The sequence below is a fragment of the Ammodytes marinus genome (assembly GCF_949987685.1).
Source record: "Ammodytes marinus genome assembly, chromosome: 22".
NCBI classification, from domain to species: Eukaryota; Metazoa; Chordata; class Actinopteri; order Uranoscopiformes; family Ammodytidae; genus Ammodytes; species Ammodytes marinus.
In genome coordinates this window covers 18,789,065-18,861,153 of record NC_137226.1, presented here as the reverse complement: position 1 = coordinate 18,861,153, position 72,089 = coordinate 18,789,065, and the positions used below count along the sequence as shown (strand labels likewise).

The 72,089-nt window shown below is 43.3% G+C and overlaps 2 protein-coding genes across 3 annotated transcripts in view; one reads left to right on the top strand and one right to left on the bottom strand.

Annotated features, from left to right (window-relative positions):
• The window catches only part of arid2 (AT-rich interactive domain 2), a 33,550-nt gene extending 1,021 nt beyond the window's left edge, over positions 1-32,529 (bottom strand). The window contains exons 1-19 of the mRNA XM_080051348.1: positions 32,067-32,529; positions 31,851-31,944; positions 30,831-30,928; positions 20,320-20,453; positions 13,437-13,655; positions 12,866-12,933; positions 10,811-10,880; positions 9,994-10,241; positions 8,479-8,575; positions 8,171-8,380; positions 7,624-7,788; positions 6,389-6,467; positions 6,136-6,270; positions 5,361-5,563; positions 2,740-4,955; positions 941-1,095; positions 700-838; positions 455-540; positions 152-278 (exon numbers count right to left, since the gene is read on the bottom strand). Of these exons, the coding sequence (XP_079907474.1) occupies positions 152-278; positions 455-540; positions 700-838; positions 941-1,095; positions 2,740-4,955; positions 5,361-5,563; positions 6,136-6,270; positions 6,389-6,467; positions 7,624-7,788; positions 8,171-8,380; positions 8,479-8,575; positions 9,994-10,241; positions 10,811-10,880; positions 12,866-12,933; positions 13,437-13,655; positions 20,320-20,453; positions 30,831-30,928; positions 31,851-31,944; positions 32,067-32,158 (4,635 nt within the window). The 5' untranslated portion in view covers positions 32,159-32,529. The remainder of the gene's footprint in view (positions 1-151; positions 279-454; positions 541-699; positions 839-940; positions 1,096-2,739; positions 4,956-5,360; positions 5,564-6,135; positions 6,271-6,388; positions 6,468-7,623; positions 7,789-8,170; positions 8,381-8,478; positions 8,576-9,993; positions 10,242-10,810; positions 10,881-12,865; positions 12,934-13,436; positions 13,656-20,319; positions 20,454-30,830; positions 30,929-31,850; positions 31,945-32,066) is intronic.
• Positions 32,530-43,876: 11,347 nt separating this feature from the next.
• gas2l3 (growth arrest-specific 2 like 3) lies at positions 43,877-71,871 on the top strand. Of its 2 annotated transcripts, none has more exons than XM_080050686.1 (9): positions 43,877-44,015; positions 56,527-56,582; positions 63,486-63,672; positions 64,885-65,003; positions 65,830-65,968; positions 67,654-67,717; positions 67,847-67,988; positions 69,127-69,231; positions 69,839-71,871. In XM_080050686.1, the coding sequence occupies exons 2-9, from the start codon at positions 56,559-56,561 to the stop codon at positions 71,168-71,170; spliced, it is 2,112 nt and encodes a 703-aa protein (XP_079906812.1). In that variant the 5' UTR covers positions 43,877-44,015; positions 56,527-56,558; the 3' UTR covers positions 71,171-71,871. The 2 variants fall into 2 exon arrangements, with proteins under 2 accessions (XP_079906812.1, XP_079906813.1); XM_080050687.1 differs by lacking the exon at positions 43,877-44,015 and adding an exon at positions 54,817-54,956.
• The last annotated feature ends 218 nt before the right edge of the window (positions 71,872-72,089 follow it).

Genomic DNA, 72,089 nt, shown 5'->3' with positions numbered 1-72,089 from the left:
TGACGTGGAGGAAGCGTTGGATTTTAAAGCTCAAGAGATGCATATGTCAATCTTGGTTAATCAGAAGCTTTATAAGTCATACAAATGTGCTGTGTGAAAGTTTGAAGGGGAAATCAGGGGAAGGGAACGCGGTCAGGCTTGATGTACTCACAGTGAAGTCCCTGAAGACCAGGTTTCGAGAGCCTCTGCGTAGGGCCATGAGAGCTGCACTCGGATGATTCACGATTGCCTTCGGTGCTCGCGGTGCCGGAGAGCTGCTGCCTGCTGCCGGCGGAGTCCTTCACAACACATCAAGCAGACACACAGCACGTCAGTGTCATTTGTCAAACCCCAGCATCAGTACACGGTTGGTGGTGGACTATAATCAACCAGTCAATGCTAAAGAGAAATGAATCAAGGGCTAGTTTCAAAAATCTGTCATGCATCAAGATTAATAGAGAAAAGGTGTATGTACTGGGAAGAGGTCTGATTGGGACTCAGCGCCTGCTTTTCCTCTAGCTTGAGTCCAGCCAGCAAAGCGTCTCGAGAACAGTGCTTATCCTGGAAAAGAAATAACACACACACATTTGATCAATCTTGAACGGGAAATCTTAGTTACAATTTCATGTTGATGCCTAAATACCTAATAAAGTGTAATAACAAAAACACTTGTCAGGTATTAGGAAACCAGTGTTACAAAGGAAGAGGAGGGAGCCTCACCTGTAGATGCGTGACGAAGGACAGTCTCTGCCGGGGGAAAGGTTCACATCCCTCCCACTGACAGTGGCCTCCATACACACCCTTTCCGCCATGTTGTGTCGCTGCGTGGTAAAACACCTGAGACGGCGTTTCAAACCACCTACACAAGCAGACAGGAACACGTCAGCAGAAGCTCGACAGCAGCTGAGCTAAGGCTTGTTATGTTATGAGAGAGACAGTCAAGTCATTCTCCGACACGTACCGTTTACAGGACTGCCACAGACACTTGAAGTTCTGCCCTGCTTTCCTGCTTTGCTCCGGCGGTGCTGCGGCGCTTTGCTGTGCTGGGAGCTGCGGGCTGTGGTTCCCGGCTGGTGCATGCTGGGAAAGCGGGGGAGGGGACGGGGTTCCGGTAGGCTGTGGAGGAGTTGGGACAAGTCAAATAAATATAACTCGATAGAAAATAAATAGAGACACAATCAAGGGATGAACCTCAGACCATTAAAAACGGCATTTACTTTTACTGACAGGCTGTTACCGAGTCAAAGAGTTGAGAGTGTGATATATTACAACACCTTCCAACTATTCATGTGACCAATGACATCAGTATTGGCATGCTAATGCTTATTGGAATGACCACGACAGGACAGCATCTTGTTGTTCACACTTCAAACAGTTTAGTGCGAAAACCAGTGATGAAGAGGAACAGACTCTTCCACAATTTGTTACACTCACTGGTGCTAGCAAAATAAAAACATACTTACACAGAATTATTAAAAAGGAGTGATGTGGATTTCTTATACATTCCTAAATCTTATTGTTGGCTGAGATGTAACCCCGGCCGGTCTATTGGCAGAAGTTGTTCTCTCAGCAGCTTTGCTATAGGAGGTGGGTATCGGTGAGAACCACATGGTCTTAACTGGTTCCACCTTCTTAACCTCCAAACATCAAACTCATCATCACACCTCAACCAGTCAGAGTAACACAGCAGAAAAGTTATGTGCATATTTGTTGAGTGGAATTTTGTGGGATATTTCTTTTTTAAAACAGATGGCTTACTCATCCGTTTTTGCTCTGAAAATCTTGATTTGCAGGATGTATGATTCAATTTAAAATCCTATTCTTAAGTGGAAGTTAATGACAATTACATGCAGCGTCTAATCAAACACTTTTATTATCAATAAGTGATATGAAACTTTTTATCTCCATGACATGACCACGAGTGGCACTCTAAGGCAGTGTTTAGAGGAGTAACACGTGTTCCACCAACATGTACACACTTATGTTTGATGTGGGCTGTACCTTTAATGTCATGTTTTAGCCATGATGATTATTTTTGAGACTTTTTAAGCACCTCACAAATTAAAATCTTTGGATTGCCATACTGAAAAATTAACGTGTTCCTTTTATATTTGCTCAGTGCTAAAATGCCAATTGACTGCCAATGGCCTTGCCTGACTTTTGTTGAGATATTCTTGAAAAACTGTCACAGCAATGTTGATGTAAACATTTTAAAAATCACATAAGTTTAGTTGGTTAAAAACAGGCGTAACACTTTTTTCCCCCCTCCACTAAAAAATTAACAAAGTGTAGTTGCGTACACCAGCCATCATGAAAAACAAAAAAATATAGATATTTATGTGCAGAAAATAACATAATTGAACTGCCATAACTCATAATGGCTGGCTGGCAAAATGGCAACATTCACCTCCAGAAGAGGCATTCTGAAATGTGCAGATAAATTAATTAAAATTTGGAATAAAGAATGTAAAATAGAAAAAGAAAAGAATAAGTTTAAAAGCTTATGCATGTGTTTTTCCACCAACATGTCTTCTAAACTGTGAAGGGAACAATGAATGTGCATAAATGAGTCCGTTTTACTTCTAACCAAAATACTTAGTCAAACACACAAGTAGACAAAGACCACTTATATACTCACCCCACTGTGACAGACATGCTTGGCATATTTTGTGGCAGACTGAACCTTAGGTCACACTATTAGAAGACACTGTGTATAAAAGTGCCTTATTGCAAGACTAAGCATACAACACAATGACTCACCGTAGAGCCAGCTGCCTGTGTGGGTAAGCAGTTCCTCTGCTGAGTGGCGTTCTCTATTGCTACTTTGGCTACTGTGCTTGGGTCTGTTCCTGCTGGCACTGCCACCATGGTGGAGCTGCTGCCGGCGTTGTTGGGGTCGCTGATGGTGATGATGCGTACTCCCACTTTGTTAGGGATCCCCGAGGACGCTGCACTGCGGTCCTCGCTCTCAGCCGGTCTCTTCAGACCACGAGGCTCAGACGCTAGGCCGTTAGCAGCAGAGGCAGCGGGACTCTGGGAGGTAAGAGTAACAGTGGAGAGGAGCGGGGAGTTAGGGAGCAGTTGCTGTCTTAGCACCGGCACCGCGTGGGCCAGCCCCAAAGGTCCATTGGTTAATTCCGAGGGCGGCCTGTTGCCCGCCGCCTGGGGTCCGTTGACCAGGCGCTGCTCGGCCTGCTGGGCTTTGGCAGGGTCCTGCTGGGGGGAAGAGAGGTCTGACCCGTGACTCTTCTCAGCGGGGCCCACCGCCCCGTTCCCCAAGTACTGTTTGGAAGCAATGTGATTTGGAATGTTTTTGTTAAAGGTGCCGTCGCCCCGATCAAAGTCACACACCCCGTTGACCAGAGTCTTTTTTGGGTCTGGGTTGCCCTCGAGGCCGGGGGAGAGGGCCTGCTTCCCATTGGCAGGGTGGCTCTCCGTGGCCGGGCCGTTGAGCACCCCCTGGCTGTTCCCTGAGTGGTATGGAGGTAGATTAGACTCCATGCACTTCCGACCGTTTAGCAGCTTGGCTCCTGCCGCTACGCCGCCGTTACTGGTTTTGCTGTTTGAGTCTCCGTCTCCCATGGAAGAGTTCTCCATCACTTCGATCTTCCTCTCGTGGACATGCAGCCCCGTGGCGTCCTTGGCTTCCTCCTCTTTCTGACAAATGATCTTGTCTCCTCTGAGGGGAGCTGGCGGCGGTGGTGGTGTGGCTGGGGCGTGGTGGGGCACTGTTCCAGTAGAGAACAGAGGAGGGGGAACTCCTGGAGCCACTGCGCCCTGACTCGCGGCCACAGCAGCGGTAGAGGTGGTAAAGCCAGTGTTGGGGACCACGGTGAATGTGACTTGTCCGGCCGTCGCGGGGCCCTGGATGAGGGTAGCAGCCCCTGAGCTACTAGTGGAAATGAGCTGGCCTGGTAGGATCTGGACCGTCTGGAGGGCCGGGCCTCCTGCTGCTGAGGGCTGACCTTGGACCAGCTGGACGTTGAGCTGCTGGGGCTGGGGAGAGGGATTCTGGGTGCTGTAGTTCGTCTGGTAGATGACCTGTGGACTGGGGGATAGCGTGCTGTTGGGAAGGGGCACCTGTGGAGCAGGCAGGATGAGCTTTCCTCCCGGAGTGGAAGGCCCTCGCTTTGGAAGCAGTAGCTGTTTGATCAAGCTGGACTCGGTGGAAGTAGGTTGAGAGGGAGGGGCTTGGGAAATGATTTGGAGCTGTTGATGTTGCTGCTGCCGTTTCATGGCCAGTGCGTGGCTGACAGTTTGACTGGAATGGGCCTGGGTGTTGGAGTGGGGGGCAGGAGGCGGGCAGGAAGAAGCTCCGGCCTGCCCTGCTATCTGGATAGTCTGGGCACCGGGGTTGGTGAGAACGATCTGGTGTATGGCGGGGTTATAGGACTGGCTCTGCTGGGGGTTGGGACTGAGCATCACCACACTCTGCTGCTGAGGCTGGGCCTGCTGGTTGGGCGTGGCTATCGTGGCTGCCGGTTTGGGGGCGATATTCTGAAATGAGACGCGAGAGCCCTGGGTATTGGGCACAGTCCCAATATTCAGCGCCTGACCAACCCCAACCTGGATGGAAGAAGCTGTCGATGGAGGTTCACCCTGGGGAGAGGTTTGAGACAGGCCTGGGTGCTGGGCGATGGGAGGGCACACGCCTTGTACCCTGGCGGTGAGTATGTGGCCCTGTGGTACTACCTGCTGGAATAGCGTGACAGGTGTCCCCATGGGCAGCATGGGGGAGTGTTGCTGCTGTTGCTGGGCTGAAGGGCCCTGGGGGCTGAGGTTCTGGATGGCCAGTGCAGACGTGGGAATCTGGACCACTGGACCAGGTCGGACCTGTTGCTGCTGCACTGCTGCTGCTGCTAGAGGGTTTGGTGCTAACTGAGGAGACACCTGCTGGGGAGCCGGGTGACGGGAAACAGTCGAGTGGCCTGCATTGACCATCTGGGATCCAAGAGCCAGATGCCCGGGAGGTAAGCCTGGTCACACATGAACACACAAATGAAAAATGTTAAGGTCCGAGATGAAGTCTTTTTAATCTTCTACATACAGTAGCCTTTATGGACGTGCAGAGCCGACTGCTTTGTATGATATTGTATTTCTAAAGGTGAACTATGCCGTTTCAGGGAAGGGGGTTTGTTTACATTTGCAGAGCCTTCAATGAGCATTCATCGAGCATTTTAAAAATGACAACATATTTTAAAGAGTCAGCATCTTAGGGGACGAAACAAAACTCATGCATGTGACTTAATGTAATGTAAGCTCTATCCCATTTATTTATAGTTGTAGGTGAAATATTCAACTTTGTAGCTTGTAGTTACTTTGAGAGAGTGAAGTAGAAGGTGAATGACAGAAGGTGAATGTGATTCATTCAACAGCCGTACCTGGAAGAGTGGCCTGAGGGTCTCCAGGAGCTTCGTGGCGGGCTGGTGGAAGAGTCTGAGCTGCTGCCTGGTTCTGCTGCTGGTAGTACAGCTGGATGGGCAGAGGGATGGCCCTCCGCCTCAGCCCCACCAGGAGGATGTGAACCTGACCGTTAGTCTTGGTCTCTTCTTGCCGCCGCATCGTGTGGTTGGGAAACACAGTCCTGTGGGGGGCACGAGGACAAAGCGGATCATCACAAAGTGAAACAAAAATTGCTCAGTTTAAACGCTAACGATAAAAAAATTATTTACATTTTAACGGTAGCATTTTTGGCATTCTCGGTGAGTTAACTAGTTTGCCAGCTCTGCTATGCTCGTCTAGCATACTGACCCCGGACACACTTTCATCCGTGAAAATGCTGTTTCATTCATACTGAAAACAAAGGTCCGCGACAGTCCTGCAGCCATTATATACTAGAGCAGCGTTCCTCAATCCTCTACTGTCCTCTTGTCCTGCACATTTTAGAGCTCTCCCTGCCCCACAGCTGACTCAAATGATCAGCTCGTTAGCAAGCAGCTTCAGGTGTTTTTAACGAGTTGATGATTTCAATCAGCTGCTGGAGCAGGATGACAGCCTACTCTATGATTTTTCTTATTTTGTTTACACTTGTGTTTCCAATTGACTGGTGAAGTCATCGTTACATTTATATTGTAAATAAGTTATTTATAATATAACAGCACTGTGTGCGGGTGGGACATTAAAGCATGAGACCAGAGGGAGGTAAACGGGGCTCACCGCAGACATTTGAGGAAGCCGGTGGAGTTCAAGATGTTGCTTCGTCCCATTTTACTGCACGTGGACAGGTACTCTGAATACACCTCTGACCGAGACACTGTGCCCTCGGGGTTTGTCTCAAAGTGTGCGTTGAGCCTGTTGGAGAAACAAACCAGACACAGTGGTTACTACAGTACTCACACAGTGAATATGCTGACATGACCTACAGACATGAGGGTAGTTTGACGTTGTGTAAAAGATGAATTATCCTTACCACTGCAGTATAAACTTTTCCCCGTCGAGTTCAACGATACCAGGTGGTGGTTGAGCCGATTGAACTGGGACCCTTGTTACTGAAGAGACACAGAAAGAGAAAACAAGGTCAACACTGCTGTCCAATTGATTTAATGCTGAAAACACTGCACTGCACAGCAAAACAACATGGTGAGTTTGTCCATTAGGTCAATACACTTTTTAGTGTAGCAGTTTAATCCCCAGGCTGTCCACTAGATGGCAGCAAACTAATAACGATGCAGCCCAGTGGAGCACACAGACAACACAGGAAAGACACTTAAAAAGATATGTGTGTTTATATTTTCCACTAGGGGTCACCTGTTAGTTCACACACTCATGAGGTATGACATGTTTGGAAGGCAGCTTTTACATATTGGTTTAATTATGTTGCTTTAATGTCTAACAATGATGTTAGCGTAGCAAAAAAACAAGACAATTTAAAACCGTACAGAGATCTTAAAATAATCAGTTTTGAATCAGCTCCTATACATGTCATTAATAACTTAAATGCTGAAATGTTTTTTTCCTTCTTTTCTTTACTTTAAATCACACATATATTCTACAGTAAACATTTTATAACTGAAAACTGCAAATTGTCACAGGAATATGTTCCAAACATTGGGATGCTGCTTGACTCTTGCCGTCAATTAATAAGCTAATTAGAATTTAGAGATCTTAAAATTGCAACAAAAAAAAAATTGTTTAGCAACATACGCAATGTGTTTTCTCATAATAAATATCCAAAGCAAATTCTTCTATTTTTGATTGAGATTTTTAAAACCTCATCAGGCTCAAACACGGAAGGGATTCCTCCCGGGGCTTCAACCTCCACTCTGTATTAAATGATTCACCAACTGTCTCGCATTAATTATTTGTTGCACGTCACCTTGTGGTCATTTTAATTGCATAGAACTCTGGGCTTCTCTGAGCAAATGCATGATGATAAACAAAGCTGTTCATGTTTTACATTCCCAGTGCACCAGAATGGATTGGGAAGAAAAAAAGCTGTAGCACTCTTTTCATCATCTGAACCCTTCTAGTTATTCTACTCAGTCAACTTATTGAACATATTAAGTACAACTTCCTCTTTTTCCTAGAAGGAGGCCAAGTGTGTAAACTGTTAAAAGGTTGAAAAAAATGCGTGAGGTTTCTCCCAACTCGCTGTGTGTGCTGTGTGATACATCATGGTTGTTGAGGCGATGGAGGGACACTCACCGGGTGCTGGCGCTCCCTGCGTGGCTGCAGGCACCTGCTCCACCAGCTGCGGTCGAACCTCTGCGGCCTGCTCGGCGTTGGCCTGGTGCTCGATCAACCGCACCGCTGTCAGGGCGTCAGGGCCAAACGTGTGGAGGTCCACAGACACCAACCGCACTAACAAGTCTGAGAGAGAGAGAGAGAAAACAAGAGTAAGCAAAGAGGAGCCTGCTCTAAACAAGCAATTACTTTTCTGCCATTTAGCAGATGAAAGAAATGTTTCATTCCTACAGGGAGTACAAAATCCAAACCAGACCCTTAAGGAGTTCAAGTGTAGAAGAAAAGAAACATTGTCATCAGAGCCACTTGTTGTGAATGGAAAGACTAGCGTGATAAAACTTGGCCGGGAGACATGTTAGCACAACTCTACTAAGCCCACGTGACATCTGATTTTCAAGCCCTGGATTCACTTATTAAGCAAGAGTGAACCAACATTGAAAAGTGAAGGCAAGTAAACAAGCCAATGGTACGGCTTGAATAAGACCATGTGACAGTGGAGGGTGTGTACCTATGCTGTGGTCGACGGTGGCGATCTTGGTGCAGGGGATCTCTCCCAGCTGGGCCAGCAGGTAGAGCACCTCCAGAGAGGCCATGAGGAGCATGAGGTCGGGCAGGGTGAGGAGCATGATCACCTCCCTGTACGAGTCCTGGTCCACGTACTCACAGATCAGCACGCCGTTGTCCTCCGCCTTGCTGAGGTTGCCCAGGATTTCCATGGCTACAAGAGACACAGACAAACACATCTTTATCTTAGGATGCTCCATACAGCATGCTGACACCATGAGGTAACACACAAGGGAAAGCTAAGGTACCCACCTCTCATTTTGAGAAACCTGTCCCTGGACATCAAGCATTTGGTGATGGTGTGAAAGATCAGATGAGTCGTCCGAAAGTCAACGGGATCCAGCTGGAGCTACAAGGAAGAAACACAAGACTTAATCTACCATCCAGCAGGTCAGCCGGCAACATTCATATGAATACTAGTTTTAAATAATACTTTAATAACAGCACTGAAAGAAAAAAACATGGCTTGTTTCTTATTGAAAACGCAGCAGTTTGGCCCAAAAGACTAAACACAGTCATCCCACTATGACATTAATGATTTGTGTTCTTGGTCACAACATAAAAGCAACCAGAAAAAGATGCTCCACTATTATTTATATAATTTACATTAACAGATAATACAAGGCTTTGCAGTATCATATCTGCAGAATGTGTAAAGTGCCCTAAACCCAGCCATCCAATTAATGGCATCAAAGGCTTCACAGATTCTATCAGGGACCCTATGCATACAGTTTCTAAAAATAGATGTGGGCTCATCTACATGCGCCTCATACCAATAAATGGGATATTAAAACTGAAGCGAGCCCATGTAATGTATTCACTGGGACTTAAAAGTCAGCTACTATTTCACCATAATTCGCAAATGCTGAATATATAAGACCTTTATTTCAACGCTGGACTGGAAGGTTTGTATTCAATGATGCTAGAAAATGATGACACTTCACCTTGGCCAAATGAATATGCAAAAATGATGCTGTAAAACAGACTGCTGAGAAGGGACACAGCACACCATCTGGCAGAGATTGTCCTCACTGCTGAGGAAACCCTGAGCTACAGCTACAGCCGATTGTGTTTGGAAACTTAGCGCCGCTCAGACCCTAATGACCCTAGTGGAAATGTCAGTTTTTGAGTAGGGACTAATTATTCTATCATCGATTCCTCTGATTTAGGAAGATAATGATAGGCTTGTTAGCTAGCTAACCGTGGTACATGTTCAGCCATTCAGAACACTGTTGTTGTTGTTGTCGTCAACACCTGTGTACTGCATACATCCTAACATATGGAGTAAAAGCTAGGAGTTAGACATGCTACCTGTATTTTCATAGTGATACATCTTTCACTACATCAATAGCCTTGGCGCTTATACCACATCCTAATGCACACCCACTTTAACATGTGGAGAAAGCTGAAGATTGAAAGACCTGCCGTGCCTTGTCACTGTTGCCATGGACACACTGGCGGGGTTTGGTGATCAATTCAGACCACTGTGCAGAACAAAGTGTTATTGTATTTGTCTTGGCCTTTCTTGAGCTCCGTATCAACTATTTTGATATAGAGATGGTTGCTAAAGACAAGGCAGCTCACTGTGTCATAGTAACCTGCATTTGGAAACAATCTTGCACATCAGACACCTCCCTCTTACTACATTATTGAACTGACCTTAATCCATCTCATCGCATTTTAACGTTTTAAGTCATGCTGGCTTTATTTGGCTAGATGTTTTGGCATTGAGAAACAGGTTTGCCCCTAACAGTAACATCGACGCACCTCAGCAGCCACGTTGCCCAGCGTGTCCAGCCCGAGCTGTCGGAGTGAGATGAGGTTACAGTGGGCAGAGAGCAGGAGGAAGCGCAGGCACGTTCGGTTGGCCGCCAGCAGCTTGACGTTGGCCTCCTCGAAGGAGAGGTTCCGCAGGATAACGGCCACCTGCAGCACCCGCTGCGCCTCCATGTCTTTGATGCCGGCGTTCCGCGGCGGGTGGAAGAGGCTCGGCCAGCGCTCCTCACACGACGTACCTGCAAAGAGAACAGAGCAGGGAGCAGGTTAGAGAAAACATGCCAGGGAGGGTTTATTTCTATATCTTTGCAGCAAATGACTGCCATCTTTCAGCATTTAAAGGTATTCCTCAGTTAACTCTCTTACTCGCTCGCAATTGTTAAAAATATTATTTTATAAGTTATTTGGCCCAAAAAAATTAATGTTTGACACCATAACAAACACATATCACTAATAACCAATAACACCGATATCGAACTGTAGTGAACTGTGGCCATGCATAAAATACCATATGAAATAAGTACATGTATTTTTTACCCATGTTGTGCACCTAATGGTTAAGAGTCTTTTGCAAAGGGGAATGTGAAATACTCGCTGTATGCAAGGTTGGATCTTCTAGCACCAAGGAGGAGGGGCACTGTATTTCTCACTCAGGTATTACACAAGAAACACTGAAGTCATGGTAAACAGAGTCTGCACACTTGAGCATGTCACAGCATTTAGTGTGTCAACAAATGTACTGTGGGAACATACAGGAAGGTGCCCCTTTATTACCTTCTGTGGCCTAGAGCTCAGAAAGTGTGTTTACCTTGTGCTGGGCTGTTCTTGTCCCAGATCAGCTCCCTGACTTCAGTGTCCTCCACCACCTCTTTCCAGAACTGCAGAAGAAGAAGAACAGCGGCTGTTAGCGGTGCATTTGGAAGGACACGGATAATTCAAATCATAAATTAAGCAGTGACTACATGGCAGGGAGGGACTAAGTAAGATTGATTTACCTGCAGTCAGATGAACACTTTAAAACTACAGATGGTCTTTTTTTTATTTCAAAAATTCTTCTTCCTTGTCAAAACCTAGCACCTTAATTTTGCACAATGTAACTCAAGCGCTGACAGTTTGGCAGGGATTCAAATGCCACTTGTGGCTAATGTTGCCTCAAGCCTTTAGCCTGAAGCAGAGAGGATGAGTGTGCCACGGAGAACATTTATCTCACCTCTTCTTAACTCCACACCCCCAGGTCTGTGTCTGTACCAAACTTGTAGTTAACCTAGTCTCAAGTGACATCACCTCAGGCAATTTATGAGATTTCGTACAGCTCCTTCTGGAGCCACAGAAGGCTACATACAACTCCTACCATGTGCACTAGCACTCCACAAGACCTGTTAACAGACTCTAATGTGTAGCAATGGGTGCCCTTTTATCTGGTAGTATTGCCACAACATGGTTACAAATTCTTCAACACCTTTTGGCCATAATAATGAAATCTTGTACTATGTTAAGACAATAATGCACTAAAGCATTTTTTAATTAAATGAACACTTCTGAACTTCTATAGGCTGTCTACGACGTATGACCCCTCTTATGGACTTATAGCCACAATAATCCATTTATGAATCAGGATAAACTTAAGGGTGTATTCACACATGCCGTGTTTAGTTCGGTTGAAACGAACTCAGATGCACTTCTGCCTTCGGTGCGCATCTTTCAGGCAGGTGTGAATACAGCAATCACACTCGGGTGCGGACCAAACAAACGCTCCGAGACCCAGCTGAAGAGGTAGTCTCGATGCGTTTCCAAACGCACTCTGCTGCAGTTCGTTTGTGGTGTGAATTTGTTCGGACTCGATCCGACCCAAATGCAGGAGGCACTGTGCCTTTTCTTTCTTTTCTTTTTTAATAAATAGCCGTCAGCTTCACATTATGGGAAAGTGTTGTTGTCACCATTATTAGGAAGATTAGTTGTGGTTTGACCGGGAGCCCAGAACAATATAAATGCTGAATGTGTTCAGCGATCAGATGAAGGAGAGGGGAGCGTCTCTCGCACAGTGCCAACAGGTTCACGCTGCGCAAGAAGTGTGTGTTTTTATTTTGCTTCCCATGTACGGGACCGTCAATACTATCCCCGTGTCAGTTTGGAGCTGAACTGCGCCGACCCAGCTGATACACAGCTTAATCAGCTGAGTGTCAGCTTGAGCCTATTCTTCTCGCGTGACGCGCATCCAGCACCAAAAATACAGTAAAAATGATGTTTCACATCGTAGGCTACAAGCCACATAACGTGGCATTGACATAAGGCTACACATTATGACCATATGAAACAACAATAATTTGATGTTTTTCCACTTTATTTATAGGTTAGATGTAGGCCCTTTTATTATTTTTAGCCCCATATTATATCAATGATATATATTTCGCAGTTTAAACTTCGTGCTTCCTGTTTCTCTCCACCCCAGAATGTCTGTCCAATGAATGAATGACCTCAGATCACGTGTGGTTTTGCTTCGTAATGCTGGTTCACTTGCAAAAGGGGCAATATGAAAGTGGACCACACCAAACAAAAAAAATCAAAACTCTATTTGGTCTGGACCAAAGCAAGTGCACTAGCGGACTTTCCCAGTGTGAATACACCCTAAGACTAGATTATTGTTTTTGAGTCACGACTTTCCTTTCCATAATGTTTCTTATCTTAAACAGAGTCAAAAGTGAATTAACCTCCATTCTGTTAGGAGTTAACACAGATTCTGTTGATTCTTAGTGCAAAGACGTTCTGATACATAATGGCCAAAGCAAGAGACATGACATATTTAGCAGACAATTTAAGACAGTAGACAGCACAGGTCAGACAGATTAAAACATTTGGACTTTACCCTGACAAAGTCCCGCGAGGATTTCGCCTTCCATTCCGTCCCGAAAACCGCCGAGAAGCTGCCTAGTGCTGCAAAGGCACAGAGGGGTTAGGGAGTTAGGGTTCAGTTCAGTATTCTTTCTCTCTATTCCATTGCTCTTCAATTCCACCTTGAAAAAAAAAATGTATTCAAAGGGTTGCTAGGAACCTTTGATCCTAGAACAAAGAGGTGAGAAAGGAGGCAGCCAATTGAGGAGATATCTATACAGTCTACAAAAGGTCTAACCCAGAGAATAATTATCCTTCTGTAGGGCTGAACTGTTAGAATGATTAGATTTTCTTTAATAAAGTTGGGGTTAAAAGGATTATGAGTGTAACTTCAGTTTACTTTGGGTACCTTTAAATCATACTATCATTTCTAACTCATATCTCACATACACTGGTTGTAGCAGTTTCACTAATATTCAGATATTCTACATCACTGTAATATAATGTAGCAAATCAGCTGTCTACAGTTACGTATTACAAGGTTTCTTTGCGGTTCAGCACTGGAGCTAACAAGAGCACAGTCAGAGTGAGGTTAAGGAACGTACTGTCGTCAAAGACGCCGGCGTGGGCCAGAAGCAGGGTGACCAGCTTGGGGTCCTTCTCCAGCTGCATGGCGTGCTTGCTCTCGTTGGACAGCAGAGTGCAAACGTTGACGGCAAAGTCCACCTCGTTGGGCAGGCCCGACAGGAGAGACAGCACCAGTTTGTTGTAGTCGCACGGCGGAACAAAATCCGTTGACAGTCCATAGCTTTGGCGGAGATAGTCTGGAAGAGGAGAGAAACCATGTGTCAGGTTTGCTACACACGTTACATAATGCATTCGCTCTTTGCCACAGATAATGGCATCAACACTCCTAGACATTTGTTAGGACTACTTTCCAGCAGTACAGAAACTCAATAAATGGTTGCCAAAACATGGCTGATAAGAGACTTTAAAAAGACAAAAAAAACAATATAGTTGGAAACAAAAAGGTGGAGTCAGTGATGCTGGAGAATACTTGTTGTCAATATCAGTGAAAATGGCCTCATGATCTGCTAGAAATCCAGTGTCCTAGGCTCTGTAAATGGGACCACATTGTTTACATACCAGTTTACATAGGCTGCGTGTGTACGCACGCACGCACGCACACACGCACACACGCACACACACACACACACACAGTACGGCCATGTAGCGGAGCGCGATTCACTGATTTTGACAATCACTTTCCTGAATGGCAGACTCCACCTTGAAGCCTTTAGAATATTTTCTATGGAGGAGTTACAGAGAAGAACTGAAACAACACACAGACACAGAGGAGACTGGATTTTCACAGTCACAACAACAACAACATGTAAGCATAGCAGCGGAGTAAAGAGGAAAGTCTTTGCTTGCTTTTGTGTGTTCCCTCACTATTGTAATGCTGCCTCTGAACACCTTCAGCCTCACATTTCTTTTTTCTTTAACAGAGTTGAAGCAAAGCAAATGGGCCATTAAGCCGTCTCTAGTTCAAATTAGTCTGATGAGCCGTGTCTTGTATCGACTCAGGAACATGACGATCCTTCTTTTAACTGCTTGTTTCTGACTCAACCTCCATGATGTTTCTTTTAAATAATTCAAAAGACCTTTAATCCCAAATAGTGGAAGTGTCTGTGTGTGTGTGTTGAGAGAATCATGGCCTGAATGTTTTTCCAGCAGCTGAATGACAGATAATCCGCTCTGTGAGAAGTGTAATCATTTTCTTGACAAAAGACCCAAGTTCCCTCCCATCCAACCGTTTGATTTTCTGCTCTCAACCATATTGTGTGAATAGGTGTCATTTCTCTCCCCACATTGTGGACATTTCAATTTGGTGCAGGATCTTTGTAGACTGCTGCCTGTGGAAACCAATCATAAAGCAGACAGGAGTCCTGCTGATTGAATTTGATTTCCATGCTGAAAAGGTTTGTGCAGGCAAATGGAATTCGGCAGAGAGAGAGAGAGAGTAGCTATACACAGCGGCAACAGCTCTGTTCAAAACCTGCCTAGCACTGCACGGTACGGCACGGGACAGAGGGCCAGAGGATGCACCACATCCTATTTGGCAGACTTTTTGAGCAGAGTGAATTTAAAGTGTGTGCCGCATGCCAACGACCAAAATGCAATGGGGAAGACCAAGGCTTAGTGAGAGATTTCCACACCAACTGTCAAATAATCGACCGTCACTGCGGCGGCCAAGCCAACATAGCACACTTTCAGCCTGGCTGTCTCACTACATTTCAGTTCAATAATAAGTTAGAGCCTGGGATACAGACAGAGTTCAGCCAGTAACACAGCTAGACAAACACAGCAATCTTGTTAGCGAAGCGGTTTATCCCTATACAGCAGAAACTGGGCCACATTAGCATTCCTTTGAAGTTGTGTGTCTGAACGAAAGTACAATATGCACTCTCCTCTAGCTCGGACCTTGTTCTCCACCAATGCCCGAGGTAAACATCTGGCTCTTTAGCTGCTAACCGCTCCATTCACATCCACAACCAACAGTGGATTCCACTGTACAGATATATGATCAACAATGCCATATGTTCCCCCCTGCCTTTTCATATTTGAAGATTTGACCCTGCTCTTAGTCAGTAAAGTGAATCTCCTCAGGTTATGGAATGTGTAATAGCTTGTTTTATTCAACCGTTTTCTGACATTTTATATAGACAGCTGTCTGCTGATCACAACATTATCATGAACCAAAACAGTAAGGCCAAGGCACCAGACGCCCTTCGTCACAAGTGTGAATCCACAATTGATTACCATCGGCTGTCACTGAGGCTCATAAAGCTTTTGGTGCGAGTACAGGGTTACAAGTATTGCAAATGTCAAGCTTTCTGTCCTCTTCTTCTAAAATTCCCTCACTGCAGACATGCTGTTCCCATGTGCTACGTTCCTGTGTCTGCTTCAAAATAAAAAAAGTCAACTCCTGTTTCACATGTTAAATGCTTTTAATGTGAAGCTGCAGGTGTAGGATATGTTCAGTTTGCATTAGCAGGAACTTAACTGTGCCCAACAGATAAGTGTTGTTTCAAGAAGAAAGCCAGTGTGCCAGGGATTCCGGTGACAGGAGCTCGGTACAGAAGTCCGGCCAAGAAACAACCAAGTGTCACCTTTAGTGATAACCCTATGCGCTTGCAACTACGAGCGAACCCCCTTTTAGTTATAATTCTGCATTTGAATCATTATTAATGCAAACAAACTGTGATTCTAGCCGCTTTAAGCCCTGTACAGGTGTGTTTCCCTGGGCACGTCTGCAAACAATATCAGGAGTCAAATACAGCCTGAAACGCACTAAAACAAGTTTTCAAAAAGAGCAGAACTGCAAGGTCAACTGTGGGTGAAGAACGACTGCATTCTTTCATGTGTGACTCATCTTGGGTAAAGAATGAGAAAAACTTAGAGAAGCCACAGACAGAGTTGACCACTGTGGGTCGTGTGTGTTTTCCCGCCACAGTCATGTTGTGGAGTCAATTATCTCAGCAGGCGGCGGGCTGGCTGTTAGGAAAGAGTGCTTCCTCCTTCCCTTCATCAACTACGGCTCTCAGGACAGTCAATTGCCTTCCCAGAGCAGCATAGCGGTCAACGCTTCCAACACTGTGAGGCTAATTGACGGCACCAGTTCAATGTGTGTGTGCACGCAGGGGGAGGGGGATTGACAATACCGACAAGAGGTTGGCCTTGACGGCTTGCACAAAAACATTTAGCTCCAATGTTGTGGTTACTCTGAGGTTGTCCTTTCATCATCAAAGCAGCAGCGTGCTCGGGTTTAAAAGATTATGAGCCAATGTTTAGTTGCGTGTGCGGGCAACTTCCAAGAGAGAAATAGAAAAGGAAAGGCAACACCAATTACTGCAAAAGTACCCTTCATAGCCTTGGGTTTCAAACGCAGCAGCGCTTAGCAAGGTGAAGACTGAATTAAATGAGTGACTGTGTAATGGCAGCGATGAATGTGGAGTGCAGTAAAGCAGGCTCATGAATAGTCCAATGTCTAACTGCGATGGGGGTGTTGGTAAAAGTCAAACACAATGCAGATACAGACATTCGTGCTGTGTCTACACGTTGCAGTAAATGCTTTCTTCTTTGTGTGAAAGGCGAGCATTATTGAGGAAGAACTTGGCAAGTGGCCATACGAGGAAATTAGGATGTTCAATAGCTGATGTTACAGTTCCAGAGTACCTGCGTCATGAGACCATTAATACAAATCACCATGGAGATGTGCCAAAACCACTGGGTGAACTAAATAGCAATGGACATTTAGAAAGCTTGAAGTCAGCACCAAGTTAACAGAACAGTGTGACCAGAAGGCATAATCAAGGATACAAATGAAATCGCTAACACAGTGACAGTTTTCCTCTGAGGGGAAATTGTGCACCAAAATTGCCCAATTTAGAAGTAAGGCAGCTATTTGTACTAATGTCAACTGTATGAATCAAACTGATCTAACTTTGTCTAACTGCTTAAACGAACAGTTTAACATTTTGGGAAAAACACTTACTGGATATCGTGGAAAGAGTAATATGAGGAAATTGATAGCATCTCCTTATGTCTGCATTCTAAACATGTGGCTGCAGCTCCAGCAGCCTGTTACCTTAGCTCTGTCCAGTGAGCAGCTTCACAGATCATCTGAAGAACACCTTTCATTTAGAAGTTTAATCCACACAAAACTGAAAGTGGTTAAACATTAATATTTTATTAGTTGCATTTGTTAGTTTGTGGCCTGGAAGTTTCTTCCCAAGAAAGTCTAGCACATAACCTTCTAGTATATAGAAAAATTGTCGTTTTTAGGTTTGTTTCCTACGGATAAAACACACAAAATAAAAAGTGTTAATAGGTGAGCTTTAGAGGTGATGGGAGGAGGGTTTTGTTACCTTTGGAAAGAGCTAGAGGAGCGGTTTGCCCCATCCGTTTCCAGCCTTTGTGCTAAGCTAACAGGCTGCTGGTTCCAGCGAGCGTCATGTTTAGCACACGTACAATAGAGTGGTATCAATCTTGTCATCTAACCCTTGGCAAGAAAGTGAATGAGCCAATTTCCAAAAATGTCGAACCATTCCGTTGAAATCTGCTTTTTTCCACACACGAGTTCAAGCACCTGTTCACATCAGAGCAACAAAATGCTTCCAGCTCAACAACCGCACATGAAAACCTGCCATGTTTTTATTAACACGCCACAGTGGATTTCCGAACAGATCATATGAGTGTGGCAGTTGCATAAATGAAATACATTTGTCAGGCCAAACACTGCAGCTGGTAACACTTTGGGAGACATTAAAGTAGGGCTGGGCGATATGGGCTAAAATCAATATCTCAATATTTTTTTTATTATATCTCGATATATTTCAAATCTCCTCTAGAGCACATCCTAAATGCTCAATTTAATTTATTTTTTGCATAACATCACACCAGTAATATGATTTAAATAGTCCCTGCAAAATGTGTCTGCACTAACAACATCTTGTTTATATTCTTTAGTGCTTTCTATTGGAACAATTTGAAACTTGCACATGGCAATTGATTGTATTGATTATTCCACATCCTTCCACTCCCATACAATGGATCCAGCATTATTTTATTTGGAAACAGTTTTTTCCATCTTCTGTTAATCTGTAAACTGATAACACTAATTATGACTCATTACAACCACTTACTAATTGTTTATCACCACTAACCCCCACACTTTAAATGCAGAACAGGTTTTGCTCCATAATAGTAGTCTATGTGTATAAAAGGCTCTGACATTTATAATGGTTACTGTTGCTTTAAGAGCAGTTGCTCCCAGTCTATAGTGTATAAGTTAAGTTTCGTTTTCTGCCTGTTAGTCCGAGAGAGAGATTCATGCGAGCGCTACCAGCAGGTGGCTCATCGTCCCTCTGTTACCTGCCTTATTGTTTAATTCTCCTGTATTGAGTTCATGAGAATAAAACTGGAAGACAATCAGAGGATTTAAATAAATACGGCTGAGAATAATATAGTCTAAAGAAAGCAAAGTCTCATCATCCCTTGCATTCTAACCGATGCACCATTCCTGGATGCTATTCATACCTATTGATCTAGCCCTCCTGCATTATCACTAAAACACTATGTTTTATTTGATAAAAAATACTCGCAAATGTAGCCTACTTTACATAGACTTTTAGTAAACGGTGTGCACCTCCCTTGGTGCTGACATGGACAAAAAAGGTCCATGCAATGAACGACGGCCACCATCGCCGTCATGCGTGCCCCCCTCCACCCGCTCGTTCGGCTGTCATAAGAGTACAAGAGCCCTCGTCTTTTTTTCTCCCCCTCTCGTTGTTTTCACATGGCGATAAAAGTAAACACACACAGGGCGCACTGCAGACTACGTCACAGATGCGCGCCCAGGAGACTCTGGTTGGGAGGGGGGAGTGAGTGAGTTGCCAATGCATGTGAGTCTGTGAGGCAGAGAGCCACAGGAAAGAGCGAGAGAAGCGAACACCAGCGAGTTTGCCGGTGGCGGCGGCGGCTAAAAAAAAAACACATTACGTGCCAATTTGTATTCGATGGTCGCGATAGGGTCATTTTATACATCCCGTGGAGAACATCTCGCGATACATCGCATATATTCGATATATCGCCCAGCCCTACATTAAAGCAATCGGAACCGTCATCTCGCAATCAACATATTTTGCTCCATCATCATATTCTTGAGAAATAAGTTCAACCCACTAGAAAAATCCTTGAAACAAACAGCTTTTGTTGAGGCACATTTCAATGCATATGCTTGACCTGTTGGCTGACCCGTTTCCCATAATGCATCTCACACTTTCACATCTGAGTGAGGATTAAGTGTTTGGAGTTGGCCAGGGGGCAGAGAGAAAGAGATGGAGAGAGACAGCGTGAACTTCAGAGAGTGAGTGGGTATGGACACAAAAAAGCATGCAAATGAAATCTGAATTTGTGTATCTGATTACTGACGTGACAGACAGAAACAAAAGCTGCGTTCCAATCCCCATACTTCCCTACTATTCAGTATGGTAAAAAAATATGTAGAATGTCCCAATACATGTAATCAGATGTAGCATTCTTAAAAATATCCGGATGCCCTACTATGGCAATTTTTTGTGTGAAAACCAGCATGCTTTTAAGCGATTCTGACCCTGTGCATTTGACGGATCCTCTGTATGAAAACGTCAGGAAAAAAAAGCAGCAATGCAACGGATATATAAAGCAAGAGGCAAGTACAATGTGCAATGTTATAATCTTAAAATGAAGTTGTCCCAATTGTTTGCCTACTGCATACTAACTACATACTTTTCATGATCTGCTGTAGTATGTAGAAAAGTAAAAAGGAGAATATGATTTGGAACAAAGGAAAAGAGTGAACTTGTGAACACAGATAGATCAAGAGAGTAAGAAAGCCTTTGAATACTAAGCATGGTGTAGACATGTAGAAGGATAGGTATTTACCTGATACGATGTGTTGCTGGTAGTTGTATGTGGTGGGAATTGCACCGATTGGAAGAGCGTTTTTGGGATTCCCCGGCTGCGTTTCCTCATCGTCCTCGCCAAAGTGGTGGACTTTCTCATACTTCTCCAGGTATCTGCAGAGGAAGAGAGGAAACAAAACAAACAGAAAATGAGCCAACGACTTGTTTGGTGTGAATCTGTGTTCTACTTTTCTCTCCAAGACTTAAGGGAATAAAAGATCTTTTTTCTTAATTGAGCAGGCGCATTTTCCTGTGAGCGCAGAGGCCTTGGAGTAGATGCAGCGTTCTCTCTACTTGAAAACAAACTCCTAAATAGCGACTGGCAGCCTCTAGTGGGAACAGCTTCTAACAAGTACAGCCTCTAGAATCAGGACTAACAAGAAATGTCACCCAGAACCGTTTACTCTGCAACAGACTCCACTGTTCCTTTGTTCTCTAGTAAGACAACATGAAAGAGTCAAAGTAGCTTATACTTTAAATGAACGGGCATGAAGAGGAAGTGGCTGTGACCCACCACTAACATGTCAGATTATTGCCCGTTTCATGCAGGCATAGAGGGATAACAAACCCATTGATCGCGACAGACAGAATAATCAAATAGCTTTAGTATCATGGTTACTCACAAAGCACCAGTATATCATCACAAATGAGCAGAACCCACACGCAATTCATAAATGACAATGGAAGTTAATTCATCAGACTTTACAGAGAAGCCCGAAATGTACCAGGACACTCAATGCGACCTCAGAACTACACGCTCAAATAGAAGAGCATCCTTTTACATCTCACATTTCATTAAAAGCACAAATATGGATTGTGGGAACAACAGCAGGACCGCTGTTTCTGAAGCCAAGCAGGTTTTATCAGACGAAGGAATTTAAAAGATTTCAAAGTAACGCAGACGAAATTAGAACTAGAAAGAAAGACTAATTGAGTGTGGACATAGCAGGCGCAATGTAAGCAACTACGGCTAAGAGGGTCAACAACAGTGAATGGGAGGCAGGCGACTTCACATTCGCTTCCATTACTGTCCGACTGAAAATAAAGTCCAGGTCTAACTTAGGCTTCAGTTCACAAGAGAGAAACTCATTGTTGAGAAGCTCCTTTTAATCGCTCTGCACATTCAGTGTGAATTACAGAGTACAAAAGTTCCATTCTTTCATGTAATGAGATAGCAACCGCTGTAATCTTTCAGCCAGCTTTACCAGTCCAGGAGTTTGCGTCGACTCTAGCTCGACAGAGTCTGTGGCAACCGCTGCTACTGAGCTTTTTGGTGTTTTTAAAAAAGGCTCAAAAGTGTTAGGTGAAGCATCATCCACAGAGAAACTGGAGCTACAAATGAACAGAAAAGGCTCAGAGCCGACTTGTGTAACTGCAGCAAGGAGCAATATTTACCATTAATATGACTGCATAGAAAAAGAGAACACTTCAGTATTGATCTAGCATTGCACAAAATTAAGTGTAGATATCCATGCATTTTCAATTCAATTTTCCAGGTGGTTAACTGCTGAACAGCTAAGTGTTCCATACTGTGTTGTTTATATCAGAGCACAACAAAGAACCTTTGAAAGTGAATCAATACAAAGCAGATTGAACAACTCTTCGGAGGTGAAAGCTAGCTTAGGTCAAACTACTTTTAATGAAATGATGCAAAGAGGTTCTTTGAATAACACCACTACTCATCTAAACAGTGCAACAGCCCAGAGTAGAAACAAGTGAACCGGCTGCATCGCCTGCAGCTGTGAGCCAACATCAAGCAAACTATTCATCTCACGTTCTTGGAGGAGTTCGCACCTCACTTAGGGGAAAGCGAAAGAATATTCTCCATGAGCATGCAAGCACCGAATCAAGCTCTTTGATTCGATAAATGCCTCTCAACAACACGGAGACACCCGCCAGATAAACAAAAACACAAACAAATGCACGCACGCAGAGAAATACCTCGGCGGTGATAGCCTGGTGAACCCAGCCTGGCTGTGTGGCCGTGAGTCACACCAGAGCGAGTGCCTGTTTCTGAATGAGGGCCCCGCCGCTTGTTCATCGCGGCCAAGGTAATCCCCCGTCCGCTGGCTGCCGGGTGACACGCCGGACTATAAATACACTCAGCCTTCATTTGCAGAGGCAGGCAGAGAGAGGGAGAGAGAGAGGCAGAGAGAGAGAGAGATAGGCCCCACTCCGGACTGCAGCGTCATCAACCGCTGTCTGGGCGACGGGTGGGGGCATGGGAGGGAGTTGACTGCAGCTGCTCATGTCTGCACTTCCCCTTTTTTTTATTATATACATGCATGAGGAGAGGAACACCACTGCCCCCCCACTAGAGTAGCACGTGATTACCAAATCAATAGAAACCACCTGGGGCTTGCATCATTTTACTACAACCGTTTTAGGGAAATGTGTGTAATATTCTCTGCTAATACTAAGCTGAGTTATGTTTTCCCTCCAAAACAATGCAACTAGTGCAAAAGGGTTGGGGAACTGTAATTCTACTTTATGTCCAATTATCACTTGTTTTGCCTTTCAGTCAAATAGCCACTGTCACGAGTATTAACGGTCATCTGGTTCACACAAGTGCAGATAACTCCTGGCTTCAATTACTCCCTGCTGTCTGGCTGCCCAACTGCCCTCATGTGTGTTTAAATCTGTCCGTGTGTGGGAGTCCATTGCCCCCTGCTGGATGTGGAAACGGACTTGTAAAGAAAAGAAAGAAGAAAGAAGAAAAACACACATACACATACACACACACAGACCACGCACAGGCAGTTTTCTGTGCAGAAATGCTTGCTGGGATTTAATGGTATCAGCTGTCCAACACAGGCTGAGGGTGGTTTGCTTTGTCAATAATCGCGGGACAGTTTACCCAAGGCAGAGCCAAATGCTTTAACAGTTGGATCGTTTACAGAACAAACTCACAAGTCACAACAGTGCAAGGCGGGTAAGTTGACAGCATCCATGATAAAGGAACAAAACAACTAATTCCCTTCATAAGTGCAAGTTTTTCCATTTCAGCTTATCAACCTGGTCAATCTCGTTGGCACAGTGGTAAGCAGCATTTCCTGGGTTCAAAATAGGCTTTTTGCAGAAGAAGAGGTTTCACACCGGTGCAAGGTAATCCAGAATGGCAACGACACAACTGATGTAGATGATAGCTGTATACGTTAGCGCTCACACAATAGACCCATAAACTGTGACGTGAACAGTTACACCACCTGCATGATGAGTATGTCCCTGTTCCACGGTGCTAGGCTAGCTAGCGCACAGTAATATCAGCAGTCACAGCTGCACCGCAGGTTTGTTGACGAGGTGTTATTTTTTATTTATTTTTTAAGGAAAGGAAAAGCTACAGAAGTGGACATGGCAGTGTTCAGCTCTACTAGAACAAAAGGTGGAGTTGGTGATCCTGGAGAACCTTTGTTGTTAAAATCACTTGCTCAAAATCAGTGAATATTTACGAATAATCCACTACCTGTCCATGAGATTTTATTACACAGCCTAGGCTCTGTAAGCTGGTTTGCGCCAAAGGGTATGTAAAAAAAAAAAAAAGGGCGGCCACTATAGCTAGCAACATGCCTGTATAAAGAGCCTAGGAAGTGTATTACTATTAACACTGGATTTTTTTCACAGACACACACACAGTATGGACAGGTAGTGGATCATGAGGCGATATTCACAGATTTAGACAAGCATTCTCCACGATCGCTGACTGGCCCTGCCATGTAGCCAGGTCGCTAATGCTAGCTATCCAGCCAGCAGTCTCCCAATATCTGTGCTGAAACTGATTATTAAACCAAGCTTTACTTAGTCAAAAGCATCTGGTACCAAGAGACAACAGCTGTGTGTGATAACCTGTGTTTTTGAAATATGCATAATGATTACAGATTTGCTGCTGGTGCAAGTCTTTTATTCATTATGGGCTTAATAAAATGTGGTTTTAATTCCGTGTTTTAATTTTCCTTGTATTTGAATGAAAAGTTGTGTTTTTTTTTAAATGGTGAATGATTACCATAATTATACTTTCTTGCCCATGTGAAGCAGTAAACTGGGTTTCGAAAATAATGTGAAATAACATCAGGGACAATGTTGACATAGAAATGGTGCATCATCAGTGATAACAGCAATAACATTATCTTTAACCTGAATGGCAATGTACTGGACTCCTTCTGATTGAGACACTGGTTCCCTGCTCTACTTGTGATGGACTAAATGCAAAAAAACAGTCTTCCAGTGTCAACTGTACTGCACAGAACAAGTGAAGCCAATCTACTTGTGATTAAGAGTCAAGCCTCCATAACACCCAGAGCAACCATTTTATACATAACATCCATCTAAAGAAGTGCAGAGTGCCACAAGTCCACTGTCAAGTACAAGGCAGATTTGACCATTTGCTAGTTAGCATAGAGACTGAGAGGTGCAGATTAGGCTATCAGTGGTGGCCAACACTGCTGTAGGGCAGGTCAAATTACACACAGGCCATAAACACAAAATTCTCTTTGGATGTTATCTGGGATAACAAGTGTTCTCTAGCGCTCTTATTTTGTCAAAAGTCTCCTTTTGTGCTGTATATAAAAAAGGCGGAGAGACAGACGCACTAGTCGACTGTATTTCCCTTCATTTCTCTTTCATTCATCGTCTGAGCATCTCTGAAGTCTGAGCAGCAGCTCTGGTGAGGCGGGGGAATACAAACACGGCTAATGCAAGCCAGATCAAAAGGGCACTTCATCCAGATGTTTCAGACGAGCGGGACAGTCTATCATCGATGTACACCACAAGCAGAGTAGGACCAACAAGCACTATGGTACAAAGAATATTCTTATAACTGTGTGTGAGAATTAACACCCCGCCATTGCCAAGGAGGTAGTGCAATGAGTCTGAGGGGCACTTTACACGACAACACGAAACGGTGCATACGCGAAAATATTCTCGCGGTTGCACTATATAATTTACATGAAAACAGCAAACGCAGGCATGAAACCGCAGGTTTTGAGATCACCTCCCAGGGAGGATTTTTTGGAAAACACAACGGTTTTGGTTTCTTGTAAACACCGAAACCATTTCCCCTGGTAACGCTGACGTCACGGCTCCACTTCAGGTATGCGTAGTCTATAACATTTGCTGTCAAAATACCCACACGTGAGTTATAAAGTTAGAAGACAACATAACATGCACGGTGTCTCCGCGGCACAATCACTGTGATCAGCGGAGAGTGTCGTGCAGGGCTCAAATATAACACTCGCCAATTTAGTCTAAGCGATTAGTAAGTTATTGAGACCACCGGCCACTTTGTCTGGGGAACCGGGTACCGGAAGAGCTATCTACTAGGCTGTGTCACCGCTGACTATTGGCTTGGCATGCGTACTACAGCAATTTCGTCCCGTTTCCTCTGAAAACATGTGTACGAGTGAAGATGTCAGATAAATTGTGTCTGAACGGGGTTTTTTTTTTAAAAACAAAAACGGGAAAACTGTCACGTTTTCACAGTGTAAAGTGCCCCTGAGGCTGGAATTATCTGTTTGCCATCTGTATCATTCAGGAGACCTTTTTCACATGTGGTCTTGTACTTAAATTGTGAACGGCCTTAGGTAGGTTAAGCAATTCATGACTTACAATATTATATTCAAGAAACACTTTAGCATAAAGCTGATTGATTATTGCTAATCATTTTGAATTATATTGCGATTAGAATTAAATGAATTGCACAGCTCTACTTTAGAACATAAATAAATGAGTACATACAATGATAGATCAAGTGGCCTCCAAATAATTTTGAGGGTTGTTATCCATCTTAATTTTTTTATTTCAGCTTTGGTAATGTGTGTACAATCTAATCATATATAAGAAATGCATTTGTATCAAATATGCTCCTGGTGGGTTCACTGTGTTCAACTCTTCTGTTACTCTACAGCATCAAGTGTTGCTGGAAACATTTGAGGAACCCACACAGCACTATTGGATGCATATGCAGGGCCACAGGATGGCTTTAAGATTGATATAATTATATTTGTTTGACTTTTCAAAAGAAAATGAATACTAATTACTATTCATTATAATCCGTTTGCAACTGGCTGGAGAGTAGATGGAAAAAAGAATGGCTCTCGTTCAATCACATGACAACTAAAATCCTGTCTAATTGCTGGAGCCATGAGAATTGGGAGTCCTGGGGTCGTAGACGAGAGATCGCCCAAAAATGAGTAAATCTAAGTGCACCTGCGTCACCTGCAACCAGATGCAAGTGTGTTATGATATTTTTGCTTTACAGAGAGCAGCATGTTTGACTCTGGAAGAAGAAGAAAAGGCAGATTACTTGGAGGTGGTTGAATCAGCAGAAAGAGCTATTGTGAAGAGCTGGGTTTCTGTCTCTGTCTCACTGTGGAGAGTAAAAACTGGCTTTGGCAGCAGAGCTAAAAGCTGAACATGCTCGTAATATAGTGTGGGTCAAGAGGCTAAATCTGAGCTCTACCATCGCAACCCAACACCGATGAATCAAAAACCGCCTTCGGTGGATCACTGCCACACATGGCTTCAGGGCCAGGCTTGATTTTGAGGAACCATATTCCTCAGAACATATGCCATATGACATCACAGAGCAAACTTACTCCTCCCCCATTTAAACTGCTAAACTGAAACAATAATAGTCTCTTCTCTAACACAGTTTCAAACCATGTGAATAAACCTCATCAAAAGCATAGATGTAATAGATTGGAGCATAGAGAATCAAGTGAGCGGTTCCTAGATGTCAATGCCTCCTGGGCCTGATTTCCTCCCGATGGGGATGCAGTGGAGAGGGCAAACAAAGGTTGAACCAGGCTATCCGTCACCTGACTTCTGTGGCTTCTGTGTTCAGTTGACTGCAGTTTAGAAAAGAAGGCAAAAGACTGTCTGTAGCAACATTAGAGGGCCTTATTTCAAAACACCTTTTATGCGCTCTCAAATTACGGTGTGTGTCCAGACAAACAGGATGGTGTTTTTTACTGAAAGAACATGACTTGGGTCGCCCCGTGAGGGTTGAGAGCTTAGCACAAAGACCACTCCCAAATCATATGAGATTACTTATAGAAGAGGGAGAAAAACTATGCAGATGGAAATAGTTTTGACTGAGAATCATCCAAATAAGTTTAGCCACAGGAAAATAGGAAGCCGTCTTGAGTAAGTAACTCTTTGGCAACTTCTTAGTGTATCAATAATTCTCTCATGCCCAAACACCTCTTAATCAACTGTAATGCATTTATTTCTCCAAACTTGTTAAAGGTGTAGTCAGCCATTCTGGAGCATGCTTGTTGTCATTTTTTTTGGGTCTAAATCTGTGAATATCTCCTCACGTGTGTGCACCCGAAAAAAATCCAGTGTTAAAACATAGCATAGGCTCTCTTTACAGAGCCTCGGCTGTATATTTACATCTATATTTATTTTCAGCACAAACGCAGTACGGACAGGTATCAGATTGTGAGGAGATATTCACTGATTTTGACAAAAAAGGGATTGTCAACAAATCATTCTAAGAGAATCGCTGACTCCGACTTTAATAAAGAGAGACAAAAACAGAGTTGCATTTCAACGGTGCCCTTAGTGTGTCAGTGTGATACCATGCCGGCCGTTTTGATCTGGAGTGTGAATCCTCCTCCTCCTCCGTCGTAACTGGGGCTGGTGTCAAAGCGGGCGCTTCAACAAGTTGAAAACGAGCTGGAATAAATGTTTCTGGCAAGCGTCGCTCACTTATTACCGAGTGACATTCGGATATCAAATAGACAGCAGCAGGGAACTGGCACTGAACTTAACAGCGCTGCTCTTGAGTGGGAAGTGCTGACCACAGAGAGAGAGAGAGAGAGAGAGAGAGAGAGAGAGAGAGAGAGAGAGAGAGAGAGAGAGAGAGAGAGAGAGAGAGAGAGAGAGAGAGAGAGAGAGAGAGAGAGAGAGAGAGAGAGAGAGAGAGAGAGAGAGAGAGAGAGAGAGAGAGAGAGAGAGAGAGAGAGAGAGAGAGAGAGAGAGAGAGATGAGAGAGAGAGAGAGAGAGAGAGAGAGAGAGAGAGAGAGAGAGAGAGAGAGAGAGAGAGAGAGAGAGAGAGAGAGAGAGAGAGAGAGAGAGAGAGAGAGAGAGATGCATCATGATCAACCTATTAATTTAGACAGGTCAAACTTGGTCAACGAGTCACAAGGTCTCATCCTAGCTTTGAACTCATTTTAATTCACACAGAGGTTTAAAAAAAAAGAAGAAAAAAATAGAAAGAAAAAGCAGCAGCATAAATCTGCACTGGAGTCGTAACTCAAAGTTGGGCTTGTTAAAAGGCCACAGATAACAAATACTGAGCCAAAATGCTTTCCCTATGAATATTCCCAGATATCTAATCATTGCCAACAAAACCCCACATCTACACATTACTTCAGGGTTGAGTATATTCACAACAGAGTCTTAAAAAAGGGCCCGGGCAGCCAGTGGTTACAGACGGCCATTCATTCAACTGGATAATCAAGATTAACACCTCATATTAGCAAACATCCCACAGGAGTAAGTGTCCTTGAGCGAGACACTGAATCTGCACCAGCCTCCACCATCAGCAGATATCCACTGTGTAACCGGCTATGACCTTTGAACTCCCTGGATGAGGCCAAAAATGAAAATATCCCAGAGTGATTACATTACAGGTCCACTTTTGCATAGAAAACCAAACATAGGAAAAGAAAACCTACTTTTTTCTAATGACTAAAAAGGCAGCATAGGGAGGTGAATATAGTCTCTCTTTGGGCCTACGTTGAGGCGAGACTAGCTGCCCTCTTCCTCTGACCTCCGCGGCACTACGCTGAACTGCTGCCTTAGATAAACTTTACAAAAGCGGCTCCAGCGGAGCGCGTGTGATAGTCAGCATGTCGGTCCACTCAGCTGTTAGGCCTCTTTTGCTCATTAACCTTCAACTTATTTATCTTTTAAGAATAAATTATTACATTGAACTAGCTGAAACAAAGCACATTTCATGTTAATGACTCCAAATTATTTTAGGCATCATCATGTTATTTGCAAAAGAAGCCATCCGTTTAATCTTATTCATAAACCACTTTCTGACATAAGCCAATAACACATGTATAGGCCTACCTAGAGCAAGACAACATATTTCTATATGCAAGTGTTTTGCTGAGGCACTAAGGAGAGGAGAAGTTCCCACATAAATTACATCACAGAAACTCAACACCTTGGCACTACAGCTACTTCCACTTAAAGAGCAGACCTAAACAACCGTGTTGTTCGCCGTCTGAGCTTCAGAGCAGACAATTACACCAAAATGCATGATCTCCTGATTTAAAAGAAAAAGGAAAAAAAATATATATTTAAAAAGTATTGGGGCATTTACACTAAACATCACGCATGATTATAGTGGATTGAGGCCATTATTGCACTCCAAAAGACATCAGACTTCAGGAGCACAACAAGGCAAAGTGTGCCTGAGGGGATTCTCTCCTGCAGCCTGCCCTGATGTATTACCTGTGACCGTTTAAGGAGCTACAAGTTTCATCTGCTGTGCACAGTTAGGAATCAAATTGACTGCTGTACATCCAACCTGCAACAGCTTGCATCAAAAGCCAACTTGGTTAAAAATGCACAGAGAGTTAGCCGCAGTGTTTGACACGACCAAAAGACCTGCAGCTGCCCGTAAAAGATCCTCCATGTGTTCCTCTGCTACAGAGGTGTAATCCTCTGCAGGCAGGTGCTGGTGATGGGAACAACCGTTGCATGAAGTAGGCGGAGGAAAGAAACAAACAAAAAAAGGAGCACATAGAAAGCAGCAACACCAAAACCACAAATGCCAGCTGTTGGGGAGAGCAGGCATTTACACTCCCATCACTGGCAGCTGACTGTGTCAAGACTTGGAAGGCTGAACGCTACACACCTAAAAGCACCCAGAGCTGCTCACTCATTAGTGCCTTATCAAAGTCAAACGCATTGTGGCTATACTATTTTCAATAAGAAATAACCGCTATTCATTCATGGATTTATGGCCATTACAGACTAAATTCTACATAACTTACTATATCCCAGACTACATAAAAATGCAGACAATACCTCAGGACAGGTTTATTTTTCAATAAAAAAGCTAATCGTACTGTCTTTGTCATGTGGCTACACCATTTTCAAAAACAAAATAACCACCATTCATTCAGTTTGATAGCCATTCGAGACAAGATTATCCCAACGTGTGTGCTCCAAAATCTATTTTCCAGACTTAAAATGCAGAGAACATCTAAGCCAGGTTTCTTTTTCAATAAAAAGGCAAATCATTGTGGGTTTTTTGTAATGTAAATGAGGCACCTAAAAACATATTCAGCGTGCCATGGAAAATATGCACAATATTGACCTTTTAGAGTCTGCCATATTGTTGTACTAGTGCAGCGTCCTCGCAGAGGGGAGCAGCAGAGGCTGGATCCTGCTGCTGACTGCATCTTCACATTTGTAAACACTTCCCACATGCTACCTGCGAGGGAAGAGAGCTGCGTGGCCATGCTACTTACCGAAGGTAGTACTGTTTTAAAGCAAATGCAGCGTTGGAGCAACTCCTCGGGAGGTTGAACTCTTCTCCAAGTTCAATCCATTGGTTTTTGTCAGAGACCTGAAAGGAGGAAACGAGTTCGTTAGGAGATAAACAGACACTGGCGACCACAAAAAGAGCGGTTACACTACAACCATCTGGTATGCTACAGGTCCCCCCCTATGAGGCAATATATCAGAATCACTAATCAATAACTTTCTCAAACTGTTGGAAATGTGTAAAAATGCCAAATTATATTAAATAATTCTGCAGAATGTTTGGTATATTGGCATTTAATTAGCTACTAATATGTTTGTAATGCAAACCTATTTACATTAACCATATCAGTGAGTACAAGTGTTTGACTCCCTTTTGGATAGTATCGTTGAGGCTAGTTAGCGCTAGCTAACAAGCTAACTTGACTTTTCCGTTTTTGGCGTTAAAACCTCACGATGCTTGACTCCGACAAACCCCCTCCGTCCATAAACAAATGCTGTAGCCTGCGGCGACCAGTCTCATTTCGGAGCAGGTTATGGTACCGTGTACTGTGTTCACTACATGGGCCTGTGAGGCCTACATTTTGTGACCAGCCATGAAGCCGAAAGAAAGATGGCTATGGCGAGAAAGAAATATCGCCCCTTTCTGCGCGAAAACTACCGGCAAAAGCCCGGGCAAGACGCTATATGGCGAGCGGTGCTTCCCGAGGCCGGGCTCCGTGCCGATAATCGATGTTAAACGTGCCCGCTAATTTTGAGTCGCTCCAACTGCACTCTGACTCGAGCGGTTGGGACTCTCAATTCAAACACCCCACACAACAACACAAGCCACCACATTGCAATAGAGATACATGGCAAACTAGCACAAGGCCAACACCGACCTACTAAACGCTTCTCTACTGGGTTACACTTGTCCCGGGATTCCCACACAGAGTTGTAGAGTGGTCCACCGAGGAGTCCACACACAGCAGAGTGTGGAGAAAAATCCACTTTTAGTTCCCACTCACCTTAGCAAATCCACCTAAAGCGACGACTCTGATATAGAGAGCATTTAGGTCCAGCTCTTTCCCACCCACGAAAGGAATCTTCTTGAACGGCGATCTATGGGGATACACCAGAAATACATGCATAAATGTTTAAATAACAGTTTAGGTTAAGTCACAGTTGCATGCAATGAAGATATAAAGTTATATTTCTTTTGAATAAAGACGCCCCAATCTCACCCTCTGCTTTGGTGAAATTGCCGCAGCTCGTCCAGGAAAGCCTGTCCTTTCCTTCGCTGATCTAGTAGATTTTTCCCCGTCGAATTTGCCATTGTTTTTGCATGCAAAAACGGTTAAACCCCACTTCAGTCGCTTCTTAAGACACCAAGGATCCCATACTCCGCCGGCGCTCAGTCATTCGCGAAGCTGAGTGTTTAAAAAGTTAAAGAAATAGCTGATAGCAAGAAGAGCGGCAGCTCGCTAATAAAGACTGATGCACACAGAAAGCAATCCCGATTCAAGCCCGGACTAAGTTCCAACGAACAGTCACAAATACGACCGATTTACCGGCAAATTAGGAACGCCATGGCAGAATGTGTTGAATAAATGCTTTTAGTCGCGGTTGTATTCGTTTGGAGTGGTTTGACAGTGTGTTACGGACGCAGCTCCGAGGCTATCGCACACACTGTAGAGCGGCAGAGGGATCCAGTTCTCAGACAAAAAGATGTGAAGGCCGCGGAGCCCCGGCCTGCCATGCGTGCAGCGCCATCTGCGGCCATATGCGGCACTGCACCATCCACAGCAGAGCGGGTGCTGGAACAATAGAGACTGTTTTCTTTTTTAGGGACCGTCTGACAACTCGCCTCTGTTTGGGAAAACGGGTCAGGAGGCACTTGGAAATGTCCCGTGGGGGGAGGGGATAACACTAATTAACATAGCCCCCTTGTTGTCCCAAGCAGGCGTGTAATGGAGGGCAACCTTACATTTTATTGGTAAAATACAATTTTTCCAAGGTGACATAAAGCCTTGGTTATAACTGCTTTAAATTGAGTGTCTTACCTCTGTGATAAGTCAAATGCAGTAAGGGTATTACCGTAAGCAGATAACCCACTACAGTCACCCTATTACAATTTAACAAATAGGCTATAAACATTATTGTTTCAAGTTGACACAAAGCCTTGGTATGTATAACTGATTTAAATGTCCTACTTCTGTTATATTGGTTTAATGTAGTCAGGGTATTCTCATTGGGAGAACCACTAAAGTCAATCTAATATAATAAGGTACCACAGCAATATTTTAAATACCATGCAACCCCTTAAAACTAACATATCAATGCATTGATATGAGTTTTTCATTCACTATAATCTACAACAAAACAAGGCCAATATTAAATGTAAAAAAAACAAATAGATAAGTTCCTCAGTGAATACCTGAGTAATTAATGTCTACTGATAAGCATGAAGGCTACTAAGTATATTGTTCTTTATTCTGCATTGGTGGTCATACAGCATACTTGTCCACAATGTATTCATTGTGACATTAGGTTACTTAAATTATTTTAAAAACGTTGTGTCACACATATTGAACAGTAATACATTACAACTGGTGTGGTAAGTTGATTATAAACATGACATAAATGAATGGATGTTATATGTTGAGCATTACATTATGTTAGAGATAATTATGTTGCAATCTTGTAAATTTGGGGGGAATTTCAAACAATAAATTGGTTATTTTATGATGATACAAATTGCAAATGTTTTCATCACTAGCTGTTGAATATGTTAGTTGTAGAAGATGAAGGTTTTTTTTTCACTCTGCATTTTGTGTTGCTGTAAACTTGTAAACGTATTGGTAAGCTTCCCATGCCCCTTGCTGCCCACTTCAAACCGACTTTTATCTCACAGCAGGATGGTTGAAAATTACTCCTGATCCCTTCTTCCTGTAACTGCCAAGCGGATATCTTCTTGATGGGGTTACATTCAACCATTACACGTACCCCCTTAGCTCAATGAAAAACCTGTCACAAAATGGCGGAGACGTACGTTAGCAGACCCCATTTTGAGGAATTGACACTCGACAGCAGTAAAGTGCGTGTCCTTGCGTGTGGTTTTTCAAAAACAATGCTCTTTTTTTTGCAAACAAACGGTGGCACAGCCGAGTTCACTTCCCGCTGTTTGGACTCCGCAGCCGTCAGCCGAACTCTTGGCCATCGAGTAGCTCCTGCGCTAGCCTGGTAGCTTAGCAATAGTTAGCTAACCTGGGAAAATGACCACGAACCCGTGCCGATCAGTTTGTGTGAATACAAATACCCGCTTACATTTCACGTTGACTTACAAATTATCTACAGTTTGGTGTTCTTACTAGTCGATATGAGCAGTTTTATCGAAGAAAGCCTTGTTCTAGGTGACTCGTTTTGGCGCTAGCTGCTCCGGCGTCTTACATTAGCGTGTCAAATTCCAGTCCCTTATTAACACTGCTAATATTGCTGACTGGGTTTCCTCCAGGTGCCAGAAACAGCTATCACAGAAGCCCACCAAACTAACTCAAAGCTTCAGTTATCATAATTTAGCTTGTTACATCGAACGCCGAGTGGTCTTCAGCACGAGACCCGCTACAGACACTTTTGATAACTTGCTATATATCGCGTGCTGTTTTGCTAACGGGCTAGAGTAGCCTTCGTATGTGCGTATCTCCGCTTATAGCCTAGTCTTTTAAATGTTTTCGGCTAAACCGTGTATGTTTATAACGAATCGACGTATTGGCAGTAAGTCAAACGAATGTTATATGGTGTGGCCTATTGGTTATCGATCTCTGTGTTTCCCATGTTTGCCGAACATGCTTATGTTGGATATTGAGCTATGGAACCCAGACTGTAGCCTATTTGGTTGAAACATGAAACCCATCTTTGTACAGATTCCATAGTTTAGGCTGACAAGTTCATAACATACTATGACAGTGCATTTGCTATGCAGGGAAACTATACAAACTATCGTTCCTCTTTTATTTAATTATTAGTTTATTAATTTTCTTTTAAAAGCCTATATTAATGAATGGTTAGCTGTAGCTTATTATTTAGCATTTATCCACCAATAACTGTAGAGAAATACAGTAGCCTGTAAGAAAAAGATGCAATGTCTTTATTCAAAATAATAAGTAGCCTACGACTTAAGTTTATAAAGGAATACCCCTGCCCTGCTCTATCATGAAGGCTGTGCTGGGCGGTGGCCTACTTCTGATGCATACAGGCACATCCTAGGCTATAGCAGACATTAGGTTCATTTGGGGGTTGATAGGCTAAATGATATTAATGCTGCTATTCAGTTTTGCATCATGGATGCAGTTTAAATACATTGGTGATAACAATATCCATTTGGAAAATTAGTATGAATATCAAGCAATGAATGAACAGTAAATGTTCTGTCAAGACATCTGCCATCATAGCCTAATGTGTTACATTAACATACATCTTAACACAGCAGTGATTTCCTGCTCATTCCTGCACACTTTTACACCTCAAAATAAGTTATTTGAACATACGTCTTTGATATAACACCGTATACATAGCCTATAGCCTACATTTATTGCATGGATACTATCGGGAATTCATTGTATTTGTTAACTTAGGCTACTTGGAAATAAATATGATTAAAATAACTAAACATTGTATTAGTCATTCCCAGCAAGGGAATTCAAACGTTGACATACGCTATTCTAAGGATTTTCTGGTTGAATGGACTGTCATATCAATGTGATAGATGAATGATGGAAATGTGGTAGTGCTGCAGGGTGTAGGCTACATAGACCTATACAAATATTGTAAGCAATCACAGTTCTATTGTTTCCATTATGAGATTTCAAGTTTTATCATTCAATAGGAGCCAAACTAGAATACTTTTAGATCAAAATCAAGCCCCATATTCAATCATTGTAATGCAGAGGAAATTAAAAACAAAAACACATCAATAGATATCATAATTGTTGTCAAATGCACGGTTCAGAAGCATATCAGATATATTTCCCGAGACATTAATTAGGCTAATGCACTTCACCTTAAAAGATCATATAGCCTAGCCGATTAAATCAAGGTGGCAGTTGACGTATATGAGCTATAATGCAATAAAGGTATGCCTACAATGCAAGATTAACATTTTTAAACAAGGAGCAGATTGAGCTGCAGTTGTACCCTTGCAAGCTTTGTGGCCACCCCCTTTAAGTGCATTTAAAAAAGTGCTGAATTGTGTGAGGGGTTGTGTACGCTGCACGGTCAGTTATGTCATCACACAGACTTCCTCATGTGAAGTGACAGCCAGGCCTCTCGATGGCATATGGCCGCAATTGGGGCCAGTGAGCCCACGCTGCCTCCACGCATCCATACAAAAGATCCCAGTGGGACGCTAAACTGCTCGCAACGTCCTTTCCACCTCCCTGCTCCCTGCAGCGTCTCGCTGAAGCACTAGTGTCTGCAGGGTGGATCATTTGGTGGAAAAGGGCGCCATCTCCTGGCACGCCGTGTATCGTCACGTCTGAACGACAGGATGGATTCTCCTTCAGGAACATATTGTACTTGGAGGGATCAGTTGGGAGATTGTTAAACTGGATACAGTCACAGTTGGAGGAGCACGATGCATGCTGGGAGAAGAGGGGAGGGAGCAGTGGGTGCTTGGTGCTTGTGAGTGATCTACAGATGGAAGTAATGCAATACAGAAGCTGTAGGCCTACTTGTTCCTGAGATTTTAAAAGTTGTTTTTATTTTTGAAATCAGTGATAGACTATATGCCTTGTTCAGGATTATAAATACAGAAGATAAAAAACATTAAACTGCAATTTAAATGTATTTATTTATTTAATGGGTTTAAGAATCATAATGGACCAATATGCTTCTAATTCAGCATTTATAACCTAATCTAGTTATCAGTGACGGTCCCAAGATGGGCTTTTCACAAATGTCAAACACAAACAATAATATAAATAAATAAATAAAAATTATAAGCACCAGATCATGCATGACTCTACAAACAAATATATTTGCCTATATTTAAGGACAATAATTTGTAGTGCACTGCATAATCTCACTTCCTAGTCTTTAACATTATGAATGAATGATCAACATTGCATTCAAATTAGATCTGCCAACAATGTTGATGCCCAAATGGTTAGATAACACTGTCAAATACTGTTGTTATGCTGGTTTTGTGCGGTTTGCTCGAGCTGCAACCCTACCCTTTACCTGTAACATCCCTAATTTGATCATTTTCCTATACCTTGGCATGTGAAAATGTCTTGTGTTTGTCCACTGTCATCACTAGGTGGCAGCTGTGTGTAAAGGTTGGGTGCTAGTTCAGCTCAAGGGTGTGATGAATATCAGTATTTCTCTCTATATGAAACAGTCAGTTTTATTGTATCGATCGGCTATATACTTTTGACATAAATATTGTTTTTCTTTTGGTAGTGTTTATACCACCATCTACCATCTCCTTACATTCTGTCCATATAATGATCCAGGCCGTGTACACATCATAAACACTTTTCCCACTCAAGGCACTGCTGAACTTACATTGTAGCGGCAGTTGAAAACACAGAGCTTCTTTGTCATAAGGATGGCAGAATGGAAATTATGTCATTACAGTTCTAATAGACCTCTTTCACAAGCTTGTTTTCCCCTGGCCACTACTATAGAGTATGATTTAGTTTCAGTGTATTGGTATGGCAGTCAATAAACAAATGAACCAGTTTTTATTTATTAGGCCTATGTGAAATAGTAAAAGACATAAAGCAAACATTTAGGCTTATACTGTAATTAAGGCTATACTGTAACATGGGCGGTTGTTATATGAAAACCAAGAGATGTTTCTCATACTTATACTTCATTGCTCCAGTCTAAATGCACTACTACATGAGGAAAAATGTGGGTGTGTGTGTGTGTGTGTAAGGGCCACCTCGACACACTCATGCCTCACCAGTGGTGTATACAGTCCCCTCCATAAGTATCGGAACGGTGAGGCCAATTCCTTTATTTTTGCTGTAGACTGGAAACATTTGGGTTTGACACCAAAAGATGAATATGAGACAATAGATCAACATTTCAGCTTTCATTTCCAGGTATTCACATCTGGATCTGATACACAACTGAGAAGATAGCATTTTTTTAAAAGGAACACCACATTTTTATGCAAGCAAAAGTATTGGAACAGATATAGACTTTAAATAAATTAAAGTGAATAAACCGTAATATTTTGTCGCAAATACTTTGCTTGCAATAACCGCATCAAGCCTGTGACCCATTGACATCACAAAACGTTTGCATTCTTCTTTTGTGATGCTTTTCCAGGCTTTCACCGCAGCCTCATTCAGTTGCTGTTTGTTTTGGGGGGTTACTCCCTTCACTCTCCTCTTTAGCAGGTAAAATGCATGCTCTATAGCAGGGGTTCTCAACCTTCTGCAAGCTGGGCCCCCCCAAAGCTGGGTCATTGCAGTTGGGCCCCCCCACCGACCCTGACAACCCCCCCCCCCCCACACACACACACACACAGGTTGCACACACACACCACCCTACACAGATAGATAGATAGATAGATAGATAGATAGATAGATAGATAGATAGATAGATAGATAGATAGATAGATAGATAGATAGATAGATAGATAGATAGATAGATAGATAGATAGATAGATAGATAGATAGTCTATTATTGTTATTATCACAAGGGCTAGGCCAGTGGCGCACCTTTGAGTTGAACATTGGGTTTAGGGTTGGGGTCCGGAAATTTCTTATATTTTAACGTTAAATTCTGGTGCACTTTAAAAGCTAATTATGAGATTGTATCAATGAGACACTGAGGACATGTTTTTGTTTTTTTTTAATCTCCTTAGAAGAGAAGAAAATAGTAGCCTAAATAGAACATACACAAAATAAATTCTACAATAGGTATACCTGTTATGAAAAAGCTTCACAAAACAAAGTCTATGATCAATGGGAAACACTGCTGTCTGACAACCCAATTCAGAGAATGTTTCAACTATTGAGTCTTGGATTTGGAAAGTGGCCAGATTTAGCTCAAAATGCTACCTGCGATTAATGTGCTGTGCAGCCTGAACGCGGAGTTGTGTGTGTCTCAGTGGCGATTCCAGGAAATTTTGACTGGGGGTGGCCAAGGTGGGCCACAGAGTTAGAGTGGGGTGGCCATCGCACCCCTGAATGAATAGCATGTGATATGCTGTACAACCAATTCAAAGATGATTTATAATCCCAAATGCCCAAATCATGTTAGTATCCATTGTAATGTTTGTCAGAAAACTAAACCCCTGAAGGGGGGTCTGGGGGCATACCCCCAGAAGATTTTTTTGTGTTTTTAACATGTAATCTAAGCATTCTGGTGCATTCTGGCGAAGATAATAAAGGAAAAAGTCAATATTTATTGACTTTTTTGCTAAAAAAATAAACCTTTATTTATGAAATTCTGCCCTAAGAACATGTTACACTTGCTAACTACAAACTTAAATTTTTTTATTCAGATTTCAAAAATCTGCTGGGACACGTGCCTATACACATGCATGGGTGGCACGCATGTCACAAGCACACTTATGCTGTTTTCAAGACCTTTGCTGACCAGAGACCAGTTCTAGTGGCCACAGTCCTACCATTAATTCAGTACTTGAAAATTGCAAACTGATCTCATATCAGTGGATTGGAGTGTTTGTGTGATGAACTTGGCAACTACCTATCAAAAAAAGTTAAGAAAGAAAAAAAATACATATCATCTCTGAACTAGGATACATATCAGGAAAAAAATTGAAATTACAAAAAAAAAAAAAAAAAAAAATTAAGATTTTTTTTTTTTTTTTCATTTTTTTTTCATCCCCCTCGCGCCCCCCCGGTAGAGTGTCCGCGCCCCCCCGGGGGGGCGCGCCCCACCGGTTGAGAACCACTGCTCTATAGGGTTTAAGTCTGGAGATTGACTTGGCCAGTCTAAAACCTTCCACTTCTTGCCCCTGATGAACTCCTTTGTTGTTTTTACAGTTTTTTTTATCATTATCTTGCTGCATGATGGAGCATCTTCCAATCAGTTTGGTTGCATCTTTCTTTAAATTGGCAGACCGAATGTTTCTGTAGACTTCTAAGTTCATTTTGCTGTTGCCATCATGTGTTACTGTGTTGTTGTCAAGATGAACCTTTACCAAAGTGATGGAAAGGCTAAAGTTTGGAGAAAGAAAGGATCTACTCATGATCCCAAACATACAGGCTCATCTGTGAGACACGGTGGAGGCAATGTCATGGCTTGGGCTTGCATGGCTTCTTCTGTGACGGGCTCATTATTCTTCATTGATGATGCAACACATGATGGCAACAGCAAAATGAACTCAGAAGTTTACAGAAACATTTTGTCTGACAATTTAAGGAAAAATGCAACCAAACTGATTTGAAGATCTTCCATCATGCAGCAAGATATTGACCCAAAACACAACAAAGGAGTTAATCAGGGGCAAGAAGTGGAAGGTTTTAGACTGGCCAAGTCCATCTCCAGACTTAAACGCTATAGAGCATGCATTTTACCTGCTAAAGAGGAGACTTAAGAGAGTAACCCCCTAACACAAACAGCAACTGAATGAGGCTGCGGTGAAAGCCTGGAAAAGCATCACAAAAGAAGAATGCAAAAGTTTGGTGATGTCAATGGGTCACAGGCTTGATGCAGTTATTGCAAGCAAAGGATTTGCGACAAAATACTACGTTTTATTCTGTTCCAATACTTCTGCTCGCCTAAAAATGTGGTGTTCCTTTACAAATAATGATATCTTCTCAGTTGTGTATCAGATCCAGATGTAAATACCTGGAAATGAAAGCTGAAATGTTGAGCTATTGTCTCATATTCATCTTTTGGTGTCAAACCCAAATGTTTCTAGTCTACAGCAAAAATAAAGGAATTGGCCTCACTGTTCCGATACTTATGGAGGGGACTGTAGCTCTGACAAGACAGAATAGAAATAGAATACAAAGCAACAATCATCTGAGAAATACACACTTCAAGTTACAAGTAAACTGTCACAGGGAGGAGCTTGTAACACTTAGCTTGCCTGTAGTAGACACAGAGGACTGGCACTCATTTTAAGCAAACATTTGAAGTTTGCACAGTGACAATTTAAGGTGAAATCATGAGAACTAAGTGAGAAGTTTATTATAGGCCTTTTTTAACTGCAGATATTTTCACATGTCACAGTAGGAAACACATAAAGGCATAGTTCATAAAACTAATGATGGTTGTATTCCAGAGTTCGTTGAAGCATGTTCCTCCCATGACACGTTCAAATGGCTGCTGTGAAAAAGGGCCTATAAAAAGATCTGCAGTTTGTAATGCTGCGCTCACAGTATTCCCATGGTAACCAAAGACAACAGTGCACTTGGGTTCATACATTTTGGGTTTAATTACGTTGAATGACAGACTCTGGCTGACACGAGTTGTCCAAATTTGTTTAGGATTTCAGGCACTTCTGTATAATTAACTGCCAAGTCGGATCCATCAAAGCTCTCGTCATAATTATGCCTTGGACGTGGAACGCTATTTAATTTGCAAGTCGGAAACTGGGTGTCTGGGAAACAACATTCCACTGACCACCAATTTCGAGTGACTGTTGAAAAACTGTAATGGAATATAGAATAAATGCCAAGGTTATATCTTCTGATGAATAAAGGTCAGTTAAATTCAAACAGGCAGCAGTTAGCCAATCAGAGCTGACTGGGCTTTTTGGAAGGCGGAGCCTAAAGAGACAGGCTCTACGAGCGTTTCAGACAGAGGCTGAAAAGAGGAGGTTTAGCAATGGCACTGTACATGAAGGTTTTTATGGACACTAAACCATGAAAATAGTTTCTAGTAGAAACCCAAATTACAATTTTGAACCTGAACATTTGCATAATATGTCACCTTTAAATCTGCATGGGAAAAAAACGCACTTGCAAATAAACAAGGAAGCACTCAAACGCCACTCGCTGTCTTCTTTATTAGAAATGAACATGCGTATAGCAATGTTTAAAGGGTCATTTGCAACCTGAGGGGAACAAAGACACAGCCAGTTTCATTGTATTCCAATGTTAAACCAACATGACTCCAGTTGTGCATTGATTCAGAAATCAATAGGTTTCCTGCATGTAAGGAAGAAGACTCAAACCCATGTGCAAAGGCCCATTATCTGCCACAGTCCTGGTGCTATAGTGATTAGCAGCCCACCAGGTCAGGGGGGTTGAAGAGGTCGACCACAGTGTTCGCAGAAGAGAACCTGCAGTTTGCTTCACTCGGCCACTCCGGGCAAATATTTAATCTTCACATAGCAGCCTAGTTATCCAACACTGCAATGCTAGGGAAATTACAAAGACAAAAGAAAGGTTGAGTTAACATTCTCCCCAATAAGGTTTCCATTAATTGCCAGTTTAGTTGGTGTGTGTTGGTTTACTCCCTAGCCGATAAAAGAACACTATCCACTTTCAGGGCGCTTTAAAGAGGGGTCAGCTGGCAAGGAGGCAGGCTCAGCAGCTGGAAGACTGGCTGTTTTACTGAAGTATTTATAGCAAAACAACAAAAACTGTAGAGTGGAGTGCTGCCATGGTTTCAATCCACATTGGCCAGGGCGCTGCTGAAACACAAGACAAACCTCTCCCCCCCCCCCCCCCCACTCCCCCTTCCCCCTCCCCTCACGAGACAAGCCAGACCTGAAAAGCCCCCGAAGAGATAGCCAGGTGTCAAGGGACTCATCCACCTCCTCCTCATGGTTAAACATTAAGCAGGCCAGCGCTCTGATAGGAGGTGGCTCGCTGATGCTCATGTGGAGACGCTGCAGAATGTCATTACTTTTCTGTCAGGCAGGGCTGTCAATCACTGTGTTCCAGGAGTCTCCAAGCAACTGAGGGGGAAGCTGGTTCAAATTAAATGTATTGTTCTCCACCCACTACACAGTCGGAGTCAGGTGTCATATTATCCCTCAATACCTGAACAACACAACATTTCATATATTCCAAGTAGCAATAGCTTTTTCTCTTTCTGTTGTGTGTAATTTTTTTCATAGCACTCTTTTCTTTTACCTTTGGATTTCTATATGGTGTCTAATTCGCAGACTTTTCCAACATTCCACTTTTCTTCTCAACTTTTCCATATCAGTTGAAACCGTTGACCTGCATCACTTTAAATACATTCAAAGGGATATGAAAAAGAGTCTGAATTATAAATTAAAGGAATACTTCACCCATACGGAACCTGCGTTCTATCATTATAAAATCACTATTATAATATAATGGATGAGGTTTTTCTTCCCTCAGTCTTCCCTCAGTTTTCCCTTGGCCCAGCTGTTCTGTTAATCCTAAACCCTTACTGTGATGTCACAATAAGGAAAATGTAGGGTTAGACAGTGAGAGCATAAAACACTCTTTCTGCCTTTTCTCTGGCTAGGATGATCCGATTTCAATTTAGTTTGCACATTTATAGCCTGGAAATCCATACCCTGATATCTTGAACGATAGAGGCAGGCGCAGCAAATTTAATTTGCCAGCGCCTAGTGGCAGGTCTGGGAATGCCAGGCTACATTTATACTAAATAGGATCTCAGAATTCAATACACCTTCATATTCCCACCGGTGAAGTAGGTCTTTAACTCAACAGTAGGCCTTTGTTATGTTAACATGACACACTTGCTTTAAAAATAACTTTTAAGTTTTTTAAGCCGTTCCTTTGAATTTGCATATTTTACGGTGACACATAAATTGAGCATAAATAGGCCTAATTGGTTTCACACCAAATAATGAAACATTTAATGTTTTGTATGTTAAAAAATTATCTCTGTTTAACTCTTATCTTATCTCACCCACAATCCTTATGATCTTGTTCAAAAGGTCTAGGAGGATGTCTTCGTAGCTTTATTTAGGACCCTTTTCTATGTTATTGCTATGAATGGGTTTTCGTCATTAAGTAAAATGACACCCAGGTGCGCTCTTACTCCGCCCCTCAGCAGCCCGAGAGCTCTGATTGGCTAGTTCGAAAACCGCTGCCCACAAACACAGAGCGGAGCAGCGCGTGAGCTCCCAACAACTTCAGGACCAACTCAAGATTTCCACAGAGGAAAACGCTTTAAACCACCAACAGACAGACAGACAAACAGACAGCCCTGGACTTTACTATTTGAAGTCTCCACGACCTTCAGTATCGCTGGTAAGTCTAAAAAGAATACGTTTTACTCACTTGTAGACCTATGCCAAGAGGGACTTGACGGGTTAAGTTTAACTTCTGGTTAAACTTTTCGCGTGTGTAGCAGAGGTTTCGTCCCGTTTCTTCCCCAAAATTCCATGAGGGAGCCTCGTGGAAGCTTCCGAAAAAAAATACAATGATGCAATGAAAGTTATGTTTGTGTATGCTACAACTGAAGTCCAGTGTTTTTCGATTATTATAGGCAAGTCCTAAGTCTAATAAAATATAAAAGGCTATTGTCTGGGCATCCTTCCTCGAGTGAGTGTTTTGTGTCATATCATTTCGCTTTTCTCCCCCTCTAAAACGACCTCTGCCTATAGGCCTACTTGATTAAAGTATGTTGTATGTTTTTAGAAAGTGAACGGGACTGAAGTGTGTGGTTATGTTACTTAAAACTACTGTCTCGTAAATAAACGACGCACTTTCCCTTTTTAATACGAGCCCTAGGCCTATATCAAATGTAAACGTTATGGTCGCTACAAACTTACACCAGTGCTCTTTCCAGTGTTACCTACGGTTACATAATGACAGGTAATTGGCATTGACGGGCTTATGCGTGCTCCTGCTGTGTGTGTGTGTGTGTGTGTGTGAAACAATCGGATGCAATCCAGCTCCCAGTTTGGATCATGAACACTTTATCCTTGATTGGCAGGTGGGAATAAAATAGGTAAGAGGAAAAGTAGCGCACAGGACAGGTGCATGTCTCACCCGGGATATGTTATCTCCTGAGGTGTTGCATTAAGATAATGATTTGTTTGCAGTGGCTGAGGCTAGGGTATGGAGTGACACTTCCTCTCTGGTTACAAGTTTTGTGATCAAAGCGGGCTAGTTTTGCCCCTATGGTGTGGTACAACAAACGGGGATTCCATTCATTTGTAGTCTTATACATGCCACAGTCCTGCTTTCCTGTTGGAGGAAATGGGATGAAGTAAAGGCCCGGCAGGTGCTTCCTTCATAGTGGGATGCACCAGGGGAAGAGCATTCACACTAGCACTCAAGGCAAGTTAATGGTGATGTTCACTTTTGTCCTCACAACAACGACATTATTTCTGTATTTGGCCTTGTGATTTGAAGCTGGTCATTAGGCGTGTGTGTGTGTGTGTGTGTGTGTGTGTGTGTGTGTGTGTGTGTGTGTGTGTGTGTGTGTGTGTGTGTGTGTGTGTGTGTGTGTGTGTGTGTGTGTGTGTGTGTGTGTGTGTGTGTGTGTGTGTGTGTGTGTGTGTGTGTGTGTGTCAGACTATTTAGTTATGGCTGCTAATGTTTGTTTTTCCACACTTTGATTTCTTGCGCATGCCATCGCAATTTACATTCACACCCTAACACAGAATGTGATATTACTTGATATAACTCATGACACGAGATGAAGGAAGGGAGTGTGTGTGAAGCAGGCGTGTTGTTGTTGTTCATACCTCACCATGCTGTTCATGAAAAATTAACTGCCACATTCTTATTGGTGACAGGCACTTGTCTTATCAACGGCACATCTGACCATTTCCAACATCTATATACTGAGCCAAGCGCCATTTAGCTAATGGGTTGGCTGACCCCGGCTCAGCTGTTGAGGGATTGACTTGTATTGAGTCCGGGATCAGTTAAATGTGCTCCCTGTTAAAAGTAATTTAAAGCTGCAGTGAGCCAAGCGTTTGTATAAAAAATACACACCTGTCTTATCAGCCACACTCACAGGTGTAGTGGCAAGAGAGAACTCGTCTGTCCCCACTAACTGAGACACTGTTGTTGTTCTCAGTTGCCCAAATAATTGCTGTCATCTGGATTCTCTCCAGCACCAGAGTCACTCAACCTGTTCTCTAAGGAGCACTCTCCAGAGAAAAACTGACTCACCAGTTATGGATTATTGATCTCTTCTACCCATTTGGTTTCCTACGGTAAATATACTAACTGTATGACTATAATAGAACAACAAAAAATTGCCAAGTGGTCACTTTAAAGTGACAAACTCAGAGTTCTTAGCAAACTTTGCCGTTCCTCAATTGTATAGTGTTTCAGCATCTTTCTGCCAGATATTTTCTCAAAGGAGTTGTTGGACAGCAAAACCCACTAAATGAAGAGTTAATATGTATAAATACTTTTTTTTTTTTAGATGTTTGCTTGAATGTTGCCTGAAACATTGTATGGTTGCCATCTTGACTAGGTCTCCCTCGAAAAAGAGATCTTGTAATCTCAATGGGACTCACAATGTTAAATAATAAAAAATAAATGTGCATAGACTTGCCAGGTAACCAGAAACTTAACTTTGTTTGCTGAAACCTTCAATACATGTTGTTCATAGCTTGTTGTGCTGCCCCCATGTGGCCAAACAATTAGTGCAAGTTAACAATTGTAAAAACCCTTTCCAACTGTTGCCTTTTGAACCCATTTGGGGCTACAATATACAGTATATTAAGTAACAATTAAAGCATTACGTTATATACGTTGCATATCACAAACACTGTGCAGTAATAAACATGTTTGTTTGAATTGAGACAGGAAGAATGTTTGCTTTAGTCCATGGTTAACTGGTCCACTGTGTCAAACTGAATGACACTGTTTTAGACAAAGCTGTTACTGACCAGCTCTCAATGAACGAGTGCACACATGAGTACCAACCCAAATTCCAACTACCTTCATTATCACCATCTGCTTGATCTTTGGCATCAGGCCTGGCACACGCGCGCGCGCGCACACACACTCACTCGATGAGACAAAGAAGGCTTAATGAGTTAAAAATGCACGTGGGCACATATGGGCTGCGATGCTGCGTGTGTGTGGACACAATAGAGATGATAATGAAATCTTGGATTACCCCTCATATATTTAGGGTACAGCTTACAGGAGGGTGATTGGTGGGTCACGCGGAAGTGTGTGTGTGTGTGTGTGTGTAAATGGGGGTTTGTTGTTGTTCAGTTTTAAGATACTGTAAGGGTTGCACAGTAAGGCTGTCATGTATTATCCGTAGATGGTGAATTTGGTAACATTTGTGTGTTGTGAGATAACCTTGTAGCCTGTGTCTCTTTCAAGGCTACATTGTTAACACAGTATTGGATGACCTGTGTTTCACTCTGTTTTTGTGTCCTCTGTTAGTCATATTTATGGTGGTGGAGGGAGTTTGTCTTTGTCTCTCCTATCAGGTCTTAACACTGAGGGGCACTTTACACGACAACACGAAACGGTGCAAACGCGGAAAAATTCCCGCGGTTGCACTATATAATTTAAAGGAAAACAGCAAACGCAGGCATGAAACCGCAGGTTTTTGAGATCACCTCCCAGGGAGGATTTTTTGGAAAACTTAACGGTTTTGGTTTCCTGTAAACACCGAAACCATTTCCCCTGATAACGCTGACGTCACGGCTCCACCCTCGCACATGCGTAGTCTATAACATTTGCTGTCAAAATACAATTCTATAATAAAATAGAAGACAACATGAACGGTGTCTCCACGGCACCATCACTGTGATCAGCGGAGAGTGTCGTGCAGCGCTAAAATATAGGCTAACACTCGCCAATTTAGTCCAAGCGATTACCGCAGTAAGTTATTGAGACCACCCGCCACTTTGGCTGGGGAAAGATTTGTGCTCTGCCTGTTTTTCTAGCTAAATAAACGTGTGTCACTTCTATATGCCAGGGACACGGCTCTCTCTACATTAAAAACACTATCAGCGTGCAGCGGTTAAGCTAGCGGCTACTGTTCAACAAAAGGAGCATTAAGGCTACGGCTTCAAAGTAAAAGCATTTCACTGGCTAAACATTAACAGCATTTCACTGGACACACGTGAGTTGACTTTTATTTTGAAGTACGCCTAACAGGAAGGTATCCGCTCACGAAGCCCCTTCACTATCAGCAAGTCTTCTGTTTTCACAAGTTCAATGCGGTGAAATAAGAGGACAGAAAGCTTGTATTTTACAATATTTGTAACCCCAAGCTTACACCAACCGCTTTATGAACGTTAGTGGCATTAATTTTCGGTTACAGTAAGGTTTTATGCATCAAATTGTACCAGAAGAGCGGCTGTGTCACCGCTGACTATTGGCTAGGCATGCGTACTACAGCGATTTCGGCCCGTTTCCTCTGAAAACTTGTGTACGGGTGAAGATGTCAGATAAATTGTGTCTGAACGGGTTTTTTTTTTTAAACCAAAAACTGGAAAACTGTCACGTTTTCACAGTGTAAAGTGCCCCTGAGGCTGATTAAGGTGAAAGGTGTCCCAGTTCTTAGATCCTACGACCCCTCCCATACACTTACCAGGATTAAATATGAGACAAACAGACGTGGCTAATTGGCTGACCTCTCGCCTCTCCTTGGCCTGACCTTCTGGGAAGAGTTGGGGAGGTGAGAACGATGTGTGGCTGTTTAGGCTACAGAGGCTTATCTGGACCAACCCTGATAAAACCTGCTACACTGCATAGCTGGCGTTGTGTGTTTGGACTTTGTAGATGCAAATTTGTGGGAAGGATTCCTTGATTATCAGCAGAACTCTACATATGACATTATTGTGTGAATTAATTAAAAGAATATCACCTGTGAAATGTTATCCGTGAAAGTAAAACATGATATAAACTAATTAATTTACACTCGAGAAGCCCAGCAAGTTTATAAGAGTACTAGTATGCATTAGGACGGTCTGGCAGTTATTGGTTAATAGATGTTTCACGTTAGAAATTCAAAAGTTTCACTTCTGTCCATTATGGGATGACCATCAGTCACAGAACTTTAAAAAATAACAACTGAAGAAAGATCAACGGTCAAGTTTGTTTGGTGACGTGTTCAGATATTTCAAACTGCCGGAAGCCTGTGCTGCCACTGAAGCAATGATGTCATTGCAGTTGGTTGGCCCTTTTGTGTGTGTGTGTGTGAGGTCAGCAGAAACTCCTCCAGAATTGGCATCTTGCCTGGCCTGCTGCAGCTTTAAGGTTGATGTGCCTGTGTGTGGAGGTCACTCTGATTGACTGAGTAAACTGATTGCTGAGCTAATGCAGAGGGGGAATTTAGAAACTGAAGAAGATGACTCTGAAAATAGTGTTTTTTTCTTTAAAAAAATGTAATCTAGGTTCAGGTTTTGAAGTTTAAACCATAAACTGGTGCTGTGATGGAGCTCCATTAGAGAACTGGCTTGTTGTTTTTTTGCATTTAGATTCAGAAATAGTTCTCAGTCAAAATCAACAGTCTGAGGTCATCTCTTAATGTAGGTTGCTTGGAAATGGTAAACTCAAAAGCTGAGGCCTCAGCCTGTTTTCAGACACCAGTGCATAATATGTCATCTGACATCACATAGCCTTGGAGGAAATGCTCGCTTTAGAGCAGATTGCCCTTCTCCTCGTGTAGCTCTTGTTAAACACTGTAGTCACCGTTTGGTTATTCTCTTTGCCCAAACTGACAAGTATTGCCTCTTTAGTTTGTTGCTGTTTCAAGGTTTGAAGGGCATTTGATCTCTTTGTCAAGTCAGCTGAGATGTGCTCAGTAAGCCTGTGACTTATTAAGCACTGAGCACTGTGGGAAAGCCTCAAGTTTCAAGTACCGTTTTTATCAATATAGCATCTTTTGCTGAAAGACCATCAAAGAAGGCTTTGGTTATTGAATGTAACATATTGTCCCAGGGGTTTTGTTTCAATGTTAATTCAAACGCAATGTGTTGGCCATGAGAATTTGGCATGATTGTTAAGCTACAAAACTGACCATGAAGATAGTGTGATAAAGATGTCCTTGAAAAGCAACATAGTTTTTAAGAGAGCAACTCAGTAGACCGACTTGTATTGTAAACACATGGCTGATTGTATCTTCCGTCCCACTCCAAGGACAATGTCTTGTGGTGTCCCACATGCTGCAAACTGGTGGCCCCTCTTTGCAGACCTGGAATCGGCTTGCATCGGCTCCAGTGCTGGTGGAAAGCTTTAAAAACCCACAGATGACCCTGGTGGCGTGTAGTGAGCTGTGGATTAGCATCAACAAATCAAAATGGGATTGCCAGGTGGCTCCTACTCATTCAAGCCTTTAAGATGGACTTTACTCCCACTGCCTCACCTCTAGGGAAAGACCACTCCAACAAGGACAAGAGGAAGGAGGCCAAGAAATGTTTTAATCCTGTTTGAAAGGGGAATAGTCTTTTACCATGGAAAACCATTGAGAGCAAGCTTGTACCAGCCTTGGGGGGGAATAAATGGCTTTAGAAAGTAAAGTTTCTTTGAAGATGTGGACCAGCGTTGATGTATGTTTACTTTTTCATTCTCTTCAACTGAATGAATTTCTCTCTCAACACAGTGCACCGGGGCCCCATCTGCAATGAAAAGGGGGGAGGCCTGGCTTTAAATGAAACGCTCCTCCGACAGGGTAATTAAGTCCAGACACAAAGGGCTCAGCAGGAAGGAGTCTAATAGAGGAGGAGTTGGTATTCTCCGGGGGGAAGTTGGGTCCAGCAGAACCCTTTTGGACTGCAGGGAAGGGGAAGGATGCAGGAGGTTCACCAGCCCTGTGAGCTGGCCTGAAGCCATTTCACACTACTGGGAACACACACGCGCAAAGATATTACTCATCCGTTTCTGTCTGCTCAAATTATCAGATGAAATGCCTAAAAAAGGGCCTCTTTTTCACATCAAAAACCTCTCAAACTGTATTTGGTAGAATACAAACTGAGCTGATTTCAGATGTAACATGAATACCAAAATATGCTCAAGCAGGGCCAAAATTCCAGGTAATGCTAGAAACAGAGTAGAACTACCGCCTGGTGGTACTATGCCTCCGTAAATACAGCTTTAAATAAAATACAAATTGTTGCAGACTGTTGAAAGTACAGTGGTGGGAGGCAATGTTTTAAAAGAAGGCAAAGCTCCTTAGACCCTGCAATATGGTACATGGTCACTGCAACCTGACAATGTGTCAGGTCGTGGTAACCTTTGATCACAAATCTTACCAGTTCACACTCAACTCCAAGTGCAAGTTTGTGCTAAATTTGACAAGAATCCCTCAATGCATTCTTAAGAATATTGTGCTCACAATTTGGAGTTGGTGACCTTTTGACATGAGCTCCAAAATATAACCTATTCATCCTTGAATCAGAATGTACATTTGTGCAAAGTTTGAAGAAAATCCCTCCAAGCTTCCATGATATATCGCGTTCACTAGAATAGGACTGATGTATGGACGTAAGACAACATGATGCATTCAGCCAACCCCGGTTTAGGCCTTACTAGTTAACCAGGTCTTCCAGTGTGGACATTGGCAAAGAGTCTGATACTGTAGAGGGAGCCAGGAGAGACACAATGAGGATAACGGGTTAAGAAGTTCCATGATCGGACAACCCAGATGAAGCATATTGACCCTTTTTAAGACTGTCACATGCAAAGTGGTACACACACCCACATTACAGCAAAGGACACATTTTCACATCTTAGTTTGCTTTCTCCAAAGTGGACCAACAACTATTAAGTACTTTTAATAGAAAAAGCTTTCAGGTAAAGTAAGATAAAGGACAGAAGGGAACATTTGCAGATTTTCTATATAAAAGTCCTAACCCCCAGATTCATAGTGACTAGTTTTGTATACCAGAGTATGAAAGGCTGTGCTGAACACATGCCATATTTACCCACATGCTCTAATTGGGCTTACTTCCATAGGACTAAATTATAAAACGAAAGCATTTCGATTTATTTTCGGGGACCTCCACAGCAGTGCATGACTTACCTTGTGCATGTGTGTTTTATTGACTATACAAATGACTGAATTTATTACATGAAGGAGTGCCCTGCAGGTCTTTCAGAACTGCACAGACTGACTTTTGTTTATATTTTTACTCGTACGTTTTGATTCCACTGATGGTGAAAAATTGATATGACATCACCGCCTGGACGTTGTATGTTTAACGCATTACGTAATGCTTTGCCGTTTCTTCTTCTTTTTTTGCACTTGATATGCACGGGTGCGTTCATGCACGTCCGGCGTGCCGCGGGCTGCATGTGTGCACCACGTGTTGTATGTGTGTTGTGATGACGGAGCGTCGTAGAGGTGGATGTGCTCTGCTGTCTGGAATAGCACTGATCCTCTTAAATGATTACTAGCCGCGACCAGAGAGAGGCGACCTGCGTGGGCAACATGCGGACAGATGTCTCACCCCCTCCCTCAACACACACACACACACATATACACACACAAACACCAGAGCATCTATGTTTAGTTCAGACTGAAAGGAAGCTCTAACTAGATCCCTTTGCTTCAATATACTCAAAGTCTATTATACCGCTCAGTTGTCCCCAGACAAAGGCAATTCCTTTAATTCATTCTGCACCTTTTCTTGGCAGGAAGTTGATTGTGTTCTTAGTGCTAATAAAATGACTTGATGGGGAAAGTAAGCTACATTATTCTGTTTATCAATACATTGCTGATAATCAGACAATTTGTATGTGGTGGGTTAAAGATGTCTGAAAAAGTTGACCTTTGCAAGTGCACTCAGACAAATTGAAACTGTCATCATTAAATCAATAATTTTCAGTTTGTAAATGCACATGGCATCCCTGTAGGGAAGGTACCACTTTATCGACTTAAACATTATTTTAATTGCAGTAACAACAAAACAGAAAGTGGATATTGCACAATAAATTAACTATGCATTGTTTGCATGTCTCCCCCTGCAAAGCTTTTAAATGTAACATCTGGCAACGCCATCTGAAGTGGTGGTGTCCATAGCAGTATAGCAATAGCAGTTTTCCTGAGGGGCTAAAACCTTCAACAAAGCTTTTATTTCAGTCATGACGAGATTCGGGTTTGTCAACCCAATCCAAAAAATAACATTGTGCATGCGGAACAGCTTGTTCATAATGAGCTTGGCAATCAACAATGTCATTTGATTCCCAAAGAAACTCTGCTGCATATTTAAGCCCCAAATAAAACTAAGAAGTAAATCTGAAAGACTGCCACATCTTCTGGATACAAAATCTTGCCTGCTAACAGAAGTAAGGAGTGGACGGAAGAAACTCCGGATGGCAGAAGAGTGTCGGCTTTGTCGCATCTGTTTTCTCCCAGCAACCATTGGGGAATGTGCGTGGTAGTGCTCGGTGTCGGTGTCAAGCCCTGCCCTTTCCACCACTCCCAAGTTCACCATCATAATAAAACATGCTTTGTCTTCCCCCCCCCCCCTTTTTTGTGCCTGCGATTCTCTGGCCCTCCTCTGTGTATGACATTTGACTGTGTGTGGGTGCTTTTGGTCGCTGTCGGGAACCACGCTCTCAGGCTCTGCCGGGGCCCCAGATGCACACAACTGGAGTCCAGAGCCAAAGATTTGCCCTTTGTCCTGTGTTGTTGAGTGTGAACCTTCACAAACGCATGTGTGCTGAAAAGCAGAGCCATTCAGAATTGTCCCCCCCCTGTTCTGAAATCCTAAAATGTCATCATTCCATCAGTTTCTGGATATTCAGCTTTGCAGCCTTGGGGACATGCATTTTAAAGGACTTGACTGACCCTTTGAAATCCCTTCTTGTTTGGCCTAAATGACACCAATCAAGCTTTTCAGTGCTGATCTTTCTTCATCAGTTCATGAAATTTCCATCTTTCCTTTCACACACAAAGTTATTCTCAAAAAGCAGTCACTAGATTTTAAACGGCACTGGGAATCACAGTTGTACTGTTTATTCCATGAATGGAAGAGCTTGTGCTGTTTCCTTAAGGCTACAGTGAAGATCTCAGGCTAGTTTCAGGGATTTACTTTTTGTTTCTCAGTATTCACTCTGGTGCAAGTTTTGTTCCTTGGGACACTTGATGTAATATCTCAAAAGGAGACAATGCAATGATGGAAGGTTGGGAGTACTGTGCGTGTTGTCGTCTTGCCTTGTGAATTCGGTGCATCCCAAATGGCACTCGAGGCATAAGAACTGAGCTTGTTTGGAACAGCTGTCGAAAAACCAACATCTGTGCATCAAAGTCCAAAGCATTACATCATGTTTTCTGTTCTTGGAGTTGGGTCTCTCCACGGCTAATTTGTTGGCCAACTTTCCACACGCAGGTGTCATCTCGTTTGATACTTGCCTCATCAACATAACACACTGGAGCTCCGCAGTAATTGTTTTCCCACTTCCCAACCCAAACTTTCTGCCTGTTGGGGGTGTGCTCTGTTGGAACCAAAGGGAGGTTGGGGGATAAAAAGAAGTGGAGGTAACTCCCCCCCCACACAGACAAACACCTCACCACCTCTGTCCTAACCCTGTCATTCCATTGCATGGCATCCTTGCTGTGTAGTAACATCAGTATGGTGTTTTCTTTCTTGAGTTCTTCAGGCGTCATCTCTCTTGATACTTGCCTTGTCAACTTTCCCAAACACATTAGAGCGACAAGTTTCACACTTATTGTTTTCCTGCTTCCCAACCCAAACTTGTTATGTGCTGGTTTGGGACCAAAAGGAGGTTGGGGGAAGAAAAGGAAGTGGAGGTACCCCCGCCCCCCCAGCTCACCACCTCTACCCTATCCCATCTCATTCCGTTTCATGGCATCTCTGTTGGGAAGTTCCTGGTTTGGAGAGGAGAAGTGTGTGTGTGTGCATGTGTTTTGTGTGGTGGGGAGAGTGGCAAGCTAACAAAACAATGGAGGCTTTGTGAGAGGGTCCCGCCGTGACAGGATTGTTGGGGGCTGGAAGCAGGGAGAGGGGGGGTGGTGAGGGCTTAGCGAAGCGTAGCCACTTCATTAGTCAGGGTTCTCCTTTTGCACCTCCTCCCCATCCATCCTCCCTCCCTCCCCTCCCTGTCATGCTCTCGCTGCGTTTCCCTCCCCGCTCACTCGTGGAACCTCAGAGGCAAGAGCTGCTCAGGCTGGACGGCACTGAGTGCAGCGCAGTAGTTTTGGCTCAGCATTGACGAGGATGTGCTTTTGAGACCGATCGGAGTTGTTTGGTGCAATTTCCTCACACTGTACCTGGCTATTTTTGTTCTGAGGTAGGTTTTCTAGTGTTGTCATGCTTCCTGTCCCGTCCTTGGCTGCTGACTTGCATCTTCTCTCCCCTGAGCTGCAGTTTTGGTGTGGGATGACTGGACAGTGCACTGTCAGGCCTTTGAACAACAGAGGATGTGATTTTGAGTGTCAGTTTCAGTAATCTTGTTTCTCTTATCAATTTCTTCACTATAACATTATATGACTAAGTTTCGCAAAGCTTCTTTGGTGTAGAATATCCGATTTCTATGAGGTGATATGTGTCTGCGTGTGTCTCTGAGGATGGGGGGCGGAGAGGGGGGGGCTATTGCCTCAGCTGTGTTGACCAAATTATCAGGGTTATTAGGATCTATGTGCTTGTGATTGCTTTCTCTCCCCCACCGCCCACTGCCTCTCTTTGTCAAACGTACACCCTCTGGGACAGTTGAGCGTCGGGGTAATCCTTCACATCCTGTGTGGGAAAGGGCAGAGAGCAGCACTCAGACTAACCCCATCACTTCCTCGTGAGAAAGTCCCATCTACCAAAACTCACTCTGATCAGTAAAAACAACAACGTCCCGGCTGTTTTTTTACCCAGAGGGCCGTTTGCAGCATTCTGAGTGCCTGTCTGCAGCTCAGATCCTGTTTCAACTGTCCTCTGTAATGTTCCTCAATTGATTATACATAGTGAGTTGGTAGAAAGAGCATATCCTCTTTTCAGCTGCTTTTGTGCAGATTAATTACTAAATTATGGCAGGTACTGTAGCTGGAAGAGGTACTTGTCTGAAATGAGTTTAAATGACTGGCTGGGCTTGATGGGATAATCAGGGCATGTCTTGAATGGAGCTTAAAAGTCACCCTGTGGAACCAGTTAAGCTTGCAGGTCATTCACAGGGTTTTTCTCATCTCTTTTCCCTGGAGGCTCCAGGGTAGGGCAGGACAATAAAAGTAATATAATAAGATACAGACGTCATGAATCTCTTACTCATATAGTTTTACTCATGAGTTAGGTTTTCAAAAACTAAATTATCTGAATTTTGTTTTTTAGAATAACGAAATACAGTACAACGAAGAGAGATAAAAACTTCCTATATATTTTTTTTGGCCCTGACAGTCTCCCGTCCAAACTGGAGCTACAACAACCAGATGTACCACTCCCACTATCAAACCAAGATCTATACTATCTCAGATGTCCAGAATCATGCGGTAATGAAAAGGAATCGACATGTATGGAAGTGAACCAACATGCAAAACAATATTGATTTTTTATTTTTTTTTAAATCAAGCTATTTATTGTTACATTGTGTAACTCCCCTGTTATACCCCTGCTTCTAGCCTTCATAATAAGCTCAGTTTATCACCTCCCAGCTCCAGGTTACGCTCAGAGATGAGGTGTATCCAGCTCTGTCTTACTATTGCCAGAAAGCGAATAATGATATTTTCTAAAATGTCAAACTGTTTCTTTTAAATCTGCATGACTAGCCCATAATCGGATACCACTTGCATCTTGAAACATTTATCAAACCCACAGGCGATTACCACTGACATGTTGTTTATCCTCCTTTTCACCAGTATCTTTGCCTTATTTTTCCACAGAATGAAGAAGTGAATCGTCTGCGAACGCAGTCATGGCTGTCCAGACTGGCATCCAGGTAGGCCCATCACCATCTTCATTGGGTTAGGTGTACTTTGATTGGCCAGAAGAGATAATTAGTTAATGATAATGGTATAGGTTATGCTTATGACATAAGGGGAGAGAAATCTGACTGGGGTTTTTGAACACAGGTTTTCAGAAAGTTGGGGAAAAAGAGCAAGGGTTGTGTTTTTCTCATGCTGTGGGAGTCTGGAGGCACACAGGGATCCACATTAATGTTGATAAACCACGTAAAAGTGCATTTTGCATAAAAGGCAACCTTTAAACTTATGTTTCTGATCTAACCTGTTAAATTTTGGCTGGATTGATGACTGTTTGGTTGATATTGGTAAATTTTCACTTGGAACTGTGGACATTTTTTTACCGTAGACGCAGAGCTATTTAAGTTTTTCTGCATTTCCAAGCTTCAAATCTCTACATTGCAATAGTTCTGAACCTGACTAAGTCCTTATTATAGTGCCCTCTTTTGGTCGATACCATTCTAAATCTTGGTGACTCACTTGGACATCTGTGTGCCGAATTGACCTTTGGCTCAGTCCCCGCTAAGCCCCGCCCCCGAATGCAAATGAACCAATAGCGTTTAACTACTAACGACCCAGGATCCAGACTCGGACATTCTCAGCATCTATCTCCATAGAGAACCATTGGAGCCTGCGACACTTTTGTTGTTTTCTTGGCTTTATTAATTGTTAAAGACGCAAAAATGGCCAAACGATGTGCCTGGGCCACATGCAACAGCGATACGTGATTACGCCAGCTGCTCTCATTCACGTCGTTACCCCCGCGGATTTTAAAGTCAACATTGCAGCTGCTGTCAGTGCCCGCAGATATTTCAGACTGGAGGAAATTTAACAAGTTGGATTATATTTTAAAAAGGGAAAGAATGAATAGCAAGAGAAATGCCTGCGCCAGCCTTGGACGGTTTACAACAGCGAAAAGGACCAACAATGTACGAGCGTTTCAAACGGGCAGGTAGCCTACATGAACGGAAGGATGCTAGCTAGCTCTGCTGTCAGTCACACTGGATGATAACTATCAGCTTGCTTCTTTCTACAGCCAGGGAGTCAGATTGGTGAGTCAGAAACTATTTTGGGGTTTATTTAATAATCAGTTTGGATGAATTGATGCCGAGTGCAAGCCATGATGCTTTTTATATTCAATTGAGCAGTTGTGTTTTCATTGTTGCTGATGGACAAACAGTTGGAGCTGTGCAATAATCAAGGATAAAGAGATGGTTTAATTCTGATGCTGGACATAGCCTGTATGCTACTGGTACTTTATCTATTAAGATTTAGTTTATGGAGGTGCCCAGTTAGATTTCCTACAGAACAGTGCGTGCTGTCTTTTATTTTGAAAGCTAAACAGAAGAAGCCTAGTAGCGTAAATCGGCGAAGGTTTGACTTGTTCCCCTGCGTACTTCCCGGCCCTTGATGTGAGAGACGAGTCCGTTTAGTTGATGGATGAGATGTTTTATCATTTTAGAGAAAACTACAGTACGCACAAACAGAACCTGCAGTCACTGTCGTGTCATTTCATATACGTCTGGTCTGTGTGTGTATGTGTGAGAGAGAGCTGCCATATTGTAAACAAGCAGTCAGCTGCGACAACTTGTCCGAGTTAGCAACAGTAACTAAGGAGGGCGGGGCTTAGCCAAAGGTCAATTGGGGGGTGACAGTTCCCAGGCTGGGCTAGAGTTATTCAGATTATATAAGGAACTGAGATCTCTATCTCCCGCTCAACAGCTGAGCCCGCCTGTGTTACAGCTTGCCGCCTTGTTATTTCAATGCATGTCTGACGTTCCATGGCTCGGCCCAGACCCCGAGGAGTTTCTCCGTACATATTTTAGGGGGAGTGGGTGGAATGTGAAAGACTTTTTCCCCTTCCACTCCCAGCAACAACGTGTCAGACATCCCAAAACCCCGAAACAACAAATGTATCGTGTTACAGATTTGTCACATGGCAGCATCTCGTTGAGGGCTTACTCTCTCTGACATCTGGTTGGGAACGTCCTGGCACTCCCCACCCGTCTTGGACAGAGGATATGCAAGATATGTATCCCAGTGTTCTGAATACATGTGGCAGGAAACCCCTCAGACTGATGCCAATGTATTGACGAGGTTGTCCCAGGGTTGTCGATGAACTGTGGTTGGCTGCTCTAGATACAGACACACCAGATTACCCCCAAAATTGGTGTTAATTAGAAGGTTGGTCTGTTCTGGGAAATCTATATTGGTTTATTGTGCTTCTTTATTTTGACTAGATTGCTTTCCGTTTCCCCAAATCATTTTAACTTTATTTTTGTGGGCAAGATTTTCTTTAAAATCACGAGTAACCCTTCAGGCACATCAATACCAAAATAGCAGAGAAACAACCATGGTCATTTTCCAATTGGCATCACTATATGTAAATTGGTCCGTCATGGTGTGTTCATCTTTAGTTAATTCATATGTGTTTTTAACACAGAAAACAGCAGAAGAAATCTACCACAAAGTAGAAACGTTTCTGATATTGGGTGGTATCCAAGGCACCCTTTTGACTACATTGATCCATAATCAGACAGTGGTGACGCTGCAGGGACTGCTAACTCTGCAGCTACTTCCAAAGCTCAGCTCAGAGCTTCACTGCCCATGTAGAGCAGCACAGTCGCATCCGATAACCGGTCACACTCTATCTGCTCTGCTCACCCATGCTGAAAATGTATGCACTCATGGATGTATGAGTAGCATATGGGCACTACATCTATAAATGCAACAGTGACACCCATGCATTGTAATATACAATGTCTACAGGTTTTGGTCTCATGTCTTGGATATCTGTACAAATCTCAGATTACTTTGCAGTAATCTTTCACCAGATATGTAACTGCTCTCCTAGCTGCTTGAGCTCCACTATGTTTTCTAGCTAGTTTCTTAAGTTTGAATGTTACAGACACAGGGTTTATTGAACCTTTTATGTTGTTGCTTAAAACAGCTGCCTGCAACAGCTATGGTGGATTAGAGCTATTACACTGAACCTAAACATGCAATTACAGGCCATAATACCAAAACTACTGAACTGGAAAAGGCTAAAAAGGGTGTTCTATCAAGTTGATCGAGTCTCTGCTGGTTCACTTCTAGCTAGCCCTTTTCACATGTCATTTGACCCAATGCACATAAAAATGCAGCTCTAATCAAACTATTTGCGACGCATGTATATTTTTGTTTTGGGGATTTCTGCTTGGTTGACATGTTTAAAAACTGGGTAGTTGGCATGACAGACATAGAAGAGCAACCAAACCTCAAAGGAAGACTAACTGAAATTCCCTGATCTGAGATGAAAGCTACAGAATAGAACGTCCCAGTGTCTGCGAGTGTTTGAAAAGAGCAGTGTGACCCCCGTTAGTTCAGCTTGGCCAAACCAAACAGCTCTGGGTTTAGTTATGATCCTCAAAGGTTAGAGGTCCACATCCAGGCCATGGGAAGTTTTCCAACATTTGGATGGCTAATTGTAAAGATGGGAAACTGCATCAATCTTTGGCATTATTTATTTATATTTTATAGCTGTAGCTGAATATTCGACAAAGCCGCAGGGGGAAAAAAAGTGACTTTCTTTATTCTCGTGCTTGTTCACATTAGTCATGAATCATAGACATATGGGATGATGAAAATGTATGTAGTAATGTGAAGAGTTGATACAGGCACGAGATCAGCTTATACAATATATACATTGCTACAACCCCCTTCCCCTCTGTCCATCCCTCTATGGACTATTGTTCAGGGACTTGGTATAAGTGGCTCAGGTTAAGAGCATGAGATGAATTCCTAAAGCATAAATGGCAACATACAGGCACGAACCGCTTCAAATCCTCAGTACATTGCATTTCTTACCAGGATTACCAACCCACATTCTTGCTCCTAATGGGGACACAAGTGGGGGAAGAAAAAATGGATTATCGAGACTTTCTCTATACTGTGTGCAATGTAGATTAAGTTAACAACTGTAGTCTGCTTAATGATCCGAATGCTCACCGTGAGCCTGTGTTTGCACTCAGGTGACAAGAGTACGAGGCAGGATTATCCCGCTGTTCAGTTCATCTTTACTAATCACCACAACATCTCCTTTACGTAACTTGTAAACCTTACACTACGCTGCCTTATTTTCTAATTAGCTGGGTGTCGAGAAAGGACACATATGTTGTTTTGGACCTGCAGAGCGCCGCAGGCAGCCTGCCCTTCTGAACAGTGTTATGTAATGTGGTGTGTGTGTGTGTGGGGGGGGGTTGATTCATCTCTTTTGAAGTGAGGTAACCTTTTCAGTTTGGAACATCAGGTGCTAATTTCTCAGCTTTTTCATGTGTGCATTTTTCCCAGTCTCACATGTTTGTTCCCAATCCCCCTCCCTTTAGGGGTCAAAGCTCACCCTCATGGGGATGAGTGTGGAATAAATAGAGTTCCCCAAAGCAATGATGTGCATTTTGATGTTAATTCTTATTTGTTTACCCTAATTCAAACACGGTTAAGGGCCCAGAGGCTTCACAAACACATGACACAATGACTTGATTTAATTAGTTAAACAAGACAAGTTGCCTGAACCTGAATGTTTTTTTACACAGGAAGTTCAGTTAACTTGTCACGAGGAGGACTACTAAATAGTTATGTAAGGTCTTCTGTGGTTCTGCAGGGAGCCTTTTGATATGTAAAACAATAAGCCAATGTTATCAGATGAAGGATTCTCATGAGTTGCATTCTGGGAAATGTAGGATCCAGTGTTTTTTAAGTTTGAGCCCTACTAGGGATTAAAAGAGGATATCTCCCCTATAATGCCTCGATTTTAACCACTTACAAAATAAAAGTTAAGTCCTGTCATTTCCTAGGAGTACCCATGAAAATATGAAATGTGACATTTGAAACCATATCTTAAACAGTCCTACTAAATTCAGACTTGGTGTCACACACAGAATGCTAAGAAGAAGAGATTATGGAAAACTAAACTCAATTTCCTCTTTTTTGAAGTCCATAGAAGTAAAGACATTTCGACCACATAACACAATAATGACCAATATCGTCTGCTTTGTGATACTATCCAGACTGCAGACAAAGTCAAAGTAATAGCTTAAGCAGTGTTGTTGACTGACGGCTCAGAGCATCAGCCTCAGTACATAACTGCATAAAGGACTTTGTGTTTGACCAGCCAGAAGGTTTCCTGTCTGTAGGCCTAACGGACACATTGAATTCATGGCCCCAACACAACCCGGCCTTGTTCTAAACACAGTATTCCGCCTCTCACCACAGTGGAAGCAATGTCCCATTATCGCCCCGATGACATGTGATCCACACAAAGATTAAAGGCTGTGTCTTAAACAGATGTCAACAAACTGGAAGGGAAGTGAGTTGGATAATGTCTGGCCAAGTTGTCATAGTGCACATCTGGTGTTAGTGTCTAGATTACGCCTCCTGTTGTCTGAAAACAATGAGAAACATACATAGCCATTTGCCAGTCTGGATTCTCTTCTAGGTGACTGTCTTTAACATTGTTTACAACCCAGTTCTTGGGATGCGTTTAATTTAGGTTAAAAATTCCATTCTAGTATGTCTAACTTAAATGTATTTTCCGTGTAATGCATGTGGCTACACAGGACTTATTTCTTCTCTATATCAAAGACTAGGGGAATTGTCAGTGTTAAAGAACGAGCAGAGTTGAAATGTGGTAGAGACTGGAACTGGAGGGGCGGTGTGCAGAGATGGATATGATGGGACATTGGTGTCAAGATCTGGGATCAGCTGCTCGCTCCAGGCACAGAGTCCTGGACTGTGAACCAGTGCTAGAAACCCATTAAAGCAGTCAAGTGCAACAGGGTTCAATAGTCTCTGATTTTCTTTGGTTCTATTTCAATGGATAATCAAAGGTGTTACAAAATAAAATAAAACGTGTGGGTTTTTTTTAATTAAGTTTCTAGATTGTGTTGAGTATTAACCAGGCCGTGTTGTGAACTCTAGTAGAGCGTAGAGAGAGAGAGAGAGAGTGTGGTATGACGGCATCCCTGACGCATCCGTTCTGCATGGATGGCTCACTAGAATTATCCTGATATTCTCCCAGTGCAGGGCTGAATGGTAACTAGAGTATGATAATGCTGGAGTGTTAGCTCACAGAGACAGTTGGCTGTGGAGAAATGGCTAACCTATATTCACTGTTTAAAAAGCAATCCATAATAAGGTTATGGATCCCACAAAAAAAATATTGCATTTGTCTATGTAAAGAGTGATTTTATAAATATTTCATTGAGGATATGCAAAGGCCCAACTCAAGCATTACAATTGGTGGATTATTATGTCTGACTAAAAAGTGTCCTCAGGCAAGTCTGGAAACATGAGAACACATTTATTTTTTTAAAGTAATTTATTAAAAATATTTAAACTTGTACTCCTGTAGCAGTCTGAAAGTGGAAGTCCTATTAGCATAAAATATTGCAGTAATTAGTTGCTCTTGAAGGGCCAAGCTAGCTCTGTATCCTGTTTTTTATGCTTAGATAAGGTGACCAGCTGATATTAGCTTCATATGTATTGTAAAACTGTAATGAGTGTTTTTCCCGAAAGTTCTAAACCATGAGTAACTCAGCAGCACTCGGAACAGATTAGGCGGACGTCTTAATAAGTGTGCAGCCACGCTAATCTCTTCCAACATTCTGCTGGCCTTTCTGGGTTTGTAATACTTTGAGTCATACATGGATGTCATTAATTATATCCGCTTCCCACATCTTCATCGTCCGTGCTATTTCTATTTCTAAAACGGCTCCTTGATTTGGGCTGCTTTTATAAACTGTTACGAACATTTTGTCCAACCTACTTCAGTTTTCCAACTACATTTCTGTCAATATAGATTGTAATCATCCATGTAATCTTAATCCACGTCTCCTCATCTTCAGGCATGGTTTGGGGAGAAGTTTGACGCTCCCTTGCTGAGTCCCAGGAGCCCTCGCAGCCCCCTGGCCCAGCGACACGGCCCCGGCCTGGCAGACGTCTTCCAGTACGACCAGTGGCTGGCAGTGAGACATGAGGCCACTCTGGTGCCCATGCAGGAGGATCTGGCCATCTGGCTCACAGGCATGCTGGGTAAGTGGTCTTCTGTTAGTGGCTTACCCTGTGATCCAAATCACATACTTTTTCTTTTTACTATAGCCTACAACATACTAAAGCATGCTGGTTTGCATACTGCAACATTATATTGGCTATCTTGGGACATTGGCAAACTGCAATTCAGAACATGAATTGGGACATCCTAAAACTTTTTCTGGCATATTGAATAGTATGGAGATTGGAACGCAGGGTTTGTCTTTTGTCCCTTCTGACGATTCAATGCCATGACACCTTCTGGGGAAATTATATACATTTTATATCTCACACATTGAGTACATTCTTCTCTCTCTGCTGTTACTGTAGTGTAGTTCCATCGATGCATTGCATACCACAGGGCAAACATGTCAAAACATGTGCATGTACATCAACACTGGGCAGTAGCATGCTAACAGTTTCCCCCCTGGAGGCTAGGAAAATGCCAAGGCACAATTGACACGGGTCTTCCATGTAATTGGATTTAGATGCTTCTTTTTTCCAACTGGGGCCGTAGCAAACCACAGAGACGGCAGTGGAACAAAGTCCCTGCCATTAGATTGAGTCCCTTCCTTTGTCCCTTAACATACAATAGAGCAGTGAGGAAACTGAAGCTGACTGGAAACTGACTCTATTGTTGATGGCGAAACCGTTTTTTTCTCCTTTTCTTTAAAGAAGCAGTTTTTCTCATAAGGAATGTGGGCAGGTACTAAACACTTAGCGTGAGTTATTGGTAGGGTGACCATGGTGACCTGTATCCCACTTTTTTCCAGAGTGTTTGACCCATGTTGATAGTGGATTCCTAAGAGGTCGGATGCTACAGAAACAGGTGGCGGAGGATAAAGTTTCAACCCCCGGGGCACGGACAAAAATAAGCTTTTGTGGAGAAATCTTTGTCACTTAGTGGATTTTGTTCCCCCCCCATGTTAATTCAGTTCACATGGCTTTTTGTTGAGTATAGCAGGGCGGTGATTTACAATAAAGGGTCATGGGAGGAGGAGGCAGTAGGGGAGTCATCTTTTGAAAAGCAAATGTCACTGTGCAGTTTCTGTTAAGGTCCCACAATAAACAGACAATGTAGAAGAAAAGAAAATAATTTTAAGCTCTGGCTGTCATTTTGTAATCAAGTCGTGGATATCCTGACCTACAAAAAGTTTAAATAAAGTTTTCAAGGTGCACTTATTCTGGGTCTCTTCACTTTGACATTTCTTCCAGGAGAGGAGGTGAGAGCAGAGTTTTTCATGGATGAGTTGAATAACGGTGTGAAGCTCTGCCAGCTCATCGGCGTGCTGCAGACCAAGATCGCCCAGAGCTGCCCCTCCGCTCTCTGCAAGGTGAGTCAGGCCGCAGCCGTGGACAAATTAGCATGGACGATTGTCCCAAGGGCAGCTACCATGCTCACACGTGGGGAAGGATTATGCAGAGCGCTGCAGGTCGCTCTGTGGACAACTCGTTTTCAAGTTCACTCTTTTTAAAGCTATAGTGCGTAACTTTTTCATATAGATTAATGTCTGTTACGTTCAAGCCATCGGCAAATGAGTTGACGTAAAGTTAATAAAGCTTTTTTTGGGTGATCAGCCTATCACAAAACTCTCTGTATTTCTCAGTATGACAGTGTTTACAAACTGGTGTCACCCACTGACACTGGCGCAGGAACTCAGAAAACTCCCAAGAAGCGCCCCAGAAATGTTTCAATTGTTGATTCTACTGCTAGGAAAAATGTGGACGTACAGCAGAAGGAATAAAATCTGTGCGCGATCAAAGGTCATGTAGATGCGCCAACAGTGTTGTTGTAATTACCCAGAATTGCTAGGGGGCGACAGAAGTATAGCTTTAACCCTTTCCATCATGATGGCGGAGAATGTGCTTTTTACAACATTACAACCTTGTTTAGCATTTCCTGATCTGAGATATCTTTTTCTGCCAAAGCTAAGAAAAGAGCTTCACGTTAGCAGCTGAAGAGGAGGGTCGAAAACTCGTTACCATGATATCACTACAGCATATTCAGTATTTAGAATAAAAACAACTTGAAAATGACGTTGGAAACTTAATTTTATTCTCTAGTCTGTATGTCTAATGTTCAAATCCCCTCACTTAATGACATACTTAATGTCCACGTTGTGTTTCCTAACCATAATTCCTGTGTGTTTTCCCTGCCAGCTGTTCCCTAGGAAGGTTGCGTGTAAGCGTGACGCCTCCCCAGGATCTTTCTTTGCCCGCGACAACACGGCCAACTTCCTGGCCTGGTGTCGCCACGTGGGTGTGGAGGAGACCTGCCTGTTTGAGTCAGAAGGCCTCGGTAAGAGCTGCAGCAGACTGCACTAAAGCTAAAGACTGCTGGACCAAATGCATCATTTTTTTTTTTTTTTTCATGAACACATTTTATTATTATTTTTTTTCTTATGCAAACATTTACAACAACCCCCACCCACCCCACACCCCAAACTCTTCTGTTGCATCTCTTAAGTTAATTCAGCAGTCTTAACCAGCTTCCTAAAACCTGATCTAATCTGACCTTGGTTTTTGGAAACAAGAACACTGACTTTGGCTGATATGACGTGGCAACCCTCTCCTCGTTATGCATTATGAATCTCAGTTGTTTTCATGCAGGAATCTACAGTAACTTATTACATTGCTCCTTCTGGTGCTTTGGCAAACAATACATACAAATAAAAACTCTTAAGTTACTCTAAATTCCCCAGTACGGAGGCAGAAATCAATGAGTGTTGTTCATCCTAAGCAGAGTTCAAATGTCTCCTTAATCGTCTGGTAAATCGTTTATTTCCAGGGATCAATGTGCAATGGAATGTCCAAATAACCCCATACACCCGTCTTAAGCCAGACAAGTCGTGCTTTTGAATTTGAAAACCTTGGAAAACAGTTTCATGATGAGTTTTCCTGCATGTGCATGGCCACTACGTCTACCTATTGGATATATAAAAAAAAAAAAACTCCTGCCCTTTTTCCTCTTTAGCTTGTATTACTTTAGTGAGCATTGGCTGAAACCAAGTCAAAATAATACAATGTACAGTAGTCCCATGCAAAACCAAACAAATATTGGCTCATTTAATCCATTTATATCATTTTTAATACGAAGTCGACTAACATGACTACAGGTAACCCCACTATAATGTCAGGCTTCATATGGAGGATGTAAACCTACTACGTTTGTAAGCTCTTCTAAGCAGATCTCTGTAGTGTAAGCCTTACCTCTTAATGGTTTAATAGGATCTGTGGCGGAGAGCAATCGCCATGATTACTCTGCATGGGGCATCTCTTCATGGCTCTCCAAAAAAACGGATTGCAGCGATTTAGAAAGAGAGCCATACAGTACATCTGCTCTTCCAAGTATGGCAACAAGAGACTCTCTTCTCCAATATGTATATTTTGTTTAACCATTATACTGAAGTTGTGCTCCATCCAGCCCAAAGCTTTGTCCTCGTCTGCATGGCTCACCTGACACCCCCTTAGGGAAAAGCTAACTCTCTCACGAGTTCATAATGTCACGTTTGTTCCAATGTAACACGTGAATTTGGCCGCACCTTGTCCCTTGTAGTGCCGACTCGTTCCCCATGGCTGACTAAAGACAGAGGCATCAGACTGGACTTTTCATCAGTGTTTCAGGTTTATTGAAGGGATTCCAGAGGACATACAGAGGATTTCATAGTAGCATCGAGCAGCTGTGAGCAAGGGGGGCTCTCCCCCAAAAGCTGCTAGTACACGCTCACACACTGTCTTATGTGTGTGTGGGGGGGGTGTATCAGGTGTATTAATATCTGCAAATAGACATATCGTTTCATCACAACAAGTCCCAATAACAAGTCCTTTTTAAAGGTGTTTGTCTCTCACCAGTGACTCCTAACCTTTTAGACTATCTGCTCAGCAACCTTTATTTAAATCCACCACACCCTCTTCTCTGTTAACCTGTCCCATCTCTCTAAAGAAACTAGACAATAGTTTGATTGTTGTTGTTCTCCTCCTCAGTTCTGCACAAGGAGCCTCGGCAGGTTTGCCTCTGTCTGCTGGAGATCGGCCGCATCGTCTCCAAGTGAGTCTCTGAACACGGAGGGAACGATGAAGCAATAGTTTAAAGTCTGGTTTTAGGTTGTAGTGTCAGCACACATGTAACCTGTGCCCTGTGTGTCAGCACACATGTAACCTGTGCCCTGTGTGTCAGGTACGATGTGGAGCCTCCAGTGCTGGTGAAGCTGGAGAAGGAGATCGAGTTAGAGGAGACGCTGCTGCTGACGGAGGAGCCGCGACCAGCCGTCAAAACCTTCAGTGTGTGCTGCCAGCACGGGGGCCTGTACCAGCCAGGGGTGAGTCCAGACTGACTGGTCAGCTAATGCCTTGTTTCCACTGAGCAGCACAGTTCGGTTCAGACCCCAGATCTGGCTTGTGTTTCCACTGCAGACAGCACCCTTGATTGGTAGGCGGGGTTTATGTATGACGGTCAGAGTATACACAGTCTATGAGTCAGAGCAGGAAAAACACCACCCAATTAACAAAGACCTGCAAGCCGACATTTTTCTCTAAACACAAGACTCTTCATTCTTGCCAACGCAATCACACACACGCAAATTAAATGTGTGTTTAGTGGCACCAAACCGAACCGCACTGCTCAGTGGAAATGAGGCTAATGTGAAACTTTCCCCCCTGGAGGCAGGAAATGTAAGAGAATGGTCTCACGCGTCACGTTACCAAACACGTTTAGAAAATGATCCCTATCTATATGGCAGGCCCTCTTTTAACCTCTTTGTAGACAATAGTGTTCACTGCTGGGGTTACAGCTGATCACGTTAGCCTCACATAGGTGGAACATGTGCGACCCATTTGAAGCGGAGCTAAAAAAACAAAATGGCGGAAAGCTTTTTGCCGCTTCATTGGCGCCCCAGAGGGTCCGACAGATGACGGCCCACCACGTGACACTGTGACTCACTGACACACGTGACCACAGGGCTGCAGATGTGTTCTCCATACAGACAGAAATACAGCATGTACCAGAGCAGCTGTGTGTATTTCTTTTAAAATCATTTCAACACTGCCTATTCTCTATTGTCTCTGGAGTAAAGAGAGGCGTGTACACTGGGGACAGTTGGACACAAAATAACTGCATTCACTGAAGGGGAAGGAAGTTTTGATAAAAGGATCCAACAACTAGTATATTTGATGCTCAAGTGCATTTTAATTTTTTCACACATGGAAATCAACAGCTTTTATCAAAAGTGTCAGTAAAAGTTATTTTAGTCCTTCACCACCTCGTTACTCGTATCTCACCTCCAGAGGAATCTTAACACGTCTCAGTGTTATTCAGCACTGCTCACAAAAACTGGAGGTCTTGAAATGTATTGCATTGTTTTCCAACCACTGAACTAAATGTTTGGTTATTAAAATAATTGCATGTCAACAAACAGTCCACGATGGCCGCCTTACGCTCCTCTGTTGTCCCCTTGTTAGGAGCACGGCATGGACGACCCGCCATGCAACTGCGCCAACAGAGTTTCCATTGAGTACCTGTCTGAGGGACGCTACAGGCTGGGAGACAAGACCCTCTTTATTAGGGTGAGTGCCCTCAACTCACACACACACCTCTATCCTTGTCTGTGTGGTATTGTGGGGGCCCCTGACCAGAACATCCATTCTACACACACACACACTCACACTATATTTATTTACAAACTGTTTACCAAAATTGCAATAGTCCATATATAAAATGCACATTATCATGCTGTCTCTTTAAACCGGTTCTGGCATCTCGACTACTACAGTGTAAAACAAGCTGAAGCACGGTCTACAGTACAAGTATAAATACTTTTTATATCCAATTAAAAGTGCTTGGTAGTACACACTCTGGCACATGCACAAGTCTTCACTAGATGACTGGAGGCTGCGAGCGGACACATGTAAGCTTGTTACCCAATAGCAGCAGATAGGCCATTACATCATCATTACACTGCTGTCCGTGGAGCCAAGCCTCGGGACAGACACAGATTTACTATTTTTAGACGTACAGCAGATATGTTGAGGATATGTCACTGATGATTGTTGTCTGAAACACAGGATTTGGGATTTCTTTTTTTACAATTTTGAACCTGAAAAAGAGAATACTATTTGTCCTTACCAAATCAAATCCAACATATCCTGACCTAAGGCCTGTCTTCTTACACAGATGCTCCATGGTAAACATGTGATGGTGCGTGTGGGCGGTGGCTGGGACACGCTGCATGGCTTCCTGTCAAAGTACGACCCTCTGCGCGTGCTGCAGTTCACCACGCTGGAGCAGAAGATCCTGGCCTATCAGAAGGGTCCGCCCGGCCTGGGGGGTCACCACAGCAACGCAGCCCCTCCCCCTCCCCCTGACATGGACCCTCTCACCGCTGTCAACGACCTCATCTCCTCCTCTTCCTCCTCCTCTTCATCCTCCGTGGGTCAAACCTGTCGGTCCTACACGCCCTCCCCGGCCGGCACGCCTACATTACCCAGAAAGGGCTCTGCTACAGCGCTCAAGAAGAACCTCCAAGCCATCCAGTGTCCTCCTAAGAAGCCCACCCAGCTTCCCCTAGCCACCACCACCAAAGGCTCCTCCTCTCTGCCCTCCACGCCTGTAGGGAGTTCCACCAAACAGTCTCCCAGCTCTGGGTGTCAGGGTGTGAACATCCATCGCAGGGCTCTGACTCCATCCACAGACCCAAGCCCCGCCCCCAAACTGAAGCTCAGAACGTCCCCACGCGGCCTCGCCTCTCAGCCCAGGAGCCCCGTGTGCCCCGAGCCCTCCTCCAAATGCCCCAAACCTTCCAGCCCATGCACTTCCCCAGTCTCTGCCTCAGTGCCTGCTGGCCCCAACACTGCACCAGTAAGGGCCCCGGTCCCTAGAGACGCCCGGCCCCCACTGGGCGCAAGCCAGCGCCCACGCCTTGCCCAGCGCCGGCCTGGTAGCCCGGCCTCGCGCCTCCGTCTAGAGACAGCCCGGCGGGTACGGATGCCCATCAGAACTGCAGCAACGCCAACACCAAAAGCAGCAGCAGCAACAACTACAAATCCCCCAGCTAGGACCGCCACCCCTAGCTCAAGGACAGCCTCCCCCGCGCTGCCAAAACCAGCCGGCCCCCAACTCAAGAGCAAAGAGGGCACAGCCAAAGCGAAAACGCCGGCTCAGCCCAAGATGGCTACCGCTGCTGCTGCTGTTGTCCCCAGGCGGGTCCCAGGGACAAACACAGCACCAACAAACAGAACCAATCAGAAACCAGCAGCCACAGCACAGAGGGCGGGCCGCAAGCAGGTAGCCCCCGCCCCCAACCCCAACCCCAACCCCATCATCAACGGGAAGTCAACTCTGAAACCTGAAGTGACTCCAGGAAAAGCCCTCACCCCACAGAAAACCAGCCCCAACGTCAGAGCCACCAAGACCAAGACTGAGCCCGTCGCCAAGAGGGTCCCACTACACAAGTGCAAAACTCAGGAGCCTTATTTTGAGATGATCATTAGGAGGCCCAAGACTTAACTGGAGCCAGCAGGCTGCTCATACCAAGCAGCACTCTTCACAGTTACTACATTTGAACACTAATCTGCATCAAAAGCTTCTCACTTTTGACCATATATTTGTTTTATCAAATTAATTTTTATCATAAGTTAATTTTCGTTATTTAATCTTTTATTTTTTAATCCAAAACGGTCGAAGATGTCCTCCTCTTCTGTATGTTTCTTGTCTCTGTGGTGAATTCATGGTCATTTTAATTGTTTTAGAGATCCTCTCTCCGTGCACCTGCCTAAACACTTAACTTGCACAATGTTTACATTTTCACCTTTCGTTACACGTACGGCCGTTACAAATGCTTTGTGACTTTTAAAGAACAAGGGATAGAATGAGTTCCAATGCTAACCTCAAAGCTGTTTTAGCTCTTCAAGATTGCAGGACATTTGCAGGCAAAAGGTCAGTTTTTATTCAGTCCAGGTTACCAAAGTTGTGAAGTTTCAGATGTTCAGTGACACAACTGGAACACAACTGATGAACTAGTTTCCCCCCCAGTGAGACCCTACTGGTGGACAGTTAGATGAAATACTTGTGAGATTTTTGTATAAAGTATATCTAGGTGGGAGGTTTTGTCTAGATGGCGTTGGACAAAGCGTCATTCCAAACGGACCTTCCTGTCGTGTGCCTTCGTCAGAAACCCTGTTTCTGTGCGGCATTAGAATGTATTAGATGATCGGTGGGGGGGGGGGAGGGTGTTAATGGTTTTTACTGGTGTAAATTGCACAGTGTATATGAGCACTCGTGACTCCGCTTTCTCAGTCACAGATGAACTACTGATCAAACGCCTCTTTTGTTTTTAACAGGAATCAACTCCTGCGGCCCCCCAGTGGCCACAATCCTTTATAGAGCAGAGTTATTTGTTATATACCTGTTTTTTATATGGTTTCTA

Coding starts and splice junctions, on each gene's coding strand:
- gas2l3 (XM_080050686.1), top strand. CDS start 56,559: ATGGCTGTCCAGACTGGCATCCAG. Junction 65,004..65,829: donor GCCCCTCCGCTCTCTGCAAG/GTGAGTCAGGCC, acceptor TTTCCCTGCCAG/CTGTTCCCTAGGAAGGTTGC. Junction 65,969..67,653: donor GTTTGAGTCAGAAGGCCTCG/GTAAGAGCTGCA, acceptor TCTCCTCCTCAG/TTCTGCACAAGGAGCCTCGG.